Source organism: Corythoichthys intestinalis, chromosome 20 (assembly GCF_030265065.1).
Source record: "Corythoichthys intestinalis isolate RoL2023-P3 chromosome 20, ASM3026506v1, whole genome shotgun sequence".
In the NCBI taxonomy this organism is placed as follows: domain Eukaryota; kingdom Metazoa; phylum Chordata; class Actinopteri; order Syngnathiformes; family Syngnathidae; genus Corythoichthys; species Corythoichthys intestinalis.
The window spans coordinates 38433138-38505226 of NC_080414.1; positions in this window are offsets into that span (position 1 = coordinate 38433138).

A 72089-nucleotide genomic window follows, 5' to 3' on the forward strand; every position below is an offset into this window, starting at 1 on the left:
GTATACAGAATTTGGCAAAAATTTACGGTTCCCTGGAAATTTGCCAAAAACTTTCCTATTCATTTTGAATGGAAAAAAAACACGCGCTTCACAGCCCGAACCGTTAGACCGATCGGCACCGTTCAAGTATCGGCACGACCGGAATTTTCGCGTGACACAGGAAACTACAAATGGCCCCGAAAATTTTTCCGTTCGTCCGTAAACGGCAATTTTCCGTGAAAAAAAAAAAAGTTTCAAAATGTATCTAGTCCTACAATTTTTGACCAAATCACATAATTTGGGCATCAAAAATTCCGGGACGGTGAGGGGCATAAAAGTTGTATACAGAATTTGGAAAAAAATTACGCTTCCTCGGAAATTTGCCAAAAACTATCCCATTCATTTCGAATGGGAAAAGTTCCCATTCATTTCCAATGGGATTTCCAATGGAATTTATATTGCATTGATGCCATTGTCGGCCATGCATGTCGACTCTACTGATGCCAATGTACTTGGATTCAATTGACTATATGGATGTCGATGCCATTGACGGCCATGGACGTCCAAAATTTTTCCCATTCATTTTCAATGGGGAAAAAACTAAATTTCCCCAAATCAACAGAAAATGACCAGATATCAATAGGACGTGTCCCCCAAACTTCCCCAATTCCATTGACGCTTATGAAGGGTGCCTCCATTGACTTCCATGGACGTCCAAAATTTTTCCCATTCATTTTCAATGGGGAAAAAACTAAATTTCCCAAAATCAACAGAAAATGACCAGATATCAATAGGACGTATACCCCAAACGTCCCCATATCCATTGACGCTAATGGGGGGTGCTGCCATTGACATCCATGGACGTCCTAAATTTTTTCCATTCATTTTCAATAGGAATTTCTTTTTTTTCCCAAAATCAAAAGAAAATGACTAGATGTGAATAGGACGTGTCCCCCAAACTTCCCCAATTCCATTTACACTTATGGAGGGTGATGCCATTGACGTTCATGGACGTCCAAACTTCCCATTCATTTCCAATGGCATTTCTTCATGTTTGTTCATTCTATTGATGCCAATGTACTTGGATTCCATTGACGCTTATGTAAGTTGATACCATTGACGTCCATGGACGTCCAAAATTTTTCCCATTCATTTTCAATGGGAATTTTTTTTTTTTTCCCCAAATCAACAGAAAATGACTAGATATCATTAGGACGTGTCCCCGAAATGTCCCCGATTGCATTGCCGCTTATTGAGGGTGATGCCATTGACGTCCATGGACGTCCAAAATTCCCATTCATTTCCAGTGGCATTTCTTCATGTTTGTTCATTCTATTGATGCCAATGTACTTAGATTCCATTGACGCTTATGTAAGTTGATACCATTGACGTCCATGGACGTCCAAAATTTTTCCCATTCATTTTCAATGGGATTTTTTTTTTTTTTCCCCAAATCAACAGAAAATGACTAGATATCATTAGGACGTGTCCCCCAAATGTCCCCGATTGCATTGCCGCTTATGGAGGGTGATGCCATTGACGTTCATGGATGTCCAAACTTCCCATTCATTTCCAATGGCATTTCTTCATGTTTGTTCATTTTATTGATGCCAATGTACTTGGATTCCATTGACGCTTATGTAAGTTCATACCATTGACGTCCATGGACGTCCAAAATTTTTCCCATTCATTTTCAATGGGAAATTTTTTTTTTTTCCCAAATCAACAGAAAATGACTAGATATCATTAGGACGTGTCCCCCAAACTTCCCCAATTCCATTGACGCTTATGAAGGGTGCCGCCATTGACTTACATGGACGTCCAAAATTTTTCCCATTCATTTTCAATGGGGAAAAAACTAAATTTCTCCAAATCAACAGAAAATGACCAGATATCAATAGGACGTATATCCCAAACGTCCCCAATTCCATTGACGCTTATGGGGGGTGCTGCCATTGACGTCCATGGACGTCCAAAATTTTACCCATTCATTTTCAATGGGAATTTTTTTTTTTTCCCCAAATCAACAGAAAATGACTAGATATCAATAGGACCTGTCCCCCAAATGTCCCCGATTGCATTGCTGCTTATGGAGGGTGATGCCATTGACGTCCAGGGACGTCCAAACTTCCCATTCATTTCCAATGGCATTTCTTCATGTTTGTTCATTCTTTTGATGCCAATGTACTTGGATTCCATTGACGGTTATGTAAGTTGATACCATTGACGTCCATGGACGTCCAAAATGTTTCCCATTCATTTTCAATGGGAAATTTTTTTTTTTCCCCAAATCAACAGAAAATGACTAGATATCATTAGGACGTGTCCCCCAAATGTCCCCGATTGCATTGCCGCTTATGGGGGGTGATGCCATTGACGTCCATGGACGTCCAAACTTCCCATTCATTTCCAAAGGCATTTCTTCATGTTTGTTCATTCTATTGATGCCAATGTACTTGGATTCCATTGACGCTTATGTAAGTTGATACCATTGACGTCCATGGACGTCCAAAATTTTTCCCATTCATTTTCAATGGGATTTTTTTTTTTTTTTTCCCAAATCAACAGAAAATGACTAGATATCATTAGGACGTGTCCCCCAAATGTCCCCGATTGCATTGCCGCTTATGGAGGGTGATGCCATTGACGTTCATGGATGTCCAAACTTCCCATTCATTTCCAATGGCATTTCTTCATGTTTGTTCATTTTATTGATGCCAATGTACTTGGATTCCATTGATGCTTATGTAAGTTCATACCATTGACGTCCATGGACGTCCAAAATTTTTCCCATTCATTTTCAATGGGAATTTTTTTTTTTTTCCCAAATCAACAGAAAATGACTAGATATCATTAGGACATGTCCCCCAAACTTCCCCGATTCCATTAACAATTATGAAAGGTGCCGCCATTGACGTCCATGGACGTCCAATTCTCCCATTCATTTCTAACGGCTTTTACTTTGTTTTTTGCCAATGACTGGCATTATGATCCATTCTATTGATAGACCTGAGTGGGGCTAAGATCTGTATCTCCACAGAGGAAAGACCAAGGTGTGTAATTTCTCCCGAAATTGCAGTTTCTAGTTATTATTATTATTCAATAATTGTTGACGTTTTTTTCGGCGCGCCGCACAGCCCGAACCGTACCTCCGATCGGTACCGTTCAAGTATCGGCACGACCGGAATTTTCGCGCGACGATGGGAATTTTTCAAACGGCCTTGAAAAATTTTCCGTTCGCCCGTAAATGGCAATTTTCCGGAAAAAAAAAAAAGTTTCAAAATGTATCTAGTCCTACAATTTTTGACCAAATCACATAATTTGGGCATCAAAAATTCCGGGACGGTGAGGGGCATAAAAGTTGTATTCAGAATTTGGAAAAAAATTACGCTTCCTCGGAAATTTGCCAAAAACTATCCCATTCATTTCGAATGGGAAAAGTTCCCATTCACTTCCAATGGGATTTCCAATGGAATTTACATTGCATTGATGCCATTGACGGCCATGCATGTCGAATCTACTGATGCCAATGTACTTGGATTCAATTGACTATATGGATGTCGATGCCATTGACGGCCATGGACGTCCAAAATTTTTCCCATTCATTTTCAATGGGGAAAAAACAAAATTTCCCCAAATCAACAGAAAATGACCAGATATCAATAGGACGTGTCCCCCAAACTTCCCCAATTCCATTGACGCTTATGAGGGGTGCCGCCATTGACTTACATGGACGTCCAAAAATTTTCCCATTCATTTTCAATGGGGAAAAAACTACATTTCTCCAAATCAACAGAAAATGACCAGATATCAATAGGACTTATACCCCAAACGTCCCCAACTCCATTGACGCTTATGGGGGGTGCTGCCATTGACGTCCATGGACGTCCAAAATTTTACCCATTCATTTTCAATGGGAATTTTTTTTTTTTCCCCCAAATCAACAGAAAATGACTAGATATCAACAGGACGTTTCCCCCAAATGTCCCCAATTCCATTTAGGCTTATGGAGGGTGATGCCATTGACGTCCACGGACGTCCAAACTTCCCATTCATTTTCAATGGCATTTCTTCATGTTTGTTCATTCTTTTGATGCCAATGTACTTGGATTCCATTGACGCTTATGTAAGTTGATACCATTGACGTCCATGGACGTCCAAAATTTTTCCCATTCATTTTCAATGGGAATTTTTTTTTTTTCCCCAAATCAACAGAAAATGACTAGATATCATTAGGACGTGTCCCCAAAATGTCCCCGATTGCATTGCCGCTTATGGGGGGTGATGCCATTGACGTCCATGGACGTCCAAACTTCCCAATCATTTCCAAAGGCATTTCTTCATGTTTGTTCATTCTATTGATGCCAATGTACTTGGATTCCATTGACGGTTATGTAAGTTGATACCATTGACGTCCATGGACGTCCAAAATTTTTCCCATTCATTTTCAATGGGATTTTTTTTTTTTTCCCCAAATCAACAGAAAATGACTAGATATCATTAGGACGTGTCCCCCAAATGTCCCCGATTGCATTGCCGCTTATGGAGGGTGATGTCATTGACGTTCATGGACGTCCAAACTTCCCATTAAATCCCAATGGCATTTCTTCATGTTTGTTCATTCTATTGATGCCAATGTACTTGGATTCCATTGACGCCTATGTAAGTTGATACCATTGACGTCCATGGACGTCCAAAAATTTTCCCATTCATTTTCAATGGGAATTTTTTTTTTCCCCCCAAATCAACAGAAAATGACTAGATATCAATAGGACGTGTCCCCCAAATGTCCCCGATTGCATTGCCTCTTATGGAGGGTGATGCCATTGACGTCCACGGACGTCCAAACTTCCCATTCATTTCCAATGGCATTTCTTCATGTTTGTTCATTCTATTGATGCCAATGTACTTGGATTCCATTGACGCTTATGTAAATTGATACCATTGACGTCCATGGACGTCCAAAATTTTTCCCATTCATTTTCAATGGGAATTTTTTTTTTTCCCCAAATCAACAGAAAATGACTAGATATCATTAGGACGTGTCCCCCAAATGTCCCTGATTGGATTGCCGCTTATGGAGGGTGATGCCATTGACGGCAATGGACGTCCAATTCTCCCAATCTTTTCTAATGGCTTTTACTTTGTTTAGTGCCATTGACTGGCATTATGGTCCATTCTATTGATAGACCTGAGTGGGGCTAAGATTTGTATCTCCACAGAGGAAAGACCAAGGTGTAATTTCTCCCGAAATTGCAGTTTCTAGTTATTATTATTACCTTGGTCTTTCTGAAAGAAAGAACAAGGTATTGTTATTGTGCAACTTTATTGTACTTATTATTTATTCATCTTATTCTCCGCGTTTTTTTGAGCCAACGCACAGCCCAAACCGTAGCACCGATCGGCACAGTTCAAGTATCGGCACGACCGGAATTTTCGCGTGACGATGGGAATTTTTCAAACCGCCACGAAAAATTTTCCGTTCGCCCGTAAACGGCAATTTTCCGAAAAATAAAAAAAGTTTCAAAATGTATCTAGTCCTACAATTTTTGACCAAATCACATAATTTGGGCATCAAAAATTCCGGGACGGTGAGGGGCATAAAAGTTGTATACAGAATTTGGCAAAAATTTACGGTTCCCCGGAAATTTGCCAAAAACTTTCCTATTCATTTTGAATGGAAAAAAAACGCGCGCTTCACAGCCCGAACCGTTAGACCGATCGGCACCGTTCAAGTATCGGCACGACCGGAATTTTCGCGTGACACAGGAAACTTTACAAATGGCCCCGAAAAATTTTCCGTTCGTCCGTAAACGGCAATTTTCCGTGAAAAAAAAAAAAGTTTCAAAATGTATCTAGTCCTACAATTTTTGACCAAATCACATAATTTGGGCATCAAAAATTCCGGGACGGTGAGGGGCATAAAAGTTGTATACAGAATTTGGAAAAAAATTACGCTTCCTCGGAAATTTGCCAAAAACTATCCCATTCATTTCGAATGGGAAAAGTTCCCATTCACTTCCAATGGGATTTCCAACGGAATTTACATTGCATTGATGCCATTGACGGCCATGCATGTCGAATCTACTGATGCCAATGTACTTGGATTCAATTGACTATATGGATGTCGATGCCATTGACGGCCATGGACGTCCAAAATTTTTCCCATTCATTTTCAATGGGGAAAAAACTACATTTCCCCAAATCAACAGAAAATGACCAGATATCAATAGGACGTGTCCCCCAAACGTCCCCAACTCCATTGAGGCTTATAGGGGGTGCTGCCATTGTCGTCCATGGACGTCCAAAATTTTTCCCATTCATTTTCAATGGGGAAAAAACTAAATTTCCCCAAATCAACAGAAAATGACCAGATATCAATAGGACGTGTCCCCCAAACGTCCCCAACTCCATTGACGCTTATGGGGGGTGCTGCCATTGACGTCCATGGACGTCCAAAAATTTTCCCATTCATTTTCAATGGGAAATTTTTTTTTTTCCCCAAATCAACAGAAAATGACTAGATATCATTAGGACGTGTCCCCCAAATGTCCCCGATTGCATTGCCGCTTATGGAGGGTGATTCCATTGACGTCCATGGACGTCCAAACTTCCCATTCATTTCCAATGGCATTTCTTCATGTTTGTTCATTCTATTGATGCCAATGTACTTGGATTCCATTGACGCTTATGTAAGTTGATACCATTGACGTCCATGGACGTCCAAAATTTTTCCCATTCATTTTCAATGGGAATTTTTTTTTTTTCCCCAAATCAACAGAAAATGACTAGATATCAATAGGACGTGTCCCCCAAATGTCCCCGATTGCATTGCCTCTTATGGAGGGTGATGCCATTGACGGCCACGGACGTCCAAACTTCCCTTTTATTTCCAATGGCATTTCTTCATGTTTGTTCATTCTATTGATGCAAATGTACTTGGATTCCATTGACGCTTATGTAAGTTGATACCACTGACGTCCATGGACGTCCAAAATTTTTCCCATTCATTTTCAATGGGAATTTTTTTTTTTTCCCCAAATCAACAGAAAATGACTAGATATCATTAGGACGTGTCCCCCAAATGTCCCCGATTGCATTGCCGCTTATGGGGGGTGATGCCATTGACGGCCACGGACGTCCAAACTTCCCTTTTATTTCCAATGGCATTTCTTCATGTTTGTTCATTCTATTGATGCAAATGTACTTGGATTCCATTGACGCTTATGTAAGTTGATACCACTGACGTCCATGGACGTCCAAAATTTTTCCCATTCATTTTCAATGGGAATTTTTTTTTCTCCCCAAATCAACAGAAAATGACTAGATATCAATAGGACGTGTCCCCCAAATGTCTCCGATTGCATTAACAATTATGAAGGGTGCCGCCATTGACGTCCATGGACGTCCAATTCTCCTATTCATTTCTAATGGCTTTTTGTTTTGTGCCAATGACTGGCATTATGATCCATTCTATTGATAGACCTGAGTGGGGCTAAGATCTGTATCTCCACAGAGGAAAGACCAAGGTGTGTAATTTCTCCCGAAATTGCAGTTTCTAGTTATTATTATTATTATGCAATGGTTTCTCCGCGTTTTTTCGGCGCGCCGCGCAGCCCGAACCGTACCACCGATCGGCACCGTTCAAGTATCGACACGACCGGAATTTTCGCGCGACGATGGGAATTTTTCAAACGACCCCGAAAAATTTTTCGTTCGCCCGTAAACGGCAATTTTCCGATTTTTTACAACTTTTTCAAAACGCTACTTGTCCTACAATTTTTGACCAAATCACATAATTTGGACATCAAAAATTCCGGGACGGTGGGGGGCATAAAGATTGTATACAGAATTTGGAAAAAATTTACGGTTCTCCGGATATTTGCCAAAAACTATCCCATTCATTTCCAATGGGAAAAGTTCCCATTCACTTTCAATAGTATTTCCAATGGACTTTACATTGCATTGATGCCATTGACGGCCATGCATGTCGAATCTATTGATGCCAATGTACTTGGATTCATTTGACTATATGGATGTCGATGCCATTGACGGCCATGGACGTCCAAAATTTTTCCCATTCATTTTCAATGGGGAAAAAACTACATTTCCCCAAATCAACAGAAAATGACCAGATATTAATAGGACGTATACCCCAAACGTCCCCAACTCCATTGACGCTTATGGGGGGTGCTGCCATTGACGTCCATGGACGTCCAAAATTTTTCCCATTCATTTTCAATGGGGAAAAAACTAAATTTCCCCAAATCATCTGAAAATGACCAGTTATCAATAGTACGTCTCCCCCAAACGTTCCGAACTCCATTGACGCTTATAGGGGGTGCTGCCATTGACGTCCATGGACGTCCAAAAATTTTCCCATTCATTTTCAATGGGGAAAAAACTAAATTTCCCCAAATCAACAGAAAATGACCAGATATTAATAGGACGTATACCCCAAACGTCCCCAATTCCATTTACGCTTATGGAGGGTGATGCCATTGACGTTCATGTACGTCCAAACTTCCCATTCATTTCCAATGGCATTTCTTCATGTTTGTTCATTCTATTGATGCCAATGTACTTGGATTCCATTGACGCCTATGTAAGTTGATACCATTGACGTCCATGGACGTCCAAAATTTTTCCCATTCATTTTCAATGGGAATTTTTTTTTTTTCCCCAAAATCAACAAAAAATGACTAGATATCATTAGGACGTGTCCCCCAAATGTCCCCGATTGCATTGCCGCTTACGGAGGGTGATGCCATTGACGTTCATGGACGTCCAAACTTCCCATTTATTTCCAATGGCATTTCTTCATGTTTGTTCATTCTATTGATGCCAATGTACTTGGATTCCATTGACGCTTATGTAAGTTGATACCATTGACGTCCATGGACGTCCAAAATTTTTCCCATTCATTTTCAATGGGAATTTTTTTTTTTTTCCCCAAATCAACAGAAAATGACTAGATATCAATAGGACGTGTCCCCCAAATATCCCTGATTGCATTGCTGCTTATGGAGGGTGCCGCCATTGACTTACATGGACGTCCAAAATTTTTCCCATTCATTTTCAATGGGGAAAAAACTAAATTTCTCCAAATCAACAGAAAATGACCAGATATCAATAGGACGTATACCCCAAACGTCCCCAACTCCATTGACGCTTATGGGGGGTGCTGCCATTGACGTCCATGGACGTCCAAAATTTTACCCATTCATTTTCAATGGGAATTTTTTTTTTTCCCCAAATCAACAGAAAATGACTAGATATCAATAGGACGTGTCCCCCAAATATCCCTGATTGCATTGCTGCTTATGGAGGGTGATGCCATTGACGTCCAGGGACGTCCAAACTTCCCATTTATTCCAATGGCATTTCTTCATGTTTGTTCATTCTATTGATGCCAATGTACTTGGATTCCATTGACGCTTATGTAAGTTGATACCATTGACGTCCATGGACGTCCAAAATTTTACCCATTCATTTTCAATGGGAATTTTTTTTTTTTTTCCCCAAATCAACAGAAAATGACTAGATATCAATAGGACGTGTCCCACAAATATCCCCGATTGCATTGCTGCTTATGGAGGGTGATGCCATTGACGTCCAGGGACGTCCAAACTTCCCATTTATTCCAATGGCATTTCTTCATGTTTGTTCATTCTATTGATGCCAATGTACTTGGATTCCATTGACGCTTATGTAAGTTGATACCATTGACGTCCATGGACGTCCAAAATTTTTCCCATTCATTTTCAATGGGAATTTTTTTTTTTTCCCCAAATCAACAGAAAATGACTAGATATCAATAGGACGTTTCCCCCAAATGTGCCCGATTGCATTGCCGCTTATGGAGGGTGATGCCATTGACGTCCAGGGACGTCCAAACTTCCCATTAATTTCCAATGGCATTTCTTCATGTTTGTTCATTTTATTGATGCCAATGTACTTGGATTCCATTGACGCTTATGTAAGTTGATACCATTGACGTCCATGGACGTCCAAAATTTTTCCCATTCATTTTCAATGGGAAATTTTTTTTTTTCCCAAATCAACAGAAAATGACTAGATATCATTAGGACGTGTCCCCCAAATGTCCCCGATTGCATTGCCGCTTATGGGGGGTGATGCCATTGACGTCCATGGACGTCCAAACTTCCCAATCATTTCCAAAGGCATTTCTTCATGTTTGTTCATTATATTGATGCCAATGTACTTGGATTCCATTGACGCTTATGTAAGTTGATACCATTGACGTCCATGGACGTCCAAAATTTTTCCCATTCATTTTCAATGGGAATTTTTTTTTTTTTCCCAAATCAACAGAAAATGACTAGATATCATTAGGACGTGTCCCCCAAACTTCCCCGATTCCATTAACAATTATGAAAGGTGCCGCCATTGACGTCCATGGACGTCCAATTCTCCCATTCATTTCTAACGGCTTTTACTTTGTTTTTTTGCCAATGACTGGCATTATGATCCATTCTATTGATAGACCTGAGTGGGGCTAAGATCTGTATCTCCACAGAGGAAAGACCAAGGTGTGTAATTTCTCCCGAAATTGCAGTTTCTAGTTATTATTATTATTACCTGGGTCTTTCCTATGGAAAGTCCAGGTAGTGCTGTTCTGCAACTTTATTCGTCTTATTATTATTATTATTATTTATTATATCATCATCTTATTCTCCGCGTTTTTTCGGCGCGCCGCGCAGCCCGAACCATAGCACCGATCGGCACCGTTCAAGTATTGACACGACCGGATTTTTCGCGCGACGATGGGAATTTTTCAAAATCCCCCGAAAAATTTTCCGTTCGCCCGTAAACGGCAATTTTCCGGAAAAAAAAAAAAGTTTAAAAATGTATCTAGTCCTACAGTTTTTGACCAAATCACATAATTTGGGCATCAAAAATTCCGGGACGTTGAGGGGCATAAAAGTTGTATACAGAATTTGGCAAAAAATTACGGTTCCCCGGAAATTGGCCAAAAACTCTCCCATTCATTTGTAATGGGAAAAGTTCCCATTCACTTCCAATGGGATTTCCTATGGACTTTACATTGCATTGATGCCATTGACGGCCATGCATGTCGAATTTACTGATGCCAATGTACTTGGATTCTATTGACTATATGGATGTCGATGCCATTGACGGCCATGGACGTCCAAAATTTTTCCCATTCATTTTCTATGGGGAAAAGACAAAATGTCCCCAAATCAGTAGGAAATCAACAGATATCAATAGGACCTTTACCTCAAATGTCCCCGATAGCATTGATGCTTATGGAGGGTGATGCCATTGACGTCCATGGACGTCCAAATTTTTCCCATTCATTTTCAATGGGGAAAAAACAAAATGTCTCCAAATCAGTAGGAAATCACCAGATATCAATAGGACCTTTACCCCAAATGTCCCCAACTGCATTGACGCTTATTGAGGGCTCCGCCATTGACGGCCATGGACGTCCAAATTTCCCATTCATTTCTAATGGCATCTAATTATGTTTTTTCATTCTATTGATGCCAATGTACTTGGATTCCATTGACGCCTATGTAAGTTGATACCATGGACGTCCAAAATTTTTCCCATTCATTTTCAATGGGAATTTTTTTTTTTTCCCCAAATCAACAAAAAAAGACCAGATATCAATAGGACGTGTCCCCCAAACTTCTCCAATTCCATTGACGCTTATGAAGGGCGCCGCCATTGATGGCCATGGACGTCCAAATTTCCCATTCATTTCTAATGGCATTTAATTATGTTTTTTCATTCTATTGATGCCAATGTACTTGGATTCCATTGACGCCTATGTAAGTTGATACCATTGACGTCCATGGACGTCCAAAATTTTTCCCATTCATTTTCAATGGGAATTTTTTTTTTTTTCCCAAATCTACAAAAAATGACCTGATATCAATAGGACGTCTCCCCCAAACGTCCCCAATTCCATTGACGCTTATGAAGGGTGCCGCTATTGACGGCCATGGACGTCCAATTCTCCCAATCATTTCTAATGGCATTAATTTGTTTAATGCAAATGACTGGTATTATTGTCCATTCTATTGCTACACCTGAGTGGGGCTAAGATCTGTATCTCCACTGAGGAAAGACCCAGGTGTAATTTCTCCCGAAATTGCAGTTTCTAGTTATTATTATTACCTTGGTCTTTCCAAGGGAAAGAACAAGGTATTGTTATTGTGCAACTTTATTATTATAATAATTATTATTATTATTACCTTGGTCTTTCTGAAAGAAAGAACAAGGTATTGTTATTGTGCAACTTTATTACCTTGGTCTTTCTGAAAGAAAGAACAAGGTATTGTTATTGTGCAACTTTATTGTACTTATTACCTTGGTCTTTCCAAGGGAAAGAACAAGGTTATGTTGTTGTACAACTTTATTGTACTTTTTATTATTATTATTATTATTATTATTATTCAATAATTGTCGACGTTTTTTTCGGCGCGCCGCGCAGCCCGAACCGTACCTCCGATCGGTACCGTTCAAGTATCGGCACGACCGGAATTTTCGCGCGACGATGGGAATTTTTCAAACGGCCCCGAAAAATTTTCCGTTCGCCCGTAAACGGCAATTTTCCGGAAAAAAAAAAAAGTTTCAAAATGTATCTAGTCCTACAATTTTGGACCAAATCACATAATTTGGGCATCAAAAATTCCAGGACATTGAGGGGCATAAAAGTTGTATACAGAATTTGGCAAAACTTTACGGTTCCCCGGAAATTTGCCAAAAACTTTCCTATTCATTTTGAATGGAAAAAAAACGCGCGCTTCACAGCCCGAACCGTTAGACCGATCGGCACCGTTCAAGTATCGGCACGACCGGAATTTTCGCGTGACACAGGAAATTTTACAAATGGCCCCGAAAATGTTTCCGTTCGTCCGCAAACGGCAATTTTCCGTGAAAAAAAAAAAAGTTTCAAAATGTATCTAGTCCTACAATTTTCGACCAAATCACATAATTTGGGCATCAAAAATTCCGGGACGGTGAGGGGCATAAAAGTTGTATACAGAATTTGGAAAAAATTTACGGTTCCCCGGATATTTGCCAAAAACTATCCCATTCATTTCTAATGGGAAAAGTTCCCATTCACTTTCAATAGGATTTCCAATGGACTTTACATTGCATTGCCATTGACGGCCATGCATGTCGAATCTATTGATGCCAATGTTCTTGGATTCAATTGACTATATGGATATCGATGCCATTGACGGCCATGGACGTCCAAAATTTTTCCCATTCATTTTCAATGGGAATTTTTTTTTTTTCCCCAAATCAACAGAAAATGACTGGATATCAATAGGACGTGTCCCCCAAATGTCCCCGATTGCATTGCTGCTTATGGAGGGTGATGCCATTGACGTTCATGGACGTCCAAACTTCCCATTCATTTCCAATGGCATTTCTTCATGTTTGTTCATTCTATTGATGCCAATGTACTTGGTATCCATTGACGCTTATGTAAGTTGATACCATTGACGTCCATGGACGTCCAAAATTTTTCCCATTCATTTTCAATGGGAATTTTTTTTTTTTCCCCAAATCAACAAAAAATGACCAGATATCAATAGGACGTGTCCCCCAAACTTCCCCAATTCCATTGACGCTTATGGAGGGTGCCGCCATTGACGGCTATGGAAGTCCAAATTTCCCATTCATTTCTAATGGCATTTAATTATGTTTTTTCATTCTATTGATGCCGATGTACTTGGATTCCATTGACGCCTATGTAAGTTGATACCATTGACGTGCATGGACGTCCAAAAATTTTCCCATTCATTTTCAATGGGAATTTTTTTTTTTTTTCCCAAATCAACAAAAAATGACCAGATATCAATAGGACGTGTCCCCCCAAACTTCTCCATTTCTATTGAGGCTCATGAGTGGTGCCGCCATTGACGTCCACGGACGTCCAATTCTCCCAATCATTTCTAATGGCTTTTACTTTGTTTAGTGCCAATGACTGGCATTATGATCCATTCTATTGATAGACCTGAGTGGGGCTAAGATCTGTATCTCCACAGAGGAAAGACCAAGGTGTGTAATTTCTCCCGAAATTGCAGTTTCTAGTTATTATTATTACCTTGGTCTTTCCAAAGGAAAGAACAAGGTAATGATATTCTACAACTTTATTGTACTTATTATTATTATTATTATTATTTATTCATCTTATTCTCCGCGTTTTTTTGAGCCAACGCACAGCCTAAACCGTAGCCCCGATCGGCACCGTTCAAGTATCGGCATGACCGGAATTTTCGCGTGACGATGGGAATTTTTCAAAACGCCACGAAAAATTTTCCGTTCGCCCGTAAACGGCAATTTTCCGAAAAAAAAAAAAAGTTTAAAAATGTATCTAGTCCTACAATTTTTGACCAAATCACATAATTTGGGTATCAAAAATTCCGGGACGGTGAGGGGCATAAAAGTTGTATACAGAATTTGGCAAAAATTTACGGTTCCCCGGAAATTTGCCAAAAACTTTCCTATTCATTTTGAATGGAAAACAAAACGCGCGCTTCACAGCCCGAACCGTTAGACCGATCGGCACCGTTCAAGTATCGGCACGACCGGAATTTTCGCGTGACACAGGAAACTTTACAAATGGCCCCGAAAATTTTTCCGTTCGTCCGTAAACGGCAATTTTCCGTGAAAAAAAAAAAAGTTTCAAAATGTATCTAGTCCTACAATTTTTGACCAAATCAAATAATTTGGGCATCAAAAATTCCGGGACGGTGAGGGGCATTAAAGTTGTATACAGAATTTGGGAAAAAATTACGCTTCCTCGGAAATTTGCCAAAAACTATCCCATTCATTTCGAATGGGAAAAGTCCCATTCACTTCCAATGGGATTTCCAATGGAATTTACATTGCATTGATGCCATTGACGGCCATGCATGTCGAATCTACTGATGCCAATGTACTTGGATTCAACTGACTATATAGATGTCGATGCCATTGACTGCCATGGACGTCCAAAATTTTTCCCATTCATTTTCAATGGGGAAAAAACAAAATTACCCCAAATCAACAGAAAATGACCAGATATCAATAGGACGTGTCCCCCAAACTTCCCCAATTCCATTGACGCTTATGAAGGGTGCCGCCATTGACTTACATGGACGTCCAAAATTTTTCCCATTCATTTTCAATGGGGAAAAAACTACATTTCTCCAAATCAACAGAAAATGACCAGATATCAATAGGACGTATATCCCAAACGTCCCCAATTCCATTGACGCTTATGGGGGGTGCTGCCATTGACGTCCATGGACGTCCAAAATTTTACCCATTCATTTTCAATGGGAAATTTTTTTTTTTCCCCAAATCAACAGAAAATGACTAGATATCAATAGGACCTGTCCCCCAAATGTCCCCGATTGCATTGCTGCTTATGGAGGGTGATGCCATTGACGTCCAGGGACGTCCAAACTTCCCATTCATTTCCAATGGCATTTCTTCATGTTTGTTCATTCTTTTGATGCCAATGTACTTGGATTCCATTGACGCTTATGTAAGTTTATACCATTGACGTCCATGGACGTCCAAAATTTTTCCCATTCATTTTCAATGGGAATTTTTTTTTTTTTCCCCAAATCAACAGAAAATGACTAGATATCAATAGGACGTTTCCCCCAAATGTGCCCGATTGCATTGCTGCTTATGGAGGGTGATGCCATTGACGTCCACGGACGTCCAAACTTCCCATTCATTTCCAATGGCATTTCTTCATGTTTGTTCATTCTATTGATGCCAATGTACTTGGATTCCATTGACGCTTATGTAAGTTGATACCATTGACGTCCATGGACGTCCAAAATTTTTCCCATTCATTTTCAATGGGAAATTTTTTTTTTTCCCCAAATCAACAGAAAATGACTAGATATCATTAGGACGTGTCCCCCAAATGTCCCCGATTGCATTGCCGCTTATGGGGGGTGATGCCATTGACGTTCATGGACGTCCAAACTTCCCATTCATTTCCAAAGGCATTTCTTCATGTTTGTTCATTCTATTGATGCCAATGTACTTGGATTCCATTCACGCTTATGGAAGTTGATACCATTGACGTCCATGGACGTCCAAAATTTTTCCCATTCATTTTCAATGGGATTTTTTTTTTTTTCCCAAATCAACAGAAAATGACTAGATATCATTAGGACGTGTCCCCCAAATGTCCCCGATTGCATTGCCGCTCATGGAGGGTGATGCCATTGACGTTCATGGACGTCCAAACTTCCCATTCATTTCCAATGGCATTTCTTCATGTTTGTTCATTTTATTGATGCCAATGTACTTGGATTCCATTGACGCTTATGTAAGTTGATACCATTGACGTCCATGGACGTCCAAAATTTTTCCCATTCATTTTCAATGGGAATTTTTTTTTTTTTCCCAAATCAACAGAAAATGACTAGATATCAATAGGACGTGTCCCCCAAACTTCCCCGATTCCATTAACAATTATGGAGGGTGCTGCCATTGACGGACATGGACGTCCAATTCTCCCAATCTTTTCTAATGGCTTTAACTATGTTTAGTGCCAATGACTGGCATTATGATCCATTCTATTGATAGACCTGAGTGGGGCTAAGATCTGTATCTCCACAGAGGAAAGACCAAGGTGTGTAATTTCTCCCGAAATTGCAGTTTCTAGTTATTTATTCATCTTATTCTCCGCGTTTTTTTGAGCCAACGCACAGCCCAAACCGTAGCACCGATCGGCACAGTTCAAGTATCGGCACGACCGGAATTTTCGCGTGACGATGGGAATTTTTCAAACCGCCACGAAAAATTTTCCGTTCGCCCGTAAACGGCAATTTTCCGAAAAACAAAAAAAGTTTCAAAATGTATCTAGTCCTACAATTTTTGACCAAATCACATAATTTGGGCATCAAAAATTCCGGGACGGTGAGGGGCATAAAAGTTGTATACAGAATTTGGCAAAAATTTACGGTTCCCCGGAAATTTGCCAAAAACTTTCCTATTCATTTTGAATGGAAAAAAAACGCGCGCTTCACAGCCCGAACCGTTAGACCGATCGGCACCGTTCAAGTATCGGCACGACCGGAATTTTCGCGTGACACAGGAAACTTTACAAATGGCCCCGAAAATTTTTCCGTTCGTCCGTAAACGGCAATTTTCCGTGAAAAAAAAAAAAGTTTCAAAATGTATCTAGTCCTACAATTTTTGACCAAATCACATAATTTGGGCATCAAAAATTCCGGGACGGTGAGGGGCATAAAAGTTGTATACAGAATTTGGAAAAAAATTACGCTTCCTCGGAAATTTGCCAAAAACTATCCCATTCATTTCGAATGGGAAAAGTCCCATTCACTTCCAATGGGATTTCCAATGGAATTTACATTGCATTGATGCCATTGACGGCCATGCATGTCGAATCTACTGATGCCAATGTACTTGGATTCAATTGACTATATGAATGTCGATGCCATTGACGGCCATGGACGTCCAAAATTTTTCCCATTCATTTTCAATGGGGAAAAAACAAAATTTCCCCAAATCAACAGAAAATGACCAGATATCAATAGGACGTGTCCCCCAAACTTCCCCAATTCCATTGACGCTTATGAAGGGTGCCGCCATTGACTTCCATGGACGTCCAAAATTTTTCCCATTCATTTTCAATGGGGAAAAAACTACATTTCTCCAAATCAACAGAAAATGACCAGATATCAATAGGACGTATATCCCAAACGTCCCCAATTCCATTGACGCTTATGGGGGGTGCTGCCATTGACGTCCATGGACGTCCAAAATTTTACCCATTCATTTTCAATGGGAAATTTTTTTTTTTCCCCAAATCAACAGAAAATGACTAGATATCAATAGGACCTGTCCCCCAAATGTCCCCGATTGCATTGCTGCTTATGGAGGGTGATGCCATTGACGTCCAGGGACGTCCAAACTTCCCATTCATTTCCAATGGCATTTCTTCATGTTTGTTCATTCTATTGATGCCAATGTACTTGGATTCCATTGACGCTTATGTAAGTTGATACCATTGACGTCCATGGACGTCCAAAATTTTTCCCATTCATTTTCAATGGGAAATTTTTTTTTTTCCCCAAATCAACAGAAAATGACTAGATATCATTAGGACGTGTCCCCCAAATGTCCCCGATTGCATTGCCGCTTATGGGGGGTGATGCCATTGACGTCCATGGACGTCCAAACTTCCCATTCATTTCCAAAGGCATTTCTTCATGTTTGTTCATTCTATTGATGCCAATGTACTTGGATTCCATTGACGCTTATGTAAGTTGATACCATTGACGTCCATGGACGTCCAAAATTTTTCCCATTCATTTTCAATGGGATTTTTTTTTTTTTCCCAAATCAACAGAAAATGACTAGATATCATTAGGACGTGTCCCCCAAATGTCCCCGATTGCATTGCCGCTTATGGAGGGTGATGCCATTGACGTTCATGGACGTCCAAACTTCCCATTCATTTCCAATGGCATTTCTTCATGTTTGTTCATTTTATTGATGCCAATGTACTTGGATTCCATTGACGCTTATGTAAGTTGATACCATTGACGTCCATGGACGTCCAAAATTTTTCCCATTCATTTTCAATGGGAAATTTTTTTTTTTTTCCCAAATCAACAGAAAATGACTAGATATCAATAGAACGTGTCCCCCAAACTTCCCCGATTCCATTAACAATTATGGAGGGTGCTGCCATTGACGGACATGGACGTCCAATTCTCCCAATCTTTTCTCATGGCTTTTACTTTGTTTAGTGCCATTGACTGGCATTATGGTCCATTCTATTGATAGACCTGAGTGGGGCTAAGATCTGTATCTCCACAGAGGAAAGACCAAGGTGTGTAATTTCTCCCGAAATTGCAGTTTCTAGTTACCTTGGTCTTTCCAAAGGAAAGAACAAGGTAATGATATTCTACAACTTTATTGTACTTATTATTATTATTATTATTATTTATTCATCTTATTCTCCGCGTTTTTTTGAGCCAACGCACAGCCTAAACCGTAGCCCCGATCGGCACCGTTCAAGTATCGGCATGACCGGAATTTTCGCGTGACGATGGGAATTTTTCAAAACGCCACGAAAAATTTTCCGTTCGCCCGTAAACGGCAATTTTCCGAAAAAAAAAAAAAGTTTAAAAATGTATCTAGTCCTACAATTTTTGACCAAATCACATAATTTGGGTATCAAAAATTCCGGGACGGTGAGGGGCATAAAAGTTGTATACAGAATTTGGAAAAAACTTACGGTTCCCCAGAAATTTGCCAAAAACTCTCCCATTCATTTCTAATGGGAAAAGTTCCCATTCACTTTCAATGGAATTTACATTGCATTGATGCCATTGACGGCCATGCATGTCGAATCTACTGATGCCAATGTACTTGGATCCTATTGACTATATGGATGTCGATGCCATTGACGGCCATGGACGTCCAAAAATTTTCCCATTCATTTTCAATGGGGAAAAAACAAAATTTCACCAAATCAACAGAAAATGACCAGATATCAATAGGACATGTCCCCCAAACTTCCCTGCTTCCATTGACGCTTATGGGGGGTGCTGCCATTGACGTCTATGGACGTCCAAATTTTTTCCCATTCATTTTCAATGGGATTTTTTTTTTTTTCCCAAAATCAAAAGAAAATGACTACATATCAATAGGACGTGTCCCCCAAACTTCCCCAATTACATTGACGCTTATGGAGGGTGCTGCCATTAACGGACATGGACGTCCAATTCTCCCAATCTTTTCTAATGGCTTTTACTTTGTTTAGTGCCATTGACTGGCATTATGGTCCATTCTATTGATAGACCTGAGTGGGGCTAAGATTTGTATCTCCACAGAGGAAAGACCAAGGCGTAATTTCTCCCGAAATTGCAGTTTCTAGTTATTACCTTGGTCTTTCCTATGGAAAGAACAAGGTATTGTTATTCTGCAACTTTATTCGCCTTATTATTATTATTTATTATATCTTCATCTTATTCTCCGCGTTTTTTCGGCGCGCCGCGCAGCCCGAACCGTACCACCAATCGGCACCGTTGAAGTATCGGCACGACCGGATTTTTCGCGCGACGCAGGGACTTTTTCAAAATCCCCCGAAAAATTTTCCGTTCGCCCGTAAACGGCAATTTTCCGAAAAAAAAAAAAAGTTAAAAAATGTATCTAGTCCTACAATTTTTGACCAAATCACATAATTTGGGTATCAAAAATTCCGGGACGATGAGGGGCATAAAAGTTGTATACAGAATTTGGCAAAAATTTACGGTTCCCCGGAAATTTGCCAAAAACTTTCCTATTCATTTTGAATGAAAAAAAACGCACGCTGCACAGCCCGAACCGTTTGACCGATCGGCACCGTTCAAATATCGGCACGACCGGAATTTTCGCGCAACGATGGGAATTTTTCAAACGGACCCGAAAAATTTTCCCTTCGCCCGTAAACGGCAATTTTCCGGAAAAAAAAAAAAGTTTCAAAATGTATCTAGTCCTACAATTTTTGACCAAATCACACAATTTGGGCATCAAAAATTCCGGGACGGTGAGGGGCATAAAAGTTGTATACAGAATTTGGAAAAAAATTACGCTTCCTCGGAAATTTGCCAAAAACTATCCCATTCATTTCGAATGGGAAAAGTCCCATTCACTTCCAATGGGATTTCCAATGGAATTTACATTGCATTGATGCCATTGACGGCCATGCATGTCGAATCTACTGATGCCAATGTACTTGGATTCAATTGACTATATGGATGTCGATGCCATTGACTGCCATGGACGTCCAAAATTTTTCCCATTCATTTTCAATGGGGAAAAAACAAAATTACCCCAAATCACCAGAAAATGACCAGATATCAATAGGACGTGTCCCCCAAACTTCCCCAATTTCATTGACGCTTATGAAGGGTGCCGCCATTGACTTACATGGACGTCCAAAATTTTTCCCATTCATTTTCAATGGGGAAAAATCTAAATTTCTCCAAATCAACAGAAAATGACCAGATATCAATAGGACGTATATCCCAAACGTCCCCAATTCCATTGACGCTTATGGGGGGTGCTGCCATTGACGTCCATGGACGTCCAAAATTTTACCCATTCATTTTCAATGGGAATTTTTTTTTTTCCCCCAAATCAACAGAAAATGACTAGATATCAATAGGACCTGTCCCCCAAATGTCCCCGATTGCATTGCTGCTTATGGAGGGTGATGCCATTGACGTCCAGGGACGTCCAAACTTCCCATTCATTTCCAATGGCAATTCTTCATGTTTGTTCATTCTTTTGATGCCAATATACTTGGATTCCATTGACGCTTATGTAAGTTGATTCCATTGACGTCCATGGACGTCCAAAATTTTTCCCATTCATTTTCAATGGGAAATTTTTTTTTTTCCCCAAATCAACAGAAAATGACTAGATATCATTAGGACGTGTCCCCCAAATGTCCCCGATTGCATTGCCGCTTATGGGGGGTGATGCCATTGACGTCCATGGACGTCCAAACTTCCTATTCATTTCCAAAGGCATTTCTTCATGTTTGTTCATTCTATTGATGCCAATGTACTTGGATTCCATTGACGCTTATGTAACTTGATACCATTGATGTCCATGGACGTCCAAAATTTTTCCCATTCATTTTCAATGGGAATTTCTTCTTTTTTCCCCAAATCAACAATAAATGACCAGATATCAATAGGACGTGTCCCCCAAACTTCCCCAATTCCTTTGACGCTTGTGAAGAGTGATGCCATTGACGTCCATGGACGTCCAAATTTCCCATTCATTTCTAATGGTATTTAATTATGTTTTTTCATTTTATTGATGCCAATGTACTTGGATTCCATTGACGCCTATGTAAGTTGATACCATTGACGTATGGACGTCCAAAATTTTTCCCATTCATTTTCAATGGGAATTTATGGGACGTCGGCGTCATCCGCACGTTGGACTTCGTCGACTGGACGTCGGCGTCATCCGCATGTTGGACGTCGGCGACGTTTGCTAGTTGGACGTCGTCACCGTCCGCTCATTGGACGTCGGCGCCGTCCGCTCGTTGGAAGTCGGCGCCGTCTTTATGTTGGATGTCGGCAGCGTCAGCACTTTGGACGTCGGCAGCGACAGCAATTAGGACGTCGGTGACGTCCGCTCGTTGGACGTCGCCAAACTTTGGACGTCGGCGTCGTCCACTCTTTTGACATCGTCACCATCCGCTCGTTGGACGTAAGACGGCGCATTCTGCACTTTTGACGTTTGCTTGTTGAACGTCGTCATTGTCCCACGTTGGACGTCGGCACCGTCCGCTCGATGGACGTCGGCAGCGTCAGCACTTTGGACGTCGGTGACGTCCGCTCGTTGGACGGCGCATTCTGCACTTTTGACGTTTGCTTGTTGAACGTCGTCACTGTTCCACGTGAGATGTCGGCACCGTCCTCTTGATGGACGTCGGCGTCATCTGCTCTTTTGATGTCTTGGACGTTGGTGACGTCCGCTCGTTGGACGTCGCCAAACTTTGGACGTCGGCGTCGTCCACTCTTTTGACATCGTCACCATCCGCTCGTTGGACGTAAGACGGCGCATTCTGCACTTTTGACGTTTGCTTGTTGAACGTCGTCATTGTCCCACGTTGGACGTCGGCACCGTCCGCTTGATGGACGTCGGTGACGTCCGCTCGTTGGACGTCGGCGCCGTCAGCAGTTTGGAAGTCGGTGATGTCCGCTCGTTGGACGGCGCATTCTGCACTTTGGACGTCGGTGACGTCCGCTCGTTAGACGGCGCATTCTGCACTTTTGACGTTTGCTTGTAGAACGTCGTCACTGTTCCACGTGAGATGTCGGCACCGTGCGCTCGATAGACGTCGGCGTCATCTGCTCTTTTGAGGTCTTGGACGTAGGTGACGTCCGCTCGTTGGACATCGCATTCTGCACTTTTGACTTTTGCTTGTTGAACGTTGTCACTGTCCCACATGGGATGTCGGCGTCATCTGCTCTTTTGACGTCGATGACGTCAGTCTCTCACGCTAACTTTTGACGTCGGCGCCGTTTGCTCGTTGGACGTCGTCACCATCCGTTTGTTGATCGTCGGGAACGTCGGCGTCATCTGCTCTTTTGACGTCTTGGACGTCGGCTCGTTGGACATCGCATTCTGCACTTTTGACGTTTGCTTGTTGAACGTTGTCACTGTCCCACGTGGGATGTCGGCATCATCTGCTCTTTTGACGTCGGTGACGTCAGCCTCTCGCGCTAACTTTTGACGTCGGCGCCGTTTGCTCGTTGGACGTCGTCACCATCCGTTCGTTGATCGTCGGCGCCGTCCTCTCGATGGACGTTGGCGTCATCCGCTCTTTTGACGTCGGCGACGTCCAATCCACTCTGAGGTATACGCATAAAGTAGGAAACTGACCGGGGATCGAACCACCATCCTCTCGTATCAAGGTCAGCGATATTAACACTGAGCTATCCATCTGCTAAATGCAGTGTTGTGTGATATGTATATAAAGTTATCATGTATGTGATACAGGCATTGACAAAAGCTAATTTGGTATTGACAGAGGTTCGATCCTACGACCTCCCGCATCAAAGTCATTTTCAATGGGAATTTTTTCCCCCCCCAAATCAACAAAAAAACGACCTGATATCAATAGGACGTGTCCCCCAAACTAGTCCAATTCCATTGACGCTTATGAAGGGCGCCGCCATTGACGGCCATGGACGTCCAAATTTCCCATTCATTTCTAATGCCATTTAATTATGTTTTTTCATTCTATTGATGCAAATGTACTTGGATTCTATTGACGCTTATGTAAGTTGATACCATTGACGTCCATGGACGTCCAAAATTTTTCCCATTCATTTTCAATGGGAATTTTTTTTTTCCCCCAAATCAACAGAAAATGACTAGATATCAATAGGACGTGTCCCCCAAATGTCCCCGATTGCATTGCTGCTTATGGAGGGTGATGCCATTGACGTTCATGGACGTCCAAACTTCCCATTCATTTCCAATGGCATTTCTTCATGTTTGTTCATTCTATTGATGCCAATGTACTTGGATTCCATTGACGCTTATGTAAGTTGATACCATTGACGTCCATGGACGTCCAAAATTTTTCCCATTCATTTTCAATGGGAATTTTTCTTTTCCCCAAATCAACAGGAAATGACCAGATATCAATAGGACGTATCCCCCAAACTTCCCCAATTACATTGACGCTTATGAAGGGTGCCGCCATTGACGGCCATGGACGTCCAAATTTCCCATTCATTTCTAATGGCTTTTAATCATCTTTTTTCATTCTATTGATGCCAATGTACTTGGATTCCATTGACGCCTATGTAATTTGATGTCATTGACGTCCATGGACGTCCAAAATTTTACCCATTCATTTTCAATGGGATTTTTTTTTTTTTCCCCAAATCAACAGAAAATGACTAGATATCAATAGGACGTGTCCCCCAAATGTCCCCAATTGCATTGCTGCTTATGGAGGGTGATGCCATTGACGTCCAGGGACGTCCAAACTTCCCATTTATTCCAATGGCATTTCTTCATGTTTGTTCATTCTATTGATGCCAATGTACTTGGATTCCATTGACGCTTATGTAAGTTGATACCATTGACGTCCATGGACGTCCAAAATTTTTCCCATTCATTTTCAATGGGAATTTTTTTTTTTCCCCCAAATCAACAGAAAATGACTAGATATCAATAGGACGTTTCCCCCAAATGTGCCCGATTGCATTGCTGCTTATGGAGGGTGATGCCATTGACGTCCACGGACGTCCAAACTTCCCATTAATTTCCAATGGCATTTCTTCATGTTTGTTCATTCTATTGATGCCAATGTACTTGGATTCCATTGACGCTTATGTAAGTTGATACCATTGACGTGCATGGACGTCCAAAATTTTTCCCATTGATTTTCAATGGGATTTTTTTTTTTTTTCCCAAATCAACAGAAAATGACTAGATATCATTAGGACGTGTCCCCCAAATGTCCCCGATTGCATTGCCGCTTATGGAGGGTGATGCCATTGACGTTCATGGACGTCCAAACTTCCCAATCATTTCCAAAGGCATTTCTTCATGTTTGTTCATTCTATTGATGCCAATGTACTTGGATTCCATTGACGCCTATGTAAGTTGATACCATTGACGTCAATGGACGTCCAAATTTTTTCCCATTCATTTTCAATGGAATTTTTTTTTTTTTCCCAAATCAACAAAATATGACCAGATATCAATAGGACGTGTCCCCCAAACTTCCCCAATTCCATTGAAGCTTATGGAGGGCGCCGCCATTGACGGCCATGGACGTCCAAATTTCCCAGTCATTTCTAATGGCATTTAATTATGTTTTTTCATTCTATTGATGCCAATGTACTTGGATTTCATTAACGCCTATGTAAGTTGATACCATTGACGTCAACGGACGTCCAAAATTTTTCCCATTCATTTTCAATGGGAATTTTTTTTTTTTTTCCCCAAATCAACAAAAAACGACCACATATCAATAGGACGTGTCCCACAAACTTTCCCAATTCCATTGACGCTTATGAAGGGCGCCGCCATTGACGGCCATGGACGTCCAAATTTCCCATTCATTTCTAATGGCATTTAATTGTTTTTTCATTCTATTGATGCCAATGTACTTGGATTCCATTGACGCCTATGTAAGTTGATACCATTGACGTCCATGGACGTCCAAAATTTTTCCCATTCATTTTCAATGGGAATTTTTTTTTTTTTTCCCAAATCAACAAAAAATGACCAGATATCAATAGGACGTGTCCCCCAAACTTCCCCAATTCCATTGATGCTTATGAAGGGTGCCGCCATTGACGGCCATGGACGTCCAATTCTCCCAATCTTTTCTAATGGCTTTTACTTTGTTTAGTGCCATTGACTGGCATTATGGTCCATTCTATTGATAGACCTGAGTGGGGCTAAGATCTGTATCTCCACAGAGGAAAGACCAAGGTGTGTAATTTCTCCCGAAATTGCAGTTTCTAGTTATTATTATTATTATTTATTCATCTTATTCTCCGCGTTTTTTTGAGCCAACGCACAGCCTAAACCGTAGCCCCGATCGGCACCGTTCAAGTATCGGCATGACCGGAATTTTCGCGTGACGATGGGAATTTTTCAAAACGCCACGAAAAATTTTCCGTTCGCCCGTAAACGGCAATTTTCCGAAAAAAAAAAAAAGTTTAAAAATGTATCTAGTCCTACAATTTTTGACCAAATCACATAATTTGGATATCAAAAATTCCGGGACGGTGAGGGGCATAAAAGTTGTATACAGAATTTGGAAAAAACTTACGGTTCCCCGGAAATTTGCCAAAAACTCTCCCATTCATTTCTAATGGGAAAAGTTCCCATTCACTTACAATGGGATTTCAATGGAATTTACATTGCATTGATGCCATTGACGGCCATGCATGTCGAATCTACTGATGCCAATGTACTTGGATCCTATTGACTATATGGATGTCGATGCCATTGACGGCCATGGACGTCCAAAAATTTTCCCATTCATTTTCAATGGGGAAAAAACAAAATTTCACCAAATCAACAGAAAATGACCAGATATCAATAGGACATGTCCCCCAAACTTCCCTGCTTCCATTGACGCTTATGGGGGGTGCTGCCATTGACGTCTATGGACGTCCAAATTTTTTCCCATTCATTTTCAATGGGATTTTTTTTTTTTTTCCCAAAATCAAAAGAAAATGACTACATATCAATAGGACGTGTCCCCCCAACTTCCCCAAATCCATTTACGCTTATAGAGGGTCATGCCATTGACATCCATGGATGTCCAAATTTCCCATTCATTTCTAATGCCATTTAATTATGTTTTTTCATTTTATTGATGCAAATGTACTTGGTTTCCATTGACGCCTATGTAAGTTGATACCATTGACGTCCATGGACGTCCAAAAATTTTCCCATTCATTTTCAATGGGAATTTTTTTTTTCTCCTCCAAATCAACAGATAATGACTAGATATCAATAGGACGTGTCCCCCAAACTTCCCCAATTACATTGACGCTTATGGAGGGTGCTGCCATAGACGGACATGGACGTCCAATTCTCCCAATCTTTTCTAATGGCTTTTACTTTGTTGAGTGCCATTGACTGGCATTATGGTCCATTCTATTGATAGACCTGAGTGGGGCTAAGATTTGTATCTCCACAGAGGAAAGACCAAGGTGTAATTTCTCCCGAAATTGCAGTTTCTAGTTGTACTTATTATTTATTCATCTTATTCTCCGCGTTTTTTTGAGCCAACGCACAGCCCAAACCGTAGCACCGATCGGCACAGTTCAAGTATCGGCACGACCGGAATTTTCGCGTGACGATGGGAATTTTTCAAACCGCCACGAAAAATTTTCCGTTCGCCCGTAAACGGCAATTTTCCGAAAAATAAAAAAAGTTTCAAAATGTATCTAGTCCTACAATTTTTGACCAAATCACATAATTTGGGCATCAAAAATTCCGGGACGGTGAGGGGCATAAAAGTTGTATACAGAATTTGGCAAAAATTTACGGTTCCCCGGAAATTTGCCAAAAACTTTCCTATTCATTTTGAATGGAAAAAAAACGCGCGCTTCACAGCCCGAACCGTTAGACCGATCGGCACCGTTCAAGTATCGGCACGACCGGAATTTTCGCGTGACACAGGAAACTTTACAAATGGCCCCGAAAATTTTTCCGTTCGTCCGTAAACGGCAATTTTCCGTGAAAAAAAAAAAAGTTTCAAAATGTATCTAGTCCTACAATTTTTGACCAAATCACATAATTTGGGCATCAAAAATTCCGGGACGGTGAGGGGCATAAAAGTTGTATACAGAATTTGGAAAAAAATTACGCTTCCTCGGAAATTTGCCAAAAACTATCCCATTCATTTCGAATGGGAAAAGTCCCATTCACTTCCAATGGGATTTCCAATGGAATTTACATTGCATTGATGCCATTGACGGCCATGCATGTCGAATCTACTGATGCCAATGTACTTGGATTCAACTGACTATATAGATGTCGATGCCATTGACTGCCATGGACGTCCAAAATTTTTCCCATTCATTTTCAATGGGGAAAAAACAAAATTACCCCAAATCAACAGAAAATGACCAGATATCAATAGGACGTGTCCCCCAAACTTCCCCAATTCCATTGACGCTTATGAAGGGTGCCGCCATTGACTTACATGGACGTCCAAAATTTTTCCCATTCATTTTCAATGGGGAAAAAACTAAATTTCTCCAAATCAACAGAAAATGACCAGATATCAATAGGACGTATATCCCAAACGTCCCCAATTCCATTTACGCTTATGGGGGGTGCTGCCATTGACGTCCATGGACGTCCAAAATTTTACCCATTCATTTTCAATGGGAAATTTTTTTTTTTCCCCAAATCAACAGAAAATGACTAGATATCAATAGGACCTGTCCCCCAAATGTCCCCGATTGCATTGCTACTTATGGAGGGTGATGCCATTGACGTCCAGGGACGTCCAAACTTCCCATTCATTTCCAATGGCATTTCTTCATGTTTGTTCATTCTTTTGATGCCAATGTACTTGGATTCCATTGACGGTTATGTAAGTTGATACCATTGACGTCCATGGACGTCCAAAATTTTTCCCATTCATTTTCAATGGGAATTTTTTTTTTTTTCCCCAAATCAACAGAAAATGACTAGATATCATTAGGACGTGTCCCCCAAATGTCCCCGATTGCATTACCGCTTATGGGGGGTGATGCCATTGACGTCCATGGACGTCCAAACTTCCCAATCATTTCCAAAGCCATTTCTTCATGTTTGTTCATTTTATTGATGCCAATGTACTTGGATTCCATTGACGCTTATGTAAGTTGATACCATTGACGTCCATGGACGTCCAAAATTTTTCCCATTCATTTTCAATGGGATTTTTTTTTTTTTTTCCCAAATCAACAGAAAATGACTAGATATCATTAGGACGTTTCCCCCAAATGTCCCCGATTGCATTGCCGCTTATGGAGGGTGATGCCATTGACGTTCATGGACGTCTAAACTTCCCATTCATTTCCAATGGCATTTCTTCATGTTTGTTCATTTTATTCATGCCAATGTACTTGGATTCCATTGACGCTTATGTAAGTTGATACCATTGACGTCCATGGACGTCCAAAATTTTTCCCATTCATTTTCAATGGGAAATTTTTTTTTTTCCCCAAATCAACAGAAAATGACTAGATATCAATAGGACCTGTCCCCCAAATGTCCCCGATTGCATTGCTACTTATGGAGGGTGATGCCATTGACGTCCAGGGACGTCCAAACTTCCCATTCATTTCCAATGGCATTTCTTCATGTTTGTTCATTCTTTTGATGCCAATGTACTTGGATTCCATTGACGGTTATGTAAGTTGATACCATTGACGTCCATGGACGTCCAAAATTTTTCCCATTCATTTTCAATGGGAATTTTTTTTTTTTCCCCAAATCAACAGAAAATGACTAGATATCATTAGGACGTGTCCCCCAAATGTCCCCGATTGCATTACCGCTTATGGGGGGTGATGCCATTGACGTCCATGGACGTCCAAACTTCCCAATCATTTCCAAAGCCATTTCTTCATGTTTGTTCATTTTATTGATGCCAATGTACTTGGATTCCATTGACGCTTATGTAAGTTGATACCATTGACGTCCATGGACGTCCAAAATTTTTCCCATTCATTTTCAATGGGATTTTTTTTTTTTTTTCCCAAATCAACAGAAAATGACTAGATATCATTAGGACGTTTCCCCCAAATGTCCCCGATTGCATTGCCGCTTATGGAGGGTGATGCCATTGACGTTCATGGACGTCTAAACTTCCCATTCATTTCCAATGGCATTTCTTCATGTTTGTTCATTTTATTGATGCCAATGTACTTGGATTCCATTGACGCTTATGTAAGTTGATACCATTGACGTCCATGGACGTCCAAAATTTTTCCCATTCATTTTCAATGGGAAATTTTTTTTTTTCCCCAAATCAACAGAAAATGACTAGATATCAATAGGACCTGTCCCCCAAATGTCCCCGATTGCATTGCTACTTATGGAGGGTGATGCCATTGACGTCCAGGGACGTCCAAACTTCCCATTCATTTCCAATGGCATTTCTTCATGTTTGTTCATTCTTTTGATGCCAATGTACTTGGATTCCATTGACGGTTATGTAAGTTGATACCATTGACGTCCATGGACGTCCAAAATTTTTCCCATTCATTTTCAATGGGAATTTTTTTTTTTTCCCCAAATCAACAGAAAATGACTAGATATCATTAGGACGTGTCCCCCAAATGTCCCCGATTGCATTACCGCTTATGGGGGGTGATGCCATTGACGTCCATGGACGTCCAAACTTCCCAATCATTTCCAAAGCCATTTCTTCATGTTTGTTCATTTTATTGATGCCAATGTACTTGGATTCCATTGACGCTTATGTAAGTTGATACCATTGACGTCCATGGACGTCCAAAATTTTTCCCATTCATTTTCAATGGGATTTTTTTTTTTTTTCCCCAAATCAACAGAAAATGACTAGATATCATTAGGACGTGTCCCCCAAATGTCCCCGATTGCATTACCGCTTATGGGGGGTGATGCCATTGACGTCCATGGACGTCCAAACTTCCCAATCATTTCCAAAGCCATTTCTTCATGTTTGTTCATTTTATTGATGCCAATGTACTTGGATTCCATTGACGCTTATGTAAGTTGATACCATTGACGTCCATGGACGTCCAAAATTTTTCCCATTCATTTTCAATGGGATTTTTTTTTTTTTTTTCCCAAATCAACAGAAAATGACTAGATATCATTAGGACGTTTCCCCCAAATGTCCCCGATTGCATTGCCGCTTATGGAGGGTGATGCCATTGACGTTCATGGACGTCTAAACTTCCCATTCATTTCCAATGGCATTTCTTCATGTTTGTTCATTTTATTGATGCCAATGTACTTGGATTCCATTGACGCTTATGTAAGTTGATACCATTGACTTCCATGGACGTCCAAAATTTTTCCCATTCATTTTCAATGGGAATTTTTTTTTTCCCCCCAAATCAACAGAAAATGACTAGATATCATTAGGACGTGTCCCCCAAACTTCCCCGATTCCATTAACAATTATGAAAGGTGCCGCCATTGACGTCCATGGACGTCCAATTCTCCCATTCATTTCTAACGGCTTTTACTTTGTTTTTTGCCAATGACTGGCATTATGATCCATTCTATTGATAGACCTGAGTGGGGCTAAGATCTGTGTCTCCACAGAGGAAAGACCAAGGTGTGTAATTTCTCCCGAAATTGCAGTTTCTAGTTGTACTTATTATTTATTCATCTTATTCTCCGCGTTTTTTTGAGCCAACGCACAGCCCAAACCGTAGCACCGATCGGCACAGTTCAAGTATCGGCACGACCGGAATTTTCGCGTGACGATGGGAATTTTTCAAACCGCCACGAAAAATTTTCCGTTCGCCCGTAAACGGCAATTTTCCGAAAAATAAAAAAAGTTTCAAAATGTATCTAGTCCTACAATTTTTGACCAAATCACATAATTTGGGCATCAAAAATTCCGGGACGGTGAGGGGCATAAAAGTTGTATACAGAATTTGGCAAAAATTTACGGTTCCCCGGAAATTTGCCAAAAACTTTCCTATTCATTTTGAATGGAAAAAAAACGCGCGCTTCACAGCCCGAACCGTTAGACCGATCGGCACCGTTCAAGTATCGGCACGACCGGAATTTTCGCGTGACACAGGAAACTTTACAAATGGCCCCGAAAAATTTTCCGTTCGTCCGTAAACGGCAATTTTCCGTGAAAAAAAAAAAAGTTTCAAAATGTATCTAGTCCTACAATTTTTGACCAAATCACATAATTTGGGCATCAAAAATTCCGGGACGGTGAGGGGCATAAAAGTTGTATACAGAATTTGGAAAAAAATTACGCTTCCTCGGAAATTTGCCAAAAACTATCCCATTCATTTCGAATGGGAAAAGTCCCATTCACTTCCAATGGGATTTCCAATGGAATTTACATTGCATTGATGCCATTGACGGCCATGCATGTCAAATCTACTGATACCAATGTACTTGGATTCAATTGATTATATGGATGTCGATGCCATTGACTGCCATGGACGTCCAAAATTTTTCCCATTCATTTTCAATGGGGAAAAAACAAAATTACCCCAAATCAACAGAAAATGACCAGATATCAATAGGACGTGTCCCCCAAACTTCCCCAATTCCATTGACGCTTATGAAGAGTGCCGCCATTGACTTACATGGACGTCCAAAATTTTTCCCATTCATTTTCAATGGGGAAAAAACTACATTTCTCCAAATCAACAGAAAATGACCAGATATCAATAGGACGTATACCCCAAACGTCCCCAACTCCATTGACGCTTATGGGGGGTGCTGCCATTGACGTCCATGGACGTCCAAAATTTTACCCATTCATTTTCAATGGGAATTTTTTTTTTTCCCCCAAATCAACAGAAAATGACTAGATATCAATAGGACGTTTCCCCCAAATGTGCCCGATTGCATTGCTGCTTATGGAGGGTGATGCCATTGACGTCCACGGACGTCCAAACTTCCCATTAATATCCAATGGCATTTCTTCATGTTTGTTCATTCTATTGATGCCAATGTACTTGGATTCCATTGACGCTTATGTAAGTTGATACCATTGACGTCCATGGACGTCCAAAATTTTTCCCATTCATTTTCAATGGGAAATTTTTTTTTTTCCCCAAATCAACAGAAAATGACTAGATATCATTAGGACGTGTCCCCCAAATGTCCCCGATTGCATTGCCGCTTATGGGGGGTGATGCCATTGACGTCCATGGACGTCCAAACTTCCCATTCATTTCCAAAGGCATTTCTTCATGTTTGTTCATTCTATTGATGCCAATGTACTTGGATTCCATTGACGCTTATGTAAGTTGATACCATTGACGTCCATGGACGTCCAAAATTTTTCCCATTCATTTTCAATGGAAATTTATTTTTTTTCCCCAAATCAACAGAAAATGAGTAGATATCATTAGGACGTGTCCCCCAAATGTCCCCGATTGCATTGCTGCTTATGGAGGGTGATGCCATTGACGTCCACGGACGTCCAAACTTCCCATTAATTTCCAATGGCATTTCTTCATGTTTTTTCATTCTATTGATGCCAATGTACTTGGATTCCATTGACGCTTATGTAAGTTGATACCATTGACGTCCATGGACGTCCAAAATTTTTCCCATTCATTTTCAATGGCATTTTTTTTTTTTTTCCCAAATCAACAGAAAATGACTAGATATCATTAGGACGTGTCCCCCAACCTTCCCCGATTCCATTAACAATTATGAAAGGTGCCGCCATTGACGTCCATGGACGTCCAATTCTCCCATTCATTTCTAACGGCTTTTACTTTGTTTTTTGCCAATGACTGGCATTATGATCCATTCTATTGATAGACCTGAGTGGGGCTAAGATCTGTATCTCCACAGAGGAAAGACCAAGGTGTGTAATTTCTCCCGAAATTGCAGTTTCTAGTTATTATTATTATTCAATAATTCTCCGCGTTTTTTTGAGCCAACGCACAGCCCAAACCGTAGCACCGATCGGCACCGTTGAAGTATCGGCACGACCGGATTTTTCGCGTGACGATGGGAATTTTTCAAACCGCCACGAAAAATTTTCCGTTCGCCCGTAAACGGCAATTTTCCGAAAAATAAAAAAAGTTTCAAAATGTATCTAGTCCTACAATTTTTGACCAAATCACATAATTTGGGCATCAAAAATTCCGGGACGTTGAGGGGCATAAAAGTTGTATACAGAATTTGGCAAAAATTTACGGTTCCCCGGAAATTTGCCAAAAACTTTCCTATTCATTTTGAATGGAAAAAAAACGCGCGCTTCACAGCCCGAACCGTTAGACCGATCGGCACCGTTCAAGTATCGGCACGACCGGAATTTTCGCGTGACACAGGAAACTTTACAAATGGCCCCGAAAATTTTTCCGTTCGTCCGTAAACGGCAATTTTCCATGAAAAAAAAAAAAGTTTCAAAATGTATCTAGTCCTACAATTTTTGACCAAATCACATAATTTGGGCATCAAAAATTCCGGGACGGTGAGGGGCATAAAAGTTGTATACAGAATTTGGAAAAAAATTACGCTTCCTCGGAAATTTGCCAAAAACTATCCCATTCATTTCGAATGGGAAAAGTCCCATTCACTTCCAATGGGATTTCCATAGAATTTACATTGCATTGATGCCATTGACGGCCATGCATGTCGAATCTACTGATGCCAATGTACTTGGATTCAATTGACTATATGGATGTCGATGCCATTGACTGCCACGGACGTCCAAAATTTTTCCCATTCATTTTCAATGGGGAAAAAACAAAATTTCCCCAAATAAACAGAAAATGGCCAGATATCAATAGGACGTGTCCCCCAAACTTCCCCAATTCCATTGACGCTTATGGGGGGTGCTGCCATTGACTTCCATGGACGTCCAAAATTTTCCCCATTCATTTTCAATGGGGAAAAAACTAAATTTCTCCAAATCGACAGAAAATGACCAGATATCAATAGGACGTATACCCCAAACGTCCCCAACTCCATTGACGCTTATGGGGGGTGCTGCCATTGACATCCATGGACGTCCAAAATTTTTCCCATTCATTTTCAATGGGGAAAAAACTAAATTTCTCCAAATCGACAGAAAATGACCAGATATCAATAGGACGTATACCCCAAACGTCCCCAACTCCATTGACGCTTATGGGGGGTGCTGCCATTGACATCCATGGACGTCCAAAAATTTTCCCATTCATTTTCAATGGGAAATTTTTTTTTTTCCCCCAAATCAACAGAAAATGACTAGATATCAATAGGACGTGTCCCCCAAATGTCCCCGATTGCATTGCTGCTTATGGAGGGTGATGCCATTGACGTCCAGGGACGTCCAAACTTCCCATACATTTCCAATGGCATTTCTTCATGTTTGTTCATTCTATTGATGCCAATGTACTTGGTATCCATTGACGCTTATGTAAGTTGATACCATTGACGTCCATGGACGTCCAAAATTTTTCCCATTCATTTCCAATAGGAATTTTTTTTTCCCCAAAATCAAAAGAAAATGACTAGATGTCAATAGGACGTGTCCCCCAAATGTCCCCAATTGCATTGCCGCTAAAGGAGGGTGATGCCATTGACGTCCATGGACGTCCAAACTTCCCATTAATTTCTAATGGCATTTCTTCATGTTTGTTCATTCTATTGATGCCAATGTACTTGGTATCCATTGACGCTTATGTAAGTTGATACCATTGACGTCCATGGACGTCCAAAATTTTTCCCATTCATTTTCAATGGGAATTTTTTTTTTTCCCCAAATCAACAAAAAATGACCAGATATCAATAGGACGTGTACCCCAAATGTCCCCGATTGTATTGCTGCTTATGGAGGGTGATGCCATTGACGTCCATGGACGTCCAAACTTCCCATTAATTTCTAATGGCATTTCTTCATGTTTGTTCATTCTATTGATGCCAATGTACTTGGTATCCATTGACGCTTATGTAAGTTGATACCATTGACGTCCATGGACGTCCAAAATTTTTCCCATTCATTTTCAATGGGAATTTTTTTTTTTTGCCCAAATCAACAAAAAATGACCATATATCAATAGGACGTGTACCCCAAATGTCCCCGATTGTATTGCTGCTTATGGAGGGTGATGCCATTGAGGTCTATGGACGTCCAAACTTCCCATTAATTTCTAATGGCATTTCTTCATGTTTGTTCATTCTATTGATGCCAATGTACTTGGTATCCATTGACGCTTATGTAAGTTGATACAATTGACGTCCATGGACGTCCAAAATTTTTCCCATTCATTTTCAATGGGAATTTTTTTTTTTCCCCAAATCAACAAAAAATGACCAGATATCAATAGGACGTGTCCCCCAAATGTCCCCGATTGTATTGCTGCTTATGGAGGGTGATGCCATTGACGTCCATGGACGTCCAAACTTCCCATTAATTTCTAATGGCATTTCTTCATGTTTGTTCATTCTATTGATGCCAATGTACTTGGTATCCATTGACGCTTATGTAAGTTGATACCATTGACGTCCATGGACGTCCAAAATTTTTCCCATTCATTTTCAATGGGAATTTTTTTTTTTTGCCCAAATCAACAAAAAATGACCAGATATCAATAGGACATGTACCCCAAATGTCCCCAATTACAATGATGCTTATGGAGGGTGATGCCATTGACGTCCACGGACGTCCAAACTTCCCATTAATTTCCAATGGCATTTCTTCATGTTTGTTCATTCTATTGATGCCAATGTACTTGGTATCCATTGACGCTTATGTAAGTTGATACCATTGACGTCCATGGACGTCCAAAATTTTTCCCATTCATTTTCAATGGGAATTTTTTTTTTTTGCCCAAATCAACAAAAAATGACCATATATCAATAGGACGTGTACCCCAAATGTCCCCGATTGTATTGCTGCTTATGGAGGGTGATGCCATTGACGTCTATGGACGTCCAAACTTCCCATTAATTTCTAATGGCATTTCTTCATGTTTGTTCATTCTATTGATGCCAATGTACTTGGTATCCATTGACGCTTATGTAAGTTGATACAATTGACGTCCATGGACGTCCAAAATTTTTCCCATTCATTTTCAATGGGAATTTTTTTTTTTTCCCCAAATCAACAAAAAATGACCAGATATCAATAGGACGTGTCCCCCAAATGTCCCCGATTGTATTGCTGCTTATGGAGGGTGATGCCATTGACGTCCATGGACGTCCAAACTTCCCATTAATTTCTAATGGCATTTCTTCATGTTTGTTCATTCTATTGATGCCAATGTACTTGGTATCCATTGACGCTTATGTAAGTTGATACCATTGACGTCCATGGACGTCCAAAATTTTTCCCATTCATTTTCAATGGGAATTTTTTTTTTTTGCCCAAATCAACAAAAAATGACCAGATATCAATAGGACGTGTACCCCAAATGTCCCCAATTACAATGATGCTTATGGAGGGTGCTGCCATTGACGGCCATGGACGTCCAACTCTCCCAATCTTTTCTAATAGCTTTTACTTTGTTTAGTGCCATTGACTGGCATTATGGTCCATTCTATTGATAGACCTGAGTGGGGCTAAGATTTGTATCTCCACAGAGGAAAGACCAAGGTGTAATTTCTCCCGAAATTGCAGTTTCTAGTTATTCATCTTATTCTCCGCGTTTTTTTGAGCCAACGCACAGCCCAAACCGTAGCACCGATCGGCACCGTTCAAGTATCGGCACGACCGGATTTTTCGTGTGACGATGGGAATTTTTCAAACCGCCACGAAAAATTTTCCGTTCGCCCGTAAACGGCAATTTTCCGAAAAATAAAAAAAGTTTAAAAATGTATCTAGTCCTACAATTTTTGACCAAATCACATAATTTGGGCATCAAAAATTCCGGGACGGTGAGGGGCATAAAAGTTGTATACAGAATTTGGCAAAAATTTACGGTTTCCCGGAAATTTGCCAAAAACTTTCCTATTCATTTTGAATGGAAAAAAAACGCGCGCTTCACAGCCCGAACCGTTAGACCGATCGGCACCGTTCAAGTATCGGCACGACCGGAATTTTCGCGTGACACAGGAAACTTTACAAATGGCCCCGAAAATTTTTCCGTTCGTCCGTAAACGGCAATTTTCCGTGAAAAAAAAAAAAGTTTCAAAATGTATCTAGTCCTACAATTTTTGATCAAATCACATAATTTGGGCATCAAAAATTCCGGGACGGTGAGGGGCATAAAAGTTGTATACAGAATTTGGAAAAAAATTACGCTTCCTCGGAAATTTGCCAAAAACTATCCCATTCATTTCGAATGGGAAAAGTCCCATTCACTTCCAATGGGATTTCCAATGGAATTTACATTGCATTGATGCCATTGACGGCCATGCATGTCGAATCTACTGATGCCAATGTACTTGGATTCAACTGACTATATAGATGTCGATGCCATTGACTGCCATGGACGTCCAAAATTTTTCCCATTCATTTTCAATGGGGAAAAAACAAAATTACCCCAAATCAACAGAAAATGACCAGATATCAATAGGACGTGTCCCCCAAACTTCCCCAATTCCATTGACGCTTATGAAGGGTGCCGCCATTGACTTACATGGACGTCCAAAATTTTTCCCATTCATTTTCAATGGGGAAAAAACTAAATTTCTCCAAATCAACAGAAAATGACCAGATATCAATAGGACGTATATCCCAAACGTCCCCAATTCCATTTACGCTTATGGGGGGTGCTGCCATTGACGTCCATGGACGTCCAAAATTTTACCCATTCATTTTCAATGGGAAATTTTTTTTTTTCCCCAAATCAACAGAAAATGACTAGATATCAATAGGACCTGTCCCCCAAATGTCCCCGATTGCATTGCTACTTATGGAGGGTGATGCCATTGACGTCCAGGGACGTCCAAACTTCCCATTCATTTCCAATGGCATTTCTTCATGTTTGTTCATTCTTTTGATGCCAATGTACTTGGATTCCATTGACGGTTATGTAAGTTGATACCATTGACGTCCATGGACGTCCAAAATTTTTCCCATTCATTTTCAATGGGAATTTTTTTTTTTTCCCCAAATCAACAGAAAATGACTAGATATCATTAGGACGTGTCCCCCAAATGTCCCCGATTGCATTACCGCTTATGGGGGGTGATGCCATTGACGTCCATGGACGTCCAAACTTCCCAATCATTTCCAAAGCCATTTCTTCATGTTTGTTCATTTTATTGATGCCAATGTACTTGGATTCCATTGACGCTTATGTAAGTTGATACCATTGACGTCCATGGACGTCCAAAATTTTTCCCATTCATTTTCAATGGGATTTTTTTTTTTTTTTCCCAAATCAACAGAAAATGACTAGATATCATTAGGACGTTTCCCCCAAATGTCCCCGATTGCATTGCCGCTTATGGAGGGTGATGCCATTGACGTTCATGGACGTCTAAACTTCCCATTCATTTCCAATGGCATTTCTTCATGTTTGTTCATTTTATTCATGCCAATGTACTTGGATTCCATTGACGCTTATGTAAGTTGATACCATTGACGTCCATGGACGTCCAAAATTTTTCCCATTCATTTTCAATGGGAAATTTTTTTTTTTCCCCAAATCAACAGAAAATGACTAGATATCAATAGGACCTGTCCCCCAAATGTCCCCGATTGCATTGCTACTTATGGAGGGTGATGCCATTGACGTCCAGGGACGTCCAAACTTCCCATTCATTTCCAATGGCATTTCTTCATGTTTGTTCATTCTTTTGATGCCAATGTACTTGGATTCCATTGACGGTTATGTAAGTTGATACCATTGACGTCCATGGACGTCCAAAATTTTTCCCATTCATTTTCAATGGGAATTTTTTTTTTTTCCCCAAATCAACAGAAAATGACTAGATATCATTAGGACGTGTCCCCCAAATGTCCCCGATTGCATTACCGCTTATGGGGGGTGATGCCATTGACGTCCATGGACGTCCAAACTTCCCAATCATTTCCAAAGCCATTTCTTCATGTTTGTTCATTTTATTGATGCCAATGTACTTGGATTCCATTGACGCTTATGTAAGTTGATACCATTGACGTCCATGGACGTCCAAAATTTTTCCCATTCATTTTCAATGGGATTTTTTTTTTTTTTTCCCAAATCAACAGAAAATGACTAGATATCATTAGGACGTTTCCCCCAAATGTCCCCGATTGCATTGCCGCTTATGGAGGGTGATGCCATTGACGTTCATGGACGTCTAAACTTCCCATTCATTTCCAATGGCATTTCTTCATGTTTGTTCATTTTATTGATGCCAATGTACTTGGATTCCATTGACGCTTATGTAAGTTGATACCATTGACGTCCATGGACGTCCAAAATTTTTCCCATTCATTTTCAATGGGAATTTTTTTTTTTTCCCCAAATCAACAGAAAATGACTAGATATCAATAGGACCTGTCCCCCAAATGTCCCCGATTGCATTGCTACTTATGGAGGGTGATGCCATTGACGTCCAGGGACGTCCAAACTTCCCATTCATTTCCAATGGCATTTCTTCATGTTTGTTCATTCTTTTGATGCCAATGTACTTGGATTCCATTGACGGTTATGTAAGTTGATACCATTGACGTCCATGGACGTCCAAAATTTTTCCCATTCATTTTCAATGGGAATTTTTTTTTTTTCCCCAAATCAACAGAAAATGACTAGATATCATTAGGACGTGTCCCCCAAATGTCCCCGATTGCATTACCGCTTATGGGGGGTGATGCCATTGACGTCCATGGACGTCCAAACTTCCCAATCATTTCCAAAGCCATTTCTTCATGTTTGTTCATTTTATTGATGCCAATGTACTTGGATTCCATTGACGCTTATGTAAGTTGATACCATTGACGTCCATGGACGTCCAAAATTTTTCCCATTCATTTTCAATGGGATTTTTTTTTTTTTTCCCAAATCAACAGAAAATGACTAGATATCATTAGGACGTGTCCCCCAAATGTCCCCGATTGCATTACCGCTTATGGGGGGTGATGCCATTGACGTCCATGGACGTCCAAACTTCCCAATCATTTCCAAAGCCATTTCTTCATGTTTGTTCATTTTATTGATGCCAATGTACTTGGATTCCATTGACGCTTATGTAAGTTGATACCATTGACGTCCATGGACGTCCAAAATTTTTCCCATTCATTTTCAATGGGATTTTTTTTTTTTTTTCCCAAATCAACAGAAAATGACTAGATATCATTAGGACGTTTCCCCCAAATGTCCCCGATTGCATTGCCGCTTATGGAGGGTGATGCCATTGACGTTCATGGACGTCTAAACTTCCCATTCATTTCCAATGGCATTTCTTCATGTTTGTTCATTTTATTGATGCCAATGTACTTGGATTCCATTGACGCTTATGTAAGTTGATACCATTGACTTCCATGGACGTCCAAAATTTTTCCCATTCATTTTCAATGGGAATTTTTTTTTTTCCCCCAAATCAACAGAAAATGACTAGATATCATTAGGACGTGTCCCCCAAACTTCCCCGATTCCATTAACAATTATGAAAGGTGCCGCCATTGACGTCCATGGACGTCCAATTCTCCCATTCATTTCTAACGGCTTTTACTTTGTTTTTTGCCAATGACTGGCATTATGATCCATTCTATTGATAGACCTGAGTGGGGCTAAGATCTGTGTCTCCACAGAGGAAAGACCAAGGTGTGTAATTTCTCCCGAAATTGCAGTTTCTAGTTATTATTATTATTATTCATCTTATTCTCCGCGTTTTTTTGAGCCAACGCACAGCCCAAACCGTAGCACCGATCGGCACCGTTCAAGTATCGGCACGACCGGATTTTTCGTGTGACGATGGGAATTTTTCAAACCGCCACGAAAAATTTTCCGTTCGCCCGTAAACGGCAATTTTCCGAAAAATAAAAAAAGTTTAAAAATGTATCTAGTCCTACAATTTTTGACCAAATCACATAATTTGGGCATCAAAAATTCCGGGACGGTGAGGGGCATAAAAGTTGTATACAGAATTTGGCAAAAATTTACGGTTCCCCGGAAATTTGCCAAAAACTTTCCTATTCATTTTGAATGGAAAAAAAACGCGCGCTTCACAGCCCGAACCGTTAGACCGATCGGCACCGTTCAAGTGTCGGCACGACCGGAATTTTCGCGTGACACAGGAAACTTTACAAATGGCCCCGAAAATTTTTCCGTTCGTCCGTAAACGGCAATTTTCCGTGAAAAAAAAAAAAGTTTCAAAATGTATCTAGTCCTACAATTTTTGACCAAATCACATAATTTGGGCATCAAAAATTCCGGGACGGTGAGGGGCATAAAAGTTGTATACAGAATTTGGAAAAAAATTACGCTTCCTCGGAAATTTGCCAAAAACTATCCCATTCATTTCGAATGGGAAAAGTCCCATTCACTTCCAATGGGATTTCCAATGGAATTTACATTGCATTGATGCCATTGACGGCCATGCATGTCGAATCTACTGATGCCAATGTACTTGGATTCAACTGACTATATAGATGTCGATGCCATTGACTGCCATGGACGTCCAAAATTTTTCCCATTCATTTTCAATGGGGAAAAAACAAAATTACCCCAAATCAACAGAAAATGACCAGATATCAATAGGACGTGTCCCCCAAACTTCCCCAATTCCATTGACGCTTATGAAGGGTGCCGCCATTGACTTCCATGGACGTCCAAAATTTTTCCCATTCATTTTCAATGGGGAAAAAACTAAATTTCTCCAAATCAACAGAAAATGACCAGATATCAATAGGACGTATATCCCAAACGTCCCCAATTCCATTGACGCTTATGGGGGGTGCTGCCATTGACGTCCATGGACGTCCAAAATTTTACCCATTCATTTTCAATGGGAAATTTTTTTTTTCCCCAAATCAACAGAAAATGACTAGATATCAATAGGACCTGTCCCCCAAATGTCCCCGATTGCATTGCTGCTTATGGAGGGTGATGCCATTGACGTCCAGGGACGTCCAAACTTCCCATTCATTTCCAATGGCATTTCTTCATGTTTGTTCATTCTTTTGATGCCAATGTACTTGGATTCCATTGACGGTTATGTAAGTTGATACCATTGACGTCCATGGACGTCCAAAATTTTTCCCATTCATTTTCAATGGGAATTTTTTTTTTTTCCCCAAATCAACAGAAAATGACTAGATATCATTAGGACGTGTCCCCCAAATGTCCCCGATTGCATTGCCGCTTATGGAGGGTGATGCCATTGACGTTCATGGACGTCCAAACTTCCCATTAAATCCCAATGGCATTTCTTCATGTTTGTTCATTCTATTGATGCCAATGTACTTGGATTCCATTGACGCTTATGTAAGTTGATACCATTGACGTCCATGGACGTCCAAAATTTTTCCCATTCAGTTTCAATGGGAATTTTTTTTTTTTCCCCAAATCAACAGAAAATGACTAGATATCAATAGGACGTGTCCCCCAAATGTCCCCGATTGCATTGCCTCTTATGGAGGGTGATGCCATTGACGGCCACGGACGTCCAAACTTCCCATTCATTTCCAATGGCATTTCTTCATGTTTGTTCATTCTATTGATGCCAATGTACTTGGATTCCATTGACGCTTATGTAAATTGATACCATTGACGTCCGTAGACGTCCAAAATTTTTCCCATTCATTTTCAATGGGAATTTTTTTTTTTTCCCAAATCAACAGAAAATGACTAGATATCATTAGGACGTGTCCCCCAAATGTCCCCGATTGCATTGCCGCTTATGGAGGGTGATGCCATTGACGTTCATGGACGTCCAAACTTCCCATTCATTTCCAATGGCATTTCTTCATGTTTGTTCATTTTATTGATGCCAATGTACTTGGATTCCATTGACGCTTATGTAAGTTGATACCATTGACGTCCATGGACGTCCAAAATTTTTCCCATTCATTTTCAATGGGAATTTTTTTTTTTCCCAAATCAACAGAAAATGACTAGATATCATTAGGACGTGTCCCCCAAACTTCCCCGATTCCATTAACAATTATGAAAGGTGCCGCCATTGACGTCCATGGACGTCCAATTCTCCCATTCATTTCTAACGGCTTTTACTTTGTTTTTTGCCAATGACTGGCATTATGATCCATTCTATTGATAGACCTGAGTGGGGCTAAGATCTGTATCTCCACAGAGGAAAGACCAAGGTGTGTAATTTCTCCCGAAATTGCAGTTTCTAGTTTATTATATCATCATCTTATTCTCCGCGTTTTTTCGGCGCGCCGCGCAGCCCGAACCATACCACCGATCGGCACCGTTGAAGTATCGGCACGACCGGATTTTTCGCGCGACGCAGGGACTTTTTCAAAATCCCCCGAAAAATTTTCCGTTCGCCCGTAAACGGCAATTTTCCGAAAAAAAAAAAAAAGTTAAAAAATGTATCTAGTCCTACAATTTTTGACCAAATCACATAATTTGGGTATCAAAAATTCCGGGACGATGAGGGGCATAAAAGTTGTATACAGAATTTGGCAAAAATTTACGGTTCCCCGGAAATTTGCCAAAAACTTTCCTATTCATTTTGAATGAAAAAAAAACGCACGCTGCACAGCCCGAACCGTTTGACCGATCGGCACCGTTCAAATATCGGCACGACCGGAATTTTCGCGCGACGATGGGAATTTTTCAAACGGACCCGAAAAATTTTCCCTTCGCCCGTAAACGGCAATTTTCCGGAAAAAAAAAAAAGTTTCAAAATGTATCTAGTCCTACAATTTTTGACCAAATCACACAATTTGGGCATCAAAAATTCCGGGACGGTGAGGGGCATAAAAGTTGTATACAGAATTTGGAAAAAAATTACGCTTCCTCGGAAATTTGCCAAAAACTATCCCATTCATTTCGAATGGGAAAAGTCCCATTCACTTCCAATGGGATTTCCAATGGAATTTACATTGCATTGATGCCATTGACGGCCATGCATGTCGAATCTACTGATGCCAATGTACTTGGATTCAAGTGACTATATGGATGTCGATGCCATTGACTGCCATGGACGTCCAAAATTTTTCCCATTCATTTTCAATGGGGAAAAAACAAAATTACCCCAAATCAACAGAAAATGACCAGATATCAATAGGACGTGTCCCCCAAACTTCCCCAATTCCATTGACGCTTATGAAGGGTGCCGCCATTGACTTACATGGACGTCCAAAATTTTTCCCATTCATTTTCAATGGGGAAAAAACTAAATTTCTCCAAATCAACAGAAAATGACCAGATATCAATAGGACGTATATCCCAAACGTCCCCAACTCCATTGACGCTTATGGGGGGTGCTGCCATTGACGTCCATGGACGTCCAAAATTTTACCCATTCATTTTCAATGGGAATTTTTTTTTTTTTCCCCAAATCAACAGAAAATGACTAGATATCAATAGGACCTGTCCCCCAAATATCCCCGATTGCATTGCTGCTTATGGAGGGTGATGCCATTGACGTCCAGGGACGTCCAAACTTCCCATTAATTTCCAATGGAATTTCTTCATGTTTGTTCATTCTATTGATGCCAATGTACTTGGATTCCATTGACGCTTATGTAAGTTGATACCATTGACGTCCATGGACGTCCAAAATTTTTCCCATTCATTTTCAATGGGAAATTTTTTTTTTTCCCCAAATCAACAGAAAATGACTAGATATCATTAGGACGTGTCCCCCAAATGTCCCCGATTGCATTGCCGCTTATGGGGGGTGATGCCCTTGACGTCCATGGACGTCCAAACTTCCCATTCATTTCCAAAGGCATTTCTTCATGTTTGTTCATTCTATTGATGCCAATGTACTTGGATTCCATTGACGCTTATGTAAGTTGATACCATTGACGTCCATGGACGTCCAAAATTTTTCCCATTCATTTTCAATGGGATTTTTTTTTTTTTCCCAAATCAACAGAAAATGACTAGATATCAATAGGACCTGTCCCCCAAATGTCCCCGATTGCATTGCTGCTTATGGAGGGTGATGCCATTGACGTTCATGGACGTCCAAACTTCCCATTCATTTCCAATGGCATTTCTTCATGTTTGTTCATTTTATTGATGCCAATGTACTTGGATTCCATTGACGGTTATGTAAGTTGATACCATTGACGTCCATGGACGTCCAAAATTTTTCCCATTCATTTTCAATGGGAATTTTTTTTTTTTTCCCAAATCAACAGAAAATGACTAGATATCAATAGGACGTGTCCCCCAAATGTCCCCGATTGCATTGCCGCTTATGGAGGGTGATGCCATTGACGTCCATGGACGTCTAAACTTCCCATTCATTTCCAAAGGCATTTCTTCATGTTTGTTCATTCTATTGATGCCAATGTACTTGGATTCCATTGACGCTTATGTAAGTTGATACCATTGACGTCCATGGACGTCCAAAATTTTTCCCATTCATTTTCAATGGGATTTTTTTTTTTCCCCAAATCAACAGAAAATGACTAGATGTCATTAGGACGTGTCCCCCAAACTTCCCCGATTCCATTAACAATTATGAAAGGTGCCGCCATTGACGTCCATGGACGTCCAATTCTCCCATTCATTTCTAACGGCTTTTACTTTGTTTTTTGCCAATGACTGGCATTATGATCCATTCTATTGATAGACCTGAGTGGGGCTAAGATTTGTATCTCCACAGAGGAAAGACCAAGGTGTGTAATTTCTCCCGAAATTGCAGTTTCTAGTTATTATTATTATTCAATAATTGTTGACGTTTTTTTCGGCGCGCCGCGCAGCCCGAACCATACCTCCGATCGGTACCGTTCAAGTATCAGCACGACCGGAATTTTCGCGCGACGATGGGAATTTTTCAAACGGCCCCGAAAAATTTTCCGTTCGCCCGTAAACGGCAATTTTCCGAAAAATAAAAAAAGTTTAAAATGTATCTAGTCCTACAATTTTTGACCAAATCACATAATTTGGGCATCAAAAATTCCGGGACGTTGAGGGGCATAAAAGTTGTATACAGAATTTGGCAAAAATTTACGGTTCCCCGGAAATTTGCCAAAAACTTTCCTGTTCATTTTGAATGGAAAAAAAACGCGCGCTTCACAGCCCGAACCGTTAGACCGATCGGCAACGTTCAAGTATCGGCACGACCGGAATTTTCGCGTGACACAGGAAACTTTACAAATGGCCCCGAAAATTTTTCCGTTCGTCCGTAAACGGCAATTTTCCATGAAAAAAAAAAAAGTTTCAAAATATATCTAGTCCTACAATTTTTGACCCAATCACATAATTTGGGCATCAAAAATTCCGGGACGGTGAGGGGCATAAAAGTTGTATACAGAATTTGGAAAAAAATTACGCTTCCTCGGAAATTTGCCAAAAACTATCCCATTCATTTCGAATGGGAAAAATCCCATTCACTTCCAATGGGATTTCCAAGGGAATTTACATTGCATTGATGCCATTGACGGCCATGCATGTCGAATCTACTGATGCCAATGTACTTGGATTCAATTGACTATATGGATGTCGATGCCATTGACTGCCACGGACGTCCAAAATTTTTCCCATTCATTTTCAATGGGGAAAAAACAAAATTTCCCCAAATAAACAGAAAATGGCCAGATATCAATAGGACGTGTCCCCCAAACTTCCCCAATTCCATTGACGCTTATGGGGGGTGCTGCCGTTGACTTCCATGGACGTCCAAAATTTTCCCCATTCATTTTCAATGGGGAAAAAACTAAATTTCTCCAAATCGACAGAAAATGACCAGATATCAATAGGACGTATACCCCAAACGTCCCCAACTCCATTGACGCTTATGGGGGGTGCTGCCATTGACGTCCATGGACGTCCAAAATTTTTCCCATTCATTTTCAATGGGATTTTTTTTTTTTTCCCCAAATCAACAAAAAATGACCAGATATCAATAGGACGTGTACCCCAAATGTCCCCGATTGTATTGCTGCTTATGGAGGGTGATGCCATTGACGTCCATGGACGTCCAAACTTCCCATTAATTTCTAATGGCATTTCTTCATGTTTGTTCATTCTATTGATGCCAATGTACTTGATATCCATTGACGCTTATGTAAGTTGATACCATTGACGTCCATGGACGTCCAAAATTTTTCCCATTCATTTTCAATGGGAATTTTTTGTATTTCCCCAAATCAACAAAAAATGACCAGATATCAATAGGACGTGTCCCCCAAATGTCCCCGATTGTATTGCTGCTTATGGAGGGTGATGCCATTGACGTCCATGGACGTCCAAACTTCACCATTAATTTCTAATGGCATTTCTTCATGTTTGTTCATTCTATTGATGCCAATGTACTTGGTATCCATTGACGCTTATGTAAGTTGATACCATTGACGTCCATGGACGTCCAAAATTTTTCCCATTCATTTTCAATGGGAATTTTTTTTTTTTGCCCAAATCAACAAAAAATGACCAGATATCAATAGGACGTGTACCCCAAATGTCCCCAATTACAATGATGCTTATGGAGGGTGCTGCCATTGACGGCCATGGACGTCCAACTCTCCCAATCTTTTCTAATGGCATTTCTTCATGTTTGTTCATTCTATTGATGCCAATGTACTTGGTATCCATTGACGCTTATGTAAGTTGATACCATTGACGTCCATGGACGTCCAAAATTTTTCCCATTCATTTTCAATGGGAATTTTTTTTTTTTTCCCAAATCAACAAAAAATGACCATATATCAATAGGACGTGTACCCCAAATGTCCCCGATTGTATTGCTGCTTATGGAGGGTGATGCCATTGACGTCTATGGACGTCCAAACTTCCCATTAATTTCTAATGGCATTTCTTCATGTTTGTTCATTCTATTGATGCCAATGTACTTGGTATCCATTGACGCTTATGTAAGTTGATACAATTGACGTCCATGGACGTCCAAAATTTTTCCCATTCATTTTAAATGGGAATTTTTTTTTTTTCCCCAAATCAACAAAAAATGACCAGATATCAATAGGACGTGTCCCCCAAATGTCCCCGATTGTATTGCTGCTTATGGAGGGTGATGCCATTGACGTCCATGGACGTCCAAACTTCCCATTCATTTCTAATGGCATTTCTTCATGTTTGTTCATTCTATTGATGCCAATGTACTTGGTATCCATTGACGCTTATGTAAGTTGATACTATTGACGTCCATGGACGTCCAAAATTTTTCCCATTCATTTTCAATGGGAATTTTTTTTTTTTTGCCCAAATCAACAAAAAATGACCAGATATCAATAGGACGTGTACCCCAAATGTCCCCAATTACAATGATGCTTATGGAGGGTGCTGCCATTGACGGCCATGGACGTCCAACTCTCCCAATATTTTCTAATAGCTTTTACTTTGTTTAGTGCCATTGACTGGCATTATGGTCCATTCTATTGATAGACCTGAGTGGGGCTAAGATTTGTATCTCCACAGAGGAAAGACCAAGGTGTAATTTCTCCCGAAATTGCAGTTTCTAGTTATTATTACCTTGGTCTTTCTGAAGGAAAGAACAAGGTTATGTTATTCTACAACTTTATTATTATTATTATGCAATGGTTTCTCCGCGTTTTTTCGGCGCGCCGCGCAGCCCGAACCGTACCACCGATCGGCACCGTTCAAGTATCGACACGACCGGAATTTTCGCGCGACGATGGGAATTTTTCAAACGACCCCGAAAATTTTTTCGTTCGCCCGTAAACGGCGATTTTCCGATTTTTTACAACTTTTTCAAAACGCTACTTGTCCTACAATTTTTGACCAAATCACATAATTTGGACATCAAAAATTCCGGGACGGTGGGGGGCATAAAGATTGTATACAGAATTTGGAAAAAATTTACGGTTCCCCAGAAATTTGACAAAAACTTGCCCATTCATTTTTAATGAGAAAAATAAAATTTCAAAATGTATCTAGTCCTACAAATTTTCACCAAATCACACAATTTGGGCATCAAAAAATCCAGGATGGGGAGGGGAATAAAGGTTATTAACACAATTTGGAAAAAATATACGGTTCCCCGGAAATTTGCCAAAAACCTGCCCATTCATTTTTAATGGGAAAAAAAGACAACTTTCAAACTGTTACTAGTCCGTCATTTTTTGACGAAAACACACAAGATGGGCGTAAAAAATTCCGGGATGGTGAGGGGCATAAAAAATACCGAGGAATTTTTTTTGATAAAATGTACGGTTTCCCGGCAAATTGCCAAAAACTGGCCCATTCATTTTTAATGGGAAACAAAGAAAAGTTTCAAATTGTATCTTGTCCTTCAATTTTTGACCAAATCACACAATTTGGGCATCATAAATTCAGTGATGGTGAGGGGCATAAAAGTTGTATACAGCATTTGTAACAAATTTACGGTTTCCCAGAAACTTGCCAAAAACTTTCCCATTCATTTCTAATGAGAACATTTCCCATTCACTTCCAATGGGATTTCCAATTGAATTTTTTTTTTTTTTTACATTGCAGTGATGCCATTGACGGCCATGCATGTCGAATCTATTGATGCCAATGTACTTGGATTCAATTGACTATATGGATGTCGATGCCATTGACGGCCATGGACGTCCAAAATTTTTCCCATTCATTTTAAATGGGGAAAAAACTACATTTCCCCAAATCAACAGAAAATGACCAGATATCAAGAGGACGTGTCCCCCAAACGTCCCCAACTCCATTGAGGCTTATAGGGGGTGCTGCCATTGACGTCCATGGACGTCCAAAATTTTTCCCATTCATTTTCAATGGGGAAAAAACTACATTTCCCCAAATCAACAGAAAATGACCAGATATTAATAGGACGTATACCCCAAACGTCCCCAACTCCATTGACGCTTATGGGGGGTGCTGCCATTGACGTCCATGGACGTCCAAACTTCCCATTCATTTCCAATGGCATTTCTTCATGTTTGTTCATTCTATTGATGCCAATGTACTTGGATTCTATTGACGCTTATGTAAGTTGATACCATTGACGTCCATGGACGTCCAAAATTTTTCCAATTCATTTTCAATGGTAATTTTTTTTTTTCCCCAAATCAACAGAAAATGACTAGATATCATTAGGACGTGTCCCCCAAATGTCCCCGATTGCATTGCCGCTTATGGAGGGTGATGCCATTGATGTCCATGGACGTCCAAACTTCCCATTCATTTCCAATGGCATTTCTTCATGTTTGTTCATTCTATTGATTTCAATGTACTTGGATTCCATTGACGCTTATGTAAGTTGATACCATTGACGTCCATGGACGTCCAAAATTTTTCCCATTCATTTTCAATGGGAATTTTTTTTTTTTCCCCAAATCAACAGAAAATGACTAGATATCATTAGGACGTTTCCCCCAAATGTCCCCGATTGCATTGCCGCTTATGGAGGGTGATGCCATTGACGTCCATGGACGTACAAACTTCCCATTCATTTCCAATGGCATTTCTTCATGTTTGTTCATTCTATTGATGCCAATGTACTTGGATTCCATTGACGCTTATGTAAGTTGACACCATTGACGTCCATGGACGTCCAAAATTTTTCCCATTCATTTTCAATGGGAATTTTTTTTTTTTTCCAAATCAACAAAAAATGACTCGATATCATTAGGACGTGTCCCCCAAATGTCCCCGATTGCTTTGCCGCTTATGGAGGGTGATGCCATTGACGTTCATGGACGTCCAAACTTCCCATTCATTTCCAATGGCATTTCTTCATGTTTGTTCATTCTATTGATGCCAATGTACTTGGATTCTATTGACGCTTATGTAAGTTGATACCATTGACGTCCATGGACGTCCAAAATTTTTCCAATTCATTTTCAATGGTAATTTTTTTTTTTCCCCAAATCAACAGAAAATGACTAGATATCATTAGGACGTGTCCCCCAAACTTCCCCGATTCCATTAACAATTATGAAAGGTGCCGCCATTGACGTCCATGGACGTCCAAACTTCCCATTCATTTCCAAAGGCATTTCTTCATGTTTGTTCATTCTATTGATGCCAATGTACTTGGATTCCATTGACGCTTATGTAAGTTGATACCATTGACGTCCATGGACGTCCAAAATTTTTCCCATTCATTTTCAATGGGATTTTTTTTTTTCCCCAAATCAACAGAAAATGACTAGATATCATTAGGACGTGTCCCCCAAATGTCCCCGATTGCATTGCCGCTTATGGAGGGTGATGCCATTGACGTTCATGGACGTCCAAACTTCCCATTCATTTCCAATGGCATTTCTTCATGTTTGTTCATTTTATTGATGCCAATGTACTTGGATTCCATTGACGCTTATGTAAGTTGATACCATTGACGTCCATGGACGTCCAAAATTTTTCCCATTCATTTTCAATGGGAAATTTTTTTTTTTTCCCAAATCAACAGAAAATGACTACATACCAATAGGACGTGTCCCCCAAACTTCCCCGATTCCATTAACAATTATGGAGGGTGCTGCCATTGACGGACATGGACGTCCAATTCTCCCAATCTTTTCTAATGGCTTTAACTTTGTTTAGTGCCAATGACTGGCATTATGGTCCATTCTATTGATAGACCTGAGTGGGGCTAAGATTTGTATCTCCACAGAGGAAAGACCAAGGTGTAATTTCTCCCGAAATTGCAGTTTCTAGTTATTATTCAATAATTGTCGACGTTTTTTTCGGCGCGCCGCGCAGCCCGAACCGTACCTCCGATCGGTACCGTTCAAGTATCGGCACGACCGGAATTTTCGCGCGACGATGGGAATTTTTCAAACGGCCCCGAAAAATTTTCCGTTCGCCCGTAAACGGCAATTTTCCGGAAAAAAAAAAAAGTTTCAAAATGTATCTAGTCCTACAATTTTGGACCAAATCACATAATTTGGGCATCAAAAATTCCAGGACATTGAGGGGCATAAAAGTTGTATACAGAATTTGGCAAAACTTTACGGTTCCCCGGAAATTTGCCAAAAACTTTCCTATTCATTTTGAATGGAAAAAAAACGCGCGCTTCACAGCCCGAACCGTTAGACCGATCGGCACCGTTCAAGTATCGGCACGACCGGAATTTTCGCGTGACACAGGAAACTTTACAAATGGCCCCGAAAATTTTTCCGTTCGTCCGTAAACGGCAATTTTCCGTGAAAAAAAAAAAAGTTTCAAAATGTATCTAGTCCTACAATTTTTGACCAAATCACATAATTTGGGCATCAAAAATTCCGGGACGGTGAGGGGCATAAAAGTTGTATACAGAATTTGGAAAAAAATTACGCTTCCTCGGAAATTTGCCAAAAACTATCCCATTCATTTCGAATGGGAAAAGTCCCATTCACTTCCAATGGGATTTCCAATGGAATTTACATTGCATTGATGCCATTGACGGCCATGCATGTCGAATCTACTGATGCCAATGTATTTGGATTCAATTGATTATATGGATGTCGATGCCATTGACTGCCATGGACGTCCAAAATTTTTCCCATTCATTTTCAATGGGGAAAAAACAAAATTACCCCAAATCAACAGAAAATGACCAGATATCAATAGGACGTGTCCCCCAAACTTCCCCAATTCCATTGACGCTTATGAAGGGTGCCGCCATTGACTTACATGGACGTCCAAAATTTTTCCCATTCATTTTCAATGGGGAAAAAACTACATTTCTCCAAATCAACAGAAAATGACCAGATATCAATAGGACGTATACCCCAAACGTCCCCAACTCCATTGACGCTTATGGGGGGTGCTGCCATTGACGTCCATGGACGTCCAAAATTTTACCCATTCATTTTCAATGGGAATTTTTTTTTTTTCCCCAAATCAACAGTAAATGACTAGATATCATTAGGACGTGTCCCCCAAATGTCCCCGATTGCATTGCCGCTTATGGAGGGTGATGCCATTGACGTCCATGGACGTCCAAACTTCCCATTTATTTCCAATGGCATTTCTTCATGTTTGTTCATTCTATTGATGCCAATGTACTTGGATTCCATTGATGCTTATGTAAGTTGATACCATTGACGTCCATGGACGTCCAAAATTTTTCCCATTCATTTTCAATGGGAATTTTTTTTTTTTCCCCAAATCAACAGAAAATGACTAGATATCATTAGGACGTGTCCCCCAAATGTCCCCGATTGCATTGCCGCTTATGGAGGGTGATGCCATTGACGTTCATGGACGTCCAAACTTCCCATTAAATCCCAATGGCATTTCTTCATGTTTGTTCATTCTATTGATGCCAATGTACTTGGATTCCATTGACGCTTATGTAAGTTGATACCATTGACGTCCATGGACGTCCAAAAATTTTCCCATTCATTTTCAATGGGAATTTTTTTTTTTCCCCCAAATCAACAGAAAATGACTAGATATCAATAGGACGTGTCCCCCAAATGTCCCCGATTGCATTGCCTCTTATGGAGGGTGATGCCATTGACGTCCACGGACGTCCAAACTTCCCATTTATTTCCAATGGCATTTCTTCATGTTTGTTCATTCTATTGATGCCAATGTACTTGGATTCCATTGACGCTTATGTAAGTTGATACCATTGACGTCCATGGACGTCCAAAATTTTTCCCATTCATTTTCATTGGGAATTTTTTTTTTCTTCCCCAAATCAACAGAAAATGACTAGATATCATTAGGACGTGTCCCCCAAATGTCCCCGATTGCATTGCCGCTTATGGAGGGTGATGCCATTGACGTTCATGGACGTCCAAACTTCCCATTTATTTCCAATGGCATTTTTTCATGTTTGTTCATTCTATTGATGCCAATGTACTTGGATTCCATTGACGCTTATGTAAGTTGATACCATTGACGTCCATGGACGTCCAAATTTTTCCCATTCATTTTCAATGGCAAAAACAAAAAATGTCCCCAAATCAGTAGGAAATCACCAGATATCAATAGGACCTTTACCCCAAATGTCCCCGATAGCATTGATGCTTATGGAGGGTGATGCCATTGACGTCCATGGACGTCCAAATTTTTCCCATTCATTTTCAATGGGGAAAAAAAAAAAAATTCCCAAATCAACAGAAAATGACCAGATATCAATAGGACTTGTCCCCTAAACGTCTCCGACTCTATTGACGCTTATGGAGGGTGCTGCCATTGACGGACATGGACGTCCAATTCTCCCAATCTTTTCTAATGGCTTTTACTTTGTTTAGTGCCATTGACTGGCATTATGGTCCATTCTATTGATAGACCTGAGTGGGGCTAAGATCTGTATCTCCACAGAGGAAAGACCAAGGTGTAATTTCTCCCGAAATTGCAGTTTCTAGTTATTATTCAATAATTGTCGACGTTTTTTTCGGCGCGCCGCGCAGCCCGAACCGTACCACCGATCGGCACCATTTAAGTATTGACACGACCGGATTTTTCGCGCGACGCAGGGACTTTTTCAAAATCCCCCGAAAAATTTTCCGTTCGCCCGTAAATGGCAATTTTCCGAAAAAAAAAAAAAGTTAAAAAATGTATCTAGTCCTACAATTTTTGACCAAATCACATAATTTGGGTATCAAAAATTCCGGGACGATGAGGGGCATAAAAGTTGTATACAGAATTTGGCAAAAATTTACGGTTCCCCGGAAATTTGCCAAAAACTTTCCTATTCATTTTGAATGAAAAAAAAATGCACGCTGCACAGCCCGAACCGTTTGACCGATCGGCACCGTTCAAATATCGGCACGACCGGAATTTTCGCGCAATGATGGGAATTTTTCAAACGGACCCGAAAAATTTTCCCTTCGCCCGTAAACGGCAATTTTCCGGAAAAAAAAAAAGTTTCAAAATGTATCTAGTCCTACAATTTTTGACCAAATCACACAATTTGGGCATCCATAATTCCAGGACGGTGAGGGGCATAAAAGTTGTATACAGAATTTGGAAAAAAATTACGCTTCCTCGGAAATTTGCCAAAAACTATCCCATTCATTTCGAATGGGAAAAGTCCCATTCACTTCCAATGGGATTTCCAATGGAATTTACATTGCATTGATGCCATTGACGGCCATGCATGTCGAATCTACTGATGCCAATGTACTTGGATTCAATTGACTATATGGATGTCGATGCCATTGACTGCCATGGACGTCCAAAATTTTTCCCATTCATTTTCAATGGGGAAAAAACAAAATTACCCCAAATCAACAGAAAATGACCAGATATCAATAGTACGTGTCCCCCAAACTTCCCCAATTCCATTGACGCTTATGAAGGGTGCCGCCATTGACTTACATGGACGTCCAAAATTTTTCCCATTCATTTTCAATGGGGAAAAAACTACATTTCTCCAAATCAACAGAAAATGACCAGATATCAATAGGACGTATATCCCAAACGTCCCCAATTCCATTGACGCTTATGGGGGGTGCTGCCATTGACGTCCATGGACGTCCAAAATTTTACCCATTCATTTTCAGTGGGAATTTTTTTTTTTCCCCAAATCAACAGAAAATGACTAGATATCAATAGGACCTGTCCCCCAAATGTCCCCAATTGCATTGCTGCTTATGGAGGGTGATGCCATTGACGTCCAGGGACGTCCAAACTTCCCATTCATTTCCAATGGCATTTCTTCATGTTTGTTCATTCTTTTGATGCCAATGTACTTTGATTCCATTGACGCTTATGTAAGTTGATACCATTGACGTCCATGGACGTCCAAAATTTTTCCCATTCATTTTCAATGGGAATTTTTTTTTTCTTTCCCCAAATCAACAGAAAATGACTAGATATCAATAGGACGTTTCCCCCAAATGTGCCCGATTGCATTGCTGCTTATGGAGGGTGATGCCATTGACGTCCACGGACGTCCAAACTTCCCATTAATTTCCAATGGCATTTCTTCATGTTTGTTCATTCTATTGATGCCAATGTACTTGGATTCCATTGACGCTTATGTAAGTTGATACCATTGACGTCCATGGACGTCCAAAATTTTTCCCATTCATTTTCAATGGGAAATTTTTTTTTTTCCCCAAATCAACAGAAAATGACTAGATATCATTAGGACGTGTCCCCCAAATGTCCCCGATTGCATTGCCGCTTATGGGGGGTGATGCCATTGACGTCCATGGACGTCCAAACTTCCCATTCATTTCCAAAGGCATTTCTTCATGTTTGTTCATTCTATTGATGCCAATGTACTTGGATTCCATTGACGCTTATGTAAGTTGATACCATTGACGTCCATGGACGTCCAAAATTTTTCCCATTCATTTTCAATGGGATTTTTTTTTTTTTTCCCAAATCAACAGAAAATGACTAGATATCATTAGGACGTGTCCCCCAAATGTCCCCGATTGCATTGCCGCTTATGGAGGGTGATGCCATTGACGTTCATGGACGTCCAAACTTCCCATTCATTTCCAATGGCATTTCTTCATGTTTGTTCATTTTATTGATGCCAATGTACTTGGATTCCATTGACGCTTATGTAAGTTGATACCATTGACGTCCATGGACGTCCAAAATTTTTCCCATTCATTTTCAATGGGAATTTTTTTTTTTTCCCCAAATCAACAGAAAATGACTAGATATCAATAGGACGTGTCCCCCAAACTTCCCCGATTCCATTAACAATTATGGAGGGTGCTGCCATTGACGGACATGGACGTCCAATTCTCCCAATCTTTTCTAATGCCTTTAACTTTGTTTAGTGCTAATGACTGGCATTATGGTCCATTCTATTGATAGACCTGAGTGGAACTAAGATTTGTATCTCCACAGAGGAAAGACCAAGGTGTGTAATTTCTCCCGAAATTGCAGTTTCTAGTTTATTATTATTATAGGTCAATAATTGTTGACGTTTTTTTCGGCGCGCCGCACAGCCCGAACCGTACCTCCGATCGGTACCGTTCAAGTATCGGCACGACCGGATTTTTCGCGCAACGATGGGAATTTTTCAAACGGCCCCGAAAAATTTTCCGTTCGCCCGTAAACGGCAATTTTCCGAAAAAAAAAAAAAAAGTTTCAAAATGTATCTAGTCCTACAATTTTTGACCAAATCACATAATTTGGGCATCAAAAATTCCGGGACGGTGAGGGGCATAAAAGTTGTATACAGAATTTGGCAAAAATTTACGGTTCCCCGGAAATTTGCCAAAAACTTTCCTATTCATTTTGAATGGAAAAAAAACGCGCGCTTCACAGCCCGAACCGTTAGACCGATCGGCACCGTTCAAGTATCGGCACGACCGGAATTTTCGCGTGACACAGGAAACTTTACAAATGGCCCCGAAAATTTTTCCGTTCGTCCGTAAACGGAAATTTTCCGTGAAAAAAAAAAAAGTTTCAAAATGTATCTAGTCCTACAATTTTTGACCAAATCACATAATTTGGGCATCAAAAATTCCGGGACGGTGAGGGGCATAAAAGTTGTATACAGAATTTGGAAAAAATTTACGGTTCCCCGGATATTTGCCAAAAACTATCCCATTCATTTCTAATGGGAAAAGTTCCCATTCACTTTCAATAGGATTTCCAATGGACTTTACATTGCATTGCCATTGACGGCCATGCATGTCGAATCTATTGATGCCAATGTTCTTGGATTCAATTGACTATATGGATGTCGATGCCATTGACGGCCATGGACGTCCAAAATTTTTCCCATTCATTTTCAATGGGGAAAAAACTACATTTCCCCAAATCAACAGAAAATGACCAGATATCAATAGGACGTGTCCCCCAAACGTCCCCAACTCCATTGACGCTTATAGGGGGTGCTGCCATTGACTTACATGGACGTCCAAAATTTTTCCCATTCATTTTCAATGGGGAAAAAACTACATTTCTCCAAATCAACAGAAAATGACCAGATATCAATAGGACGTATACCCCAAACGTCCCCAACTCCATTGACGCTTATGGGGGGTGCTGCCATTGACGTCCATGGACGTCCAAAATTTTACCCATTCATTTTCAATGGGAATTTTTTTTTTTCCCCCAAATCAACAGAAAATGACTAGATATCAATAGGACGTGTCCCCCAAATGTCCCCAATTGCATTGCTGCTTATGGAGGGTGATGCCATTGACGTCCTGGGACGTTCAAACTTTCCATTCATTTCCAATGGCATTTCTTCATGTTTGTTCATTCTATTGATGCCAATGTACTTGGATTCCATTGACGCTTATGTAAGTTGATGCCATTGACGTCCATGGACGTCCAAAATTTTTCCCATTCATTTTCAATGGGAATTTTTTTTTTTTCCCCAAATCAACAGAAAATGACTAGATATCAATAGGACGTTTCCCCCAAATGTGCCCGATTGCATTGCTGCTTATGGAGGGTGATGCCATTGAGGTCCACGGACGTCCAAACTTCCCATTCATTTCCAATGGCATTTCTTCATGTTTGTTCATTCTATTGATGCCAATGTACTTGGATTCCATTGACGCTTATGTAAGTTGATACCATTGACGTCCATGGACGTCCAAAATTTTTCCCATTCATTTTCAATGGGAATTTTTTTTTTTTCCCCAAATCAACAGAAAATGACTAGATATCATTAGGACGTGTCCCCCAAATGTCCCCGATTGCATTGCCGCTTATGGGGGGTGATGCCATTGACGTCCATGGACGTCCAAACTTCCCATTCATTTCCAAAGGCATTTCTTCATGTTTGTTCATTCTATTGATGCCAATGTACTTGGATTCCATTGACGCTTATGTAAGTTGATACCATTGACGTCCATGGACGTCCAAAATTTTTCCCATTCATTTTCAATGGGATTTTTTTTTTTTTCCCAAATCAACAGAAAATGACTAGATATCATTAGGACGTGTCCCCCAAATGTCCCCGATTGCATTGCCGCTTATGGAGGGTGATGCCATTGACGTTCATGGACGTCCAAACTTCCCATTCATTTCCAATGGCATTTCTTCATGTTTGTTCATTTTATTGATGCCAATGTACTTGGATTCCATTGACGCTTATGTCAGTTGATACCATTGACGTCCATGGACGTCCAAAATTTTTCCCATTCATTTTCAATGGAAATTTTTTTTTTTTCCCCAAATCAACAGAAAATGAGTAGATATCATTAGGACGTGTCCCCCAAATGTCCCCGATTGCATTGCTGCTTATGGAGGGTGATGCCATTGACGTCCACGGACGTCCAAACTTCCCATTAATTCCCAATGGCATTTCTTCATGTTTTTTCATTCTATTGATGCCAATGTACTTGGATTCCATTGACGCTTATGTAAGTTGATACCATTGACGTCCATGGACGTCCAAAATTTTTCCCATTCATTTTCAATGGGAATTTTTTTTTTTTTTCCCAAATCAACAGAAAATGACTAGATATCATTAGGACGTGTCTCCCAACCTTCCCCGATTCCATTAACAATTATGAAAGGTGCCGCCATTGACGTCCATGGACGTCCAATTCTCCCATTCATTTCTAACGGCTTTTACTTTGTTTTTTGCCAATGACTGGCATTATGATCCATTCTATTGATAGACCTGAGTGGGGCTAAGATCTGTATCTCCACAGAGGAAAGACCAAGGTGTGTAATTTCTCCCGAAATTGCAGTTTCTAGTTATTATTATTATTCAATAATTGTTGACGTTTTTTTCGGCGCGCCGCGCAGCCCGAACCATACCTCCGATCGGTACCGTTCAAGTATCAGCACGACCGGAATTTTCGCGCGACGATGGGAATTTTTCAAACGGCCCCGAAAAATTTTCCGTTCGCCCGTAAACGGCAATTTTCCGAAAAATAAAAAAAGTTTAAAATGTATCTAGTCCTACAATTTTTGACCAAATCACATAATTTGGGCATCAAAAATTCCGGGACGTTGAGGGGCATAAAAGTTGTATACAGAATTTGGCAAAAATTTACGGTTCCCCGGAAATTTGCCAAAAACTTTCCTGTTCATTTTGAATGGAAAAAAAACGCGCGCTTCACAGCCCGAACCGTTAGACCGATCGGCAACGTTCAAGTATCGGCACGACCGGAATTTTCGCGTGACACAGGAAACTTTACAAATGGCCCCGAAAATTTTTCCGTTCGTCCGTAAACGGCAATTTTCCATGAAAAAAAAAAAGTTTCAAAATATATCTAGTCCTACAATTTTTGACCCAATCACATAATTTGGGCATCAAAAATTCCGGGACGGTGAGGGGCATAAAAGTTGTATACAGAATTTGGAAAAAAATTACGCTTCCTCGGAAATTTGCCAAAAACTATCCCATTCATTTCGAATGGGAAAAATCCCATTCACTTCCAATGGGATTTCCAAGGGAATTTACATTGCATTGATGCCATTGACGGCCATGCATGTCGAATCTACTGATGCCAATGTACTTGGATTCAATTGACTATATGGATGTCGATGCCATTGACTGCCACGGACGTCCAAAATTTTTCCCATTCATTTTCAATGGGGAAAAAACAAAATTTCCCCAAATAAACAGAAAATGGCCAGATATCAATAGGACGTGTCCCCCAAACTTCCCCAATTCCATTGACGCTTATGGGGGGTGCTGCCATTGACTTCCATGGACGTCCAAAATTTTCCCCATTCATTTTCAATGGGGAAAAAACTAAATTTCTCCAAATCGACAGAAAATGACCAGATATCAATAGGACGTATACCCCAAACGTCCCCAACTCCATTGACGCTTATGGGGGGTGCTGCCATTGACGTCCATGGACGTCCAAAATTTTTCCCATTCATTTTCAATGGGAATTTTTTTTTTTTCCCCAAATCAACAAAAAATGACCAGATATCAATAGGACGTGTACCCCAAATGTCCCCGATTGTATTGCTGCTTATGGAGGGTGATGCCATTGACGTCCATGGACGTCCAAACTTCCCATTAATTTCTAATGGCATTTCTTCATGTTTGTTCATTCTATTGATGCCAATGTACTTGATATCCATTGACGCTTATGTAAGTTGATACCATTGACGTCCATGGACGTCCAAAATTTTTCCCATTCATTTTCAATGGGGTGGCGGCACGGTGGCTGAGTGGTTAGCACGTCTGCCTCACAGTTCTGAGATCAAGGGTTCAATCCCGGGCTTCGGCCTTCCTGTGTGGAGTTTGCATGTTCTCCCCGTGCCTGCGTGGGTTTCCTCCGGGAACTCCGGTTTCCTCCCACATCCCAAAAACATGCATGGTAGGCTGATTGAACACTCTAAATTGTCCATAGGTGTGACTGTGTGCGTGAATGGTTGTGTGTCTCCTTGTGCCCTGCGATTGGCTGGCAACCAATTCAGGGTGTCCCCTGCCTACTGCCCGAAGTTAGCTGGGATAGGCTCCAGCACCTCCGCGACCCTCGTGAGGAATAAGCGGCATGGAAAATGAATGAATGAATGAATTTTCAATGGGAATTTTTTGTATTTCCCCAAATCAACAAAAAATGACCAGATATCAATAGGACGTGTCCCCCAAATGTCCCCGATTGTATTGCTGCTTATGGAGGGTGATGCCATTGACGTCCATGGACGTCCAAACTTCCCATTCATTTCTAATGGCATTTCTTCATGTTTGTTCATTCTATTGATGCCAATGTACTTGGTATCCATTGACGCTTATGTAAGTTGATACCATTGACGTCCATGGACGTCCAAAATTTTTCCCATTCATTTTCAATGGGAATTTTTTTTTTTTTCCCAAATCAACAAAAAATGACCAGATATCAATAGGACGTGTACCCCAAATGTCCCCAATTACAATGATGCTTATGGAGGGTGCTGCCATTGACGGCCATGGACGTCCAACTCTCCCAATATTTTCTAATAGCTTTTACTTTGTTTAGTGCCATTGACTGGCATTATGGTCCATTCTATTGATAGACCTGAGTGGGGCTAAGATTTGTATCTCCACAGAGGAAAGACCAAGGTGTAATTTCTCCCGAAATTGCAGTGACTAGTTATTATTACCTTGGTCTTTCTGAAGGAAAGAACAAGGTTATGTTATTCTACAACTTTATTATTATTATTATGCAATGGTTTCTCCGCGTTTTTTCGGCGCGCCGCGCAGCCCGAACCGTCCCACCGATCGGCACCGTTCAAGTATCGACACGACCGGAATTTTCGCGCGACGATGGGAATTTTTCAAACGACCCCGAAAAATTTTTCGTCCGCCCGTAAACGGCGATTTTCCGATTTTTTACAACTTTTTCAAAACGCTACTTGTCCTACAATTTTTGACCAAATCACATAATTTGGACATCAAAAATTCCGGGACGGTGGGGGGCATAAAGATTGTATACAGAATTTGGAAAAAAATTACGGTTCTCCGGATATTTGCCAAAAACTATCCCATTCATTTCCAATGGGAATAGTTCCCATTCACTTTCTATAGTATTTCCAATGGACTTTACATTGCATTGATGCCATTGACGGCTATGCATGTCGAATCTATTGATGCCAATGTACTTGGATTCATTTCACTATATGGATGTCGATGCCATTGACGGCCATGGACGTCCAAAATTTTTCCCATTCATTTTCAATGGGGAAAAAACTAAATTTCCCCAAATCAACAGAAAATGACCAGATATTAATAGGACGTATACCCCAAACGTCCCCAACTCCATTGACGCTTATAGGGGGTGCTGCCATTGACATCCATGGACGTCCAAAATTTTTCCCATTCATTTTCAATGGGGAAAAATCTAAATTTCCCCAAATCATCAGAAAATGACCAGTTATCAATAGTACGTCTCCCCCAAACGTTCCGAACTCCATTGACGCTTATAGGGGGTGCTGCCATTGACGTCCATGGACGTCCAAAAATTTTCCCATTCATTTTCAATGGGGAAAAAACTAAATTTCCCCAAATCAACAGAAAATGACCAGATATTAATAGGACGTATACCCCAAACGTCCCCAATTCCATTTACGCTTATGGAGGGTGATGCCATTGACGTTCATGGACGTCCAAAATTTTTCCCATTCATTTTCAATGGGGAAAAAACTAAATTTCCCCAAATCATCAGAAAATGACCAGTTATCAATAGGACGTCTCCCCCAAACGTCCCCAACTCCATTGACGCTTATGGGGGGTGCTGCCATTGACGTCCATGGACGTCCAAAAATTTTCCCATTCATTTTCAATGGGAAATTTTTTTTTTTCCCCAAATCAACAGAAAATGACTAGATATCATGAGGACGTGTCCCCCAAATGTCCCCGATTGCATTGCCGCTTATGGAAGGTGATTCCATTGACGTCCATGGACGTCCAAACTTCCCATTCATTCCCAATGGCATTTCTTCATGTTTGTTCATTCTATTGATGCCAATGTACTTGGATTCCATTGACGCTTATGTAAGTTGATACCATTGACGTCCATGGACGTCCAAAATTTTTCCCATTCATTTTCAATGGGAATTTTTTTTTTCTCCCCCAAATCAACAGAAAATGACTAGATATCAATAGGACGTGTCGCCCAAATGTCCCCGATTGCATTGCCTCTTATGGAGGGTGATGCCATTGACGTTCATGGACGTCCAAACTTCCCATTCATTTCCAATGGCATTTCTTCATGTTTGTTCATTCTATTGATGCCAATGTACTTGGATTCCATTGACGCTTATGTAAGTTGATACCATTGACGTCCATGGACGTCCAAAATTTCCATTCATTTCCAATGGCATTTCTTCATGTTTGTTCATTCTATTGATGCCAATGTACTTGGATTCCATTGACGCTTATGTAAGTTGATACCATTGACGTCCATGGACGTCCAAAATTTTTCCCATTCATTTTCAATGGGAATTTTTTTTTTCCCCAAATCAACAGAAAATGACTAGATATCAATAGGACGTGTACCCCAAATGTTCCCGATTGCATTGCTGCTTATGGAGGGTGATGCCATTGACGTTCATGGACGTCCAAACTTCCCATTAAATCCCAATGGCATTTCTTCATGTTTGTTCATTCTATTGATGCCAATGTACTTGGATTCCATTGACGCTTATGTAAGTTGATACCATTGACTTCCATGGACGTCCAAAAATTTTCCCATTCATTTTCAATGGGAATTTTTTTTTTTTTTCCCCAAATCAACAGAAAATGACTAGATATCAATAGGACGTGTCCCCCAAATTTCCCCGATTGCATTGCCTCTTATGGAGGGTGATGCCATTGACGTCCACGGACGTCCAAACTTCCCATTCATTCCCAATGGCATTTCTTCATGTTTGTTCATTCTATTGATGCCAATGTACTTGGTATCCATTGACGCTTATGTAAGTTGATACCATTGACGTCCATGGACGTCCAAAATTTTTCCCATTCATTTTCAATGGGAATTTTTTTTTTTCCCCAAATCAACAAAAAATGACCAGATATCAATAGGACGTGTCCCCCAAACTTTTCCAATTCCATTGACGCTTATGAAGGGTGCCGCCATTGACGGCCATGGACGTCCAATTCTCCCAATCTTTTCTAATGGCTTTTACTTTGTTTAGTGCCATTGACTGGCATTATGGTCCATTCTATTGATAGACCTGAGTGGGGCTAAGATCTGTATCTCCACAGAGGAAAGACCAAGGTGTGTAATTTCTCCCGAAATTGCAGTTTCTAGTTATTATTCAATAATTCTCCGCGTTTTTTTGAGCCAACGCACAGCCCAAACCGTAGCACCGATCGGCACCGTTCAAGTATCGGCACGACCGGATTTTTCGTGTGACGATGGGAATTTTTTAAACCGCCACGAAAATTTTTCCGTTCGCCCGTAAACGGCAATTTTCCGAAAAATAAAAAAAGTTTCAAAATGTATCTAGTCCTACAATTTTTGACCAAATCACATAATTTGGGCATCAAAAATTCCGGGACGGTGAGGGGCATAAAAGTTGTATACAGAATTTGGCAAAAATTTACGGTTCCCCGGAAATTTGCCAAAAACTTTCCTATTCATTTTGAATGGAAAAAAAACGCGCGCTTCACAGCCCGAACCGTTAGACCGATCGGCACCGTTCAAGTATCGGCACGACCGGAATTTTCGCGTGACACAGGAAACTTTACAAATGGCCCCGAAAATTTTTCCGTTCGTCCGTAAACGGCAATTTTCCGTGAAAAAAAAAAAAGTTTCAAAATGTATCTAGTCCTACAATTTTTGACCAGATCAAATAATTTGGGCATCAAAAATTCCGGGACGGTGAGGGGCATAAAAGTTGTATACAGAATTTGGAAAAAAATTACGCTTCCTCGGAAATTTGCCAAAAACTATCCCATTCACTTCCAATGGGATTTCCAATGGAATTTACATTGCATTGATGCCATTGACGGCCATGCATGTCGAATCTACTGATGCCAATGTACTTGGATTCAATTGACTATATAGATGTCGATGCCATTGACTGCCATGGACGTCCAAAATTTTTCCCATTCATTTTCAATGGGGAAAAAACAAAATTACCCCAAATCAACAGAAAATGACCAGATATCAATAGGACGTGTCCCCCAAACTTCCCCAATTCCATTGACGCTTATGAAGGGTGCCGCCATTGACTTACATGGACGTCCAAAATTTTTCCCATTCATTTTCAATGGGGAAAAAACTACATTTCTCCAAATCAACGGAAAATGACCAGATATCAATAGGACGTATACCCCAAACGTCCCCAACTCCATTGACGCTTATGGGGGGTGCTGCCATTGACGTCCATGGACGTCCAAAATTTTACCCATTCATTTTCAATGGGAAATTTTTTTTTTCCCCAAATCAACAGAAAATGACTAGATATCAATAGGACGTGTCCCCCAAATGTCCCCAATTGCATTGCTGCTTATGGAGGGTGATGCCATTGACGTCCAGGGACGTCCAAACTTCCCATTCATTTCCAATGGCATTTCTTCATGTTTGTTCATTCTATTGATGCCAATGTACTTGGATTCCATTGACGCTTATGTAAGTTGATACCAGTGACGTCCATGGACGTCCAAAATTTTTCCCATTCATTTTCAATGGGAATTTTTTTTTTTTCCCCAAATCAACAGAAAATGACTAGATATCAATAGGACGTTAACCCCAAATGTGCCCGATTGCATTGCTGCTTATGGAGGGTGATGCCATTGACGTCCACGGACGTCCAAACTTCCCATTCATTTCCAATGGCATTTCTTAATGATTGTTCATTCTATTGATGCCAATATACTTGGATTCCATTGACGCCTATGTAAGTTGATACCATTGACGTCCATGGACGTCCAAAATTTTTCCCATTCATTTTCAATGGGAATTTTTTTTTTTTCCCCAAATCAACAGAAAATGACTAGATATCAATAGGACGTTTCCCCCAAATGTGCCCCATTGCATTGCCTCTTATGGAGGGTGATGCCATTGACGTCCACGGACGTCCAAACTTCCCATTCATTTCCAATGGCATTTCTTCATGTTTGTTCATTCTATTGATGCCAATGTGTTTGGATTCCATTGACGCTTATGTAAATTGATACCATTGACGTCCATGGACGTCCAAAATTTTTCCCATTCATTTTCAATGGGATTTTTTTTTTTTTCCCCAAATCAACAGAAAATGACTAGATATCATTAGGACGTGTCCCCCAAATGTCCCTGATTGGATTGCCGCTTATGGAGGGTGATGCCATTGACGGCCATGGACGTCCAATTCTCCCAATCTTTTCTAATGGCTTTTACTTTGTTTAGTGCCATTGACTGGCATTATGGTCCATTCTATTGATAGACCTGAGTGGGGCTAAGATTTGTATCTCCACAGAGGAAAGACCAAGGTGTGTAATTTCTCCCGAAATTGCAGTTTCTAGTTATTATTTATTATATCTTCATCTTATTCTCCGCGTTTTTTCGGCGCGCCGCGCAGCCCGAACCATACCACCGATCGGCACCGTTGAAGTATCGGCACGACCGGATTTTTCGCGCGACGCAGGGACTTTTTCAAAATCCCCCGAAAAATTTTCCGTTCGCCCGTAAACGGCAATTTTCCGAAAAAAAAAAAAAGTTAAAAAATGTATCTAGTCCTACAATTTTTGACCAAATCACATAATTTGGGTATCAAAAATTCCGGAACGATGAGGGGCATAAAAGTTGTATACAGAATTTGGCAAAAATTTACGGTTCCCCGGAAATTTGCCAAAAACTTTCCTATTCATTTTGAATGAAAAAAAAACGCACGCTGCACAGCCCGAACCGTTTGACCGATCGGCACCGTTCAAATATCGGCACGACCGGAATTTTCGCGCAACGATGGGAATTTTTCAAACGGACCCGAAAAATTTTCCCTTCGCCCGTAAACGGCAATTTTCCGGAAAAAAAAAAAATGTTTCAAAATGTATCTAGTCCTACAATTTTTGACCAAATCACACAATTTGGGCATCAAAAATTCCGGGACGGTGAGGGGCATAAAAGTTGCATACAGAATTTGGAAAAAAATTACGGTTCCTCGGAAATTTGCCAAAAACTATCCCATTCATTTCGAATGGGAAAAGTCCCATTCACTTCCAATGGGATTTCCAATGGAATTTACATTGCATTGATGCCATTGACGGCCATGCATGTCAAATCTACTGATGCCAATGTACTTGGATTCAATTGACTATATGGATGTCGATGCCATTGACTGCCATGGACGTCCAAAATTTTTCCCATTCATTTTCAATGGGGAAAAAACTAAATTACCCCAAATCAACAGAAAATGACCAGATATCAATAGGACGTGTCCCCCAAACTTCCCCAATTCCATTGACGCTTATGAAGGATGCCGCCATTGACTTACATGGACGTCCAAAAATTTTCCCATTCATTTTCAATGGGGAAAAAACTAAATTTCTCCAAATCAACAGAAAATGACCAGATATCAATAGGACGTATATCCCAAACGTCCCCAATTCCATTGACGCTTATGGGGGGTGCTGCCATTGACGTCCATGGACGTCCAAAATTTTACCCATTCATTTTCAATGGGAATTTTTTTTTTTTTCCCCAAATCAACAGAAAATGACTAGATATCAATAGGACCTGTCCCCCAAATGTCCCCGATTGCATTGCTGCTTATGGAGGGTGATGCCATTGACGTCCAGGGACATCCAAACTTCCCATTCATTTCCAATGGCATTTCTTCATGTTTGTTCATTCTATTGATGCCAATGTACTTGGATTCCATTGACGCTTATGTAAGTTGATACCATTGACGTCCAAAATTTTTCCCATTCATTTTCAATGGGAATTTTTTTTTTCTTCCCCAAATCAACAGAAAATGACTAGATATCATTAGGACGTGTCCCCCAAATGTCCCCGATTGCATTGCCGCTTATGGGGGGTGATGCCATTGACGTTCATGGACGTCCAAACTTCCCATTCATTTCCAAAGTTATTTCTTCATGTTTGTTCATTTTATTGATGCCAATGTACTTGGATTCCATTGACGCTTATGTAAGTTGATACCATTGACGTCCATGGACGTCCAAAATTTTTCCCATTCATTTTCAATGGGATTTTTTTTTTTTTTCCCAAATCAACAGAAAATGACTAGATTTCATTAGGACGTGTCCCCCAAATGTCCCCGATTGCATTGCCGCTTATGGAGGGTGATGCCATTGACGTTCATGGACGTCCAAACTTCCCATTCATTTCCAATGGCATTTCTTCATGTTTGTTCATTTTATTGATGCCAATGTACTTGGATTCCATTGACGCTTATGTAAGTTGATACCATTGACGTCCATGGACGTCCAAAATTTTTCCCATTCATTTTCAATGGGAAATTTTTTTTTTTTCCCAAATCAACAGAAAATGACTAGATATCATTAGGACGTGTCCCCCAAACTTCCCCGATTCCATTAACAATTATGAAAGGTGCCGCCATTGACGTCCATGGACGTCCAATTCTCCCATTCATTTCTAACGGCTTTTACTTTGTTTTTTGCCAATGACTGGCATTATGATCCATTCTATTGATAGACCTGAGTGGGGCTAAGATCTGTATCTCCACAGAGGAAAGACCAAGGTGTGTAATTTCTCCCGAAATTGCAGTTTCTAGTTATTATTATTATTATTATTATTAGGGCCCGAGCACTGAGCGTGCGAAGGCCCTATTGTTTTGCAAAGGATTATTATTATTATTATTATTAGGGCCCGAGCACTAAGCGTGCGAAGGCCCTATTGTTTTGCAAAGGATTATTAATTATTTTTATTATTATTATTATTATTATTATTATTATTCTTTTTTCAGGGCAAATGAAAATGGCCAATTTGGAGGCCTGAACATGCACGAAAAGTCACCAAAATTTGCACATACGTGCGGCTTTGCGTAAATTTCGATAATCTTGTGTCGTTTTGAAAAAATGTCAAAAAATGGCTCAGTGGCGCCCCCTTGACCCTTAAAATTTTCAAAAAGGCCTCTCCTCTCAGGTTTTCAACGTAGAGCAATGAAATTTGGGGAGTAGATACCTTATGCCTAACTGTTCAAAAAAGCCTCTTGCACCCATATTCCAAATCCAACAGGAAATCGGATATTTTGGATCAAATGTGAAATTTTTATCGGTTCACAGTTTGAGTTTACATTTGGAGGCCTGAACATGCACGAAAACTCACCAAAATTTGCACATACATGCAACTTTGCGTAAATTTTGATAATCTACAAAAAAATTTAACAAAATGGCTCAGTGGCGCCCCCTTGAAATTTTCAAAAAGGCCTTTCCTATTTGGTTTTTTCAACGTAGAATGATGAAATTTGGCGAGTCGATACATTGTGCAAAACTGCTCCAAAAAGTCTCTTGCACCCATATTCCAAACCCAACAGGAAGCCGGAAATTTTGGATCAAATGTGAAATTTTATCGATTTACATTTGAGACCTTGTCGCTGAAGAAAATAGTTGGATCGTCTTCAAAATTGGTCAGACTATTCAGGAGACATACGAGATCTTAAGTTTTCAAAATGGTGAGTTTTCACTCAAGGGTCTGACCTGGGCGTGGTCCCAAAGTCGGCCATTTTTGGGCAAAATACCAAATTCAGAAAATGATTAAAAACTCCGTGATACAACGTTCAATCTTTTTCATTTCTAGCATGTATATGAGATATCCCAGCCTGAACACGACTGCATTAAAATATTACCCATTAGGCCTGGCGCCCCCTAGTGGGAACAGGAAATAGCCTTCTTTACGAGACAGGCTCCTCCTCCAAGGGAAAAAAATCTATTGACCTCAAACCTGTTTCAGGGGAGCCTCAAGACATGTGTTCAGGTCCCTGATGAAAAATATTGAGGTTTCGTTGAAGCGGAGAGGTCCAAACTGGAAGTGAAAATGACCGTCAACAATTTGTCTCGCCAAAAATTTTGAACAGTCATAACTCGGCAGATATGCAACATATCTGCGCCAAACTTTCCGTGTTTGTTGAGAGTCATACCCTGAAGGTTCTTGTAGGGGTCATTTGCATCAACTCTACAGAGCCAACTAGTGGCGACAGAAAGAAGTTTTAAAAAAGGCCTTTCCTATTGGGTTTTTTCAACATAGAGCGAGGAAATTTGGGGAGTAGATACCTTATGCAAAACTGCTCCAAAAAGTCTCTTGCACCCATATTCCAAATCCAACAGGAAATCGGGTATTTTGGATCGAATGTGAAATTTTCATGGGTTCACAGTAAGAGTTTACATTTGGAGGCTTGAATATGCATAAAAACTCACCAAAATTTGCACATACATGCGGCTTTGGATAACGTTCGATAATCTTGCAACGTTACGAAACAATTTAACAAAATGGCTCAGTGGCGCCCCCTTGAAATTTTCAAAAAGGCCTCTCCATTTAGGTTTTTCTAACATAGAGTGATGAAATTTGGAGAGTCAAAACTTTGTGCAAAACTGCTCCAAAAAGTCTCTTGCACACACATTCCAAATCCTACAGGAAATCGGGTATTTTGGATTGAATGTGAACTTTTTATCGATTTACAGTGTGCACATTTTACACCTTGGCACCTAGGGAATTAGTTTGATCATTCTCAAAATTGGTGAGACTGTTCATGAGGCATATGAAATCTTAAGTTATAAAAATGGTGTGTTTTCATTCACGGGCCTGACCTGGGCGGGGTGCCAAATTCTTCCATTTTTTCGCCAAAACACCGAATTCGGAAAATGACTGATAACTCCCTCATACAACGTTCAATCTATTTTAAATCTGGCATGTGTGTGAGGTATACCAGCCTGAGCAGGACTGGATTGAAAATTTACCATTTGTGCCTGGCGCCTCCTAGTGGGAACAGGAAATGCCCTTTTTTACGGGACACACTCCTCCTCTAAAGGGAAAAAATCAATCTACCTCAAACCTGCATAAGGGAAACCTCAAGACCTGTCTTCAGGTGCCTGATGAAAAATATTGAAGTTTCGTTGAAGCGGAGGGGTCCAAACAGGAAAGTGAAAATGAC